Source organism: Thalia democratica, chromosome 5 (assembly GCF_965202585.1).
Source record: "Thalia democratica chromosome 5, ktThaDemo2.hap1.1, whole genome shotgun sequence".
In the NCBI taxonomy this organism is placed as follows: Eukaryota; Metazoa; Chordata; class Thaliacea; order Salpida; family Salpidae; genus Thalia; species Thalia democratica.
In genome coordinates, this window is record NC_139169.1 from 58,842,728 (window position 1) to 58,910,118 (window position 67,391).

Below are 67,391 nucleotides of genomic sequence, written 5' to 3' on the forward strand. Positions count from 1 at the left end.
CTATGAAGAAGAAGATTTTGTAGAAGTATTCGGAATAGGAGAAAGAGCAAATCTCCAATGCGAGGAAGGATACAAACCGAGTTGGGCAACTACTACAACTTGCACTGAATACGGTTTTGATAATGAAGATAGCATGATTTGTGTTGAAGGTTAGTTATTGAAGATACCTTGTCAGCATTTAGATTATCTAAAAACTAGCATCCAGTTGTAAAAGTTCTGCTTTTAAATAAAAAAATTTTGTGGTCTTTTTGATTTTGTAAGTATTCTTTCTGTTAAGCTAGTGTGTTTAAACTTTTAATCATATTTTTTTGTAAATAAGTTTATAAAACATAAAACAATTTAGACTGCAAGGACAGACACAAGCAATGTAGTCGCTGGAAGAAGAGAGGCTACTGTGAATTGGGTTCGCGCAAACTTTTCATGGTGCATTTTTGTTCAAAAAGCTGCAAACTCTGCTAACAGTAAAATGTGTTTTACTGCATTTATTATTTTTTCTAAAGTATTAAGCTTCAAAAGCCTATTACGTAAATGAAAAATTTAAGAGCAACATCATGCTGTTTAGTTTTATTTATTCATAAAGTCTACAACGATTGGTAACTTAATTTTAGTAGATTTAAAATAACATATATTTAAAATTATTAAACTAGCTTTTAATAGGGCAATTTTGGTGACCTAGTTTTTAATTTTTCACAGGGTTCATCATACTTATTTATCATTAATTATCTCAATTATTTTAGATGATCACTCATTTCTAAAGTCATTTTGTTAGTATGTTGTTATACTTGAAAAGGTTGCAATTTTATTAAAAGTCATTTTGTAAAATAAAACACCAAGCTATTACTTTTTACAATTTGTTGTTACAATTATGAATTCAACTATAAACACGTAAAGTACTCAACTTGTTAGTTCAATTAAAGTTTAAAATTAGCAAGATCTGTGTTTCACTTTACCAAAATACTTTTTATTTTATTCATAAAAAACTTTAAATTAAACCGTTTTTTTTTAATAATCTTTTGTCTGATAGCTACATTACGACATAAAAATTTTAACCAAATTAAATCGGTACATATTATGCAATTTTTACTTTGATAGTCCTTTAAATTTAATCCATTTGTTTAAAAAAGTAAGTTTAAATGCGTAAACACCTCAAGAATTAAATTAAATAAATAAATTATGTATAGATCTTACTTTTAAGATTAAGATGGTAAAAAAAACGTTAACGACACAGAATATTTCACCATTACCAAATCTAGCCATATGTTAGTAGGTTTTGAAAATTATTTTAGCTGTATCTAAAATATAAATTTAGTATAAAAAAATGTTTATATAGTCTAGTTTTATGATTCAAGAAAAAAAGCGAGATGATAACTCAGAATAATTATAACATCGATTTTCGGAATTTATATTTCGTGCACCCAATCTACTTATACAACTCGTAGACTATTTTACGTAAATTTTATTAATAGACACAAATAAAAAAAAATATGATAGTTGTGAAAATTTATTTGTGATTGAAAAAAGTGATAGGATGTAGATAAAATTTAAAAACTTCAGTGCAGTCTTCTGAATCTTTAAATGTTCTTCTTCAAACGACATTATCTAAAGAAACTTAGTAAATTATTTTATTATTAGGTTTTTACTTTCATATACTGTTAATTAGTTTACTTCTAAACAAGCATCCCCACATGCCTGAAGACAAGACTTGTTATATTTTTTAAATAAAGTTATGTTATTTACCACAGCTTTTCTTTTTAATCTACCAGTAAATGAACAAGATAAAACTGTAATTTTCTGTATACTATATGAAATATTTTTCTTAATAGTTTATTGAAAAAAAAAATCTTTAGCTAAGCATTCAACCACAGATTAATATACAGCGCAGATAGAATAACACAACACAAAAAAAAAACAAAACCTAGTGTTATATGAAAAGGATAAACTTTCAAAACAATGGCTTTTCTTCATACAATAACACAGGGATAAATAAATAGTATTAGCTTTTAGCTTACTGAAAATCATAAAACGACGATCGTAATTGAGCTAACGTCTAAAGAACCGACCTAAATAAATAATTCTTAACATCATTATTAAGTCAACTTAATTATTTTAGCTAAAGCAGGTACAACTTTTTTTTTGATAAATACAGTAAAACATTTCACATGCATGTTTAAAAATTTGTAGTTACTTTAGTGACGATATGTATAGGTTTTAAAAAAGTTATAGTTATACGGAGTTAGAGAAAAAATTAAAGATATTTAAGAGTCAGTGTCTGTTTATACATTATTTTATTAACTTATTGATTTGTTTACGCTGGCGTTCAATTTATAAATCAGTATTATTTAAATAACATTTTTAAACATTTTAAATGTTTTTAAAGAAATGTGTCTTTAAAACATGAATTTTTTTTTTAATTTTCTGTAGATTATATAAAAGCAAACTATCAAATACTATAAAACAAGACTCACTAAAGCAGCTTTTGGTTGTTTTCTTGCGTTCCTATAATTATAATATTTAAAAGTTATATTAATTACAAATAAAATATTAACAGTTAATTAAGTAATAACAAACAATCGTTTGATGAAGAGATTCATTTTTGTCCAAAATGATCTTTAAATCCTATTTAATTCTCCCAAAATAATTTCCAGTCTAACAAAATTATTTTTATTCACTTAATATCATTAAGTTACTTAACATTAATAATTCACATGTAAATAAAAAAGTATCTGAAAAAAGTCTTAAATAAGCGTTTTGACTACGTACAAAATTATTTCAGATAAACATGCAGTCAATAGTATGATGTATGTTTTAAAAATTGTTATACTTTTTTTATATAAAATAAGCTATATGCGTAATAAAAAAATTGGCTAACTAGTTTTTTTTTTTCTTTTATTAGAACGTAAATCGTTTCATTGTTTTCTGTAGTTAGTTTGCTCAAACCATTTTTTTTTCTTTTATGTTGAGTGTTCTCGACTAAAAAATATTAAAGTTAAACAACTGAGCATATAAAAATAAAATAAATAAAAACATCCCTTATTACCCTAGTTGTTTTTTTTTTAGTTTTACTATACTTTAATATTCGCAGAGTTTTAAAATTTTTCTTATATGTAAGCAATTATTTACAATTTTTAACAAGTTAATTTCAATTTTTACAAGGTATGAGTAGTATATAGATAAACACTTTTGTATAAGTTTTAACTAACTATCTATACGCTACATAAACAAATCACATTAAAAACTTGTTAAGTTTATATCAAGTTCCCTTAAACTTGACTTAAAAACAACAAAAACACCTTATGTATTTTTTGCTACACTCTCAAACTGGTTTATCAACAATATATTAAAAAAGTTAGATTTCTAAAATACTTACTATAAAAACCTACAAATTTGTTATTAACAAGCTTAATGTTTAATGAAATGTTTCCTACCTTTTGCACAAACTCAGAGTTCTTGTTGAGTAAATTTCAAAATAATAATTGACAATAAAAAAGTAAAACAGATTAAAATGCAAGTTTTATGATTTATATTTTTGTAAATAAATCTTCTTTGTAACATAATTTTAGTACCTAATCAAAGCAATTTCACTTTCCAGCTTTTCATTCGCTTTGAACAATATTGAGAGTTCTTTTTCTTTGTTTGTGATAGTTTGAATAATATTTTTTCAGATTCCTCCATTATAATAATCTTATTAGAAAGCCTTTTTTGTATTTAATAATTAATACTAGTTTATAATTGGTACCATTAATTTGAAGGTAATTTAAAAAGAGTCACATATTTTTTGATTCAACAAAAACAATGGTGAGGTCTGCAGAGCAGAAGCCTAGACTTTCGTACGCCGTGAGAGACGGATCCGTTCTCTGTCTACCAAAGCTTGTGGTCTGATGATCAAACCTTTTGTTGAACTTGATATTTTTGGATTAACAAACATCTTTTTAATAACCCTAGCTTAGACAAAGCTGTTTAAAAAGTGGTTAAAAGTTGTATTAGTAAGTTAAAAAAAACCTTGTTATTTGATATATGTTGAATATTTATTGATATACTTGTAAATGTTGTAAAAAAAGTTCTTATTTCGAACTTAAACATTAGTAGTTATTATTGCACAATCAACGTAATACCTAAGCCACTTATAACTAATAAAAAAAACTAAAAGTATTTAATTACTGTTCATTTTGTGTTTGTTAATGAAATTTTATTTAATTCTATATAAGGTGATTCTGTACTTACATATTGATGCTGTTATCTTTAAGTTGAACAATAAGTTTTTTTTTTAATTTTCATAGCACTTCGAGCTTCAACTAATGCTTTTTGTTGTTCTCACTAAATTTCTATAACTTATGATTTCAAGCTTAATCTATAATGTGTTTATAAGTTTATTATGTATGTCATTAACTTTATCATAAATTATGTACGTTTAGGCATTATTTAAAGATATTTAAGTAGCACTTTACATCGGTAAACTAGTTTTACTCATCTTCAAGCTCTTAATTAAATATTAGTTTTTAATGCATATTATACATATACATAGATAGGTTTGCAAAATACTGAGTTTTGTGGTCTAACAAATAAAATTTGTCAAGCAAAGTCAACTACAGTAAACTCTCGGATATTTACGCACTCGTGACGTTACGCACTCTCGTTTAGTTACGCATTTCAGAATTAGATAAAACTCAAAAAATAAAAAAAAATATTTTTTTAATATTGCACAAATTAGGTTTAATGTATACTTTTAAATTAAAATATGTTTTTGAATGCTAACACACCTCTCTATATCTTTAAAATTTGTAAATTTATGTTCCTTGACTAATTGATAAACATTTAATTATACCTCAGTATATCAGACATTTTGTTAACAATAAGAGATTAAATCAAAATTCTGAAATAAATATGACTGTGTTTAATAATGAAAGAGTAATGAAATAATGAGAGTTTAAAACACAAAGAAATAATACAGCAGTCTTGCCCTATTTATTGATAAACACCATTTTATAATTCGAAAGAAATGCTTAATTATAAATTGAATTTGCCAAGTAGAATAGAATATAAATGTCACATAACAATAAAGATAAAGATAATTTCTACTTATTATTAAAATAGTAAAATTATTTCTAAACGTATTATTATTTTATAGAAACTCAAATCATTATTTTTAATATATGTCTAGTTTTATCTGTTGTTTTCACATTTAAAAAATAAAGTAAACAAATAGTTAAAAGTAGGAATGTGCCCAGTCTGCTTTTAACTAGAGGCAATATTAAAAAAACAGCCATTATAGTGAGCATATTTGGTACCTCTCGTTTCTTTACGATCTCTCATATCTTTACGCACCTTTTCTGTGGACACAATGTGCGTAAATAAGCGAGAGGTTACTGTACTTCGAAAACTCAAAGACCCTTATATAATTTGAGATTTTTTAAAAATAAATGGAAGTTAACAAGTTAGTTAAACTTGAAGTGTAAATTTTTAACCATATAGATTTAAATAAGTATACATCTTTGATATAGTATTTTTTGTTACCTCATTTTATAAATATTATTTTCCAGCATCTTTTTTTTTCTTTATTCCAACAAATTCGTTGGAGTTTTCTAGCTCCCCTACTTTGCGAGAAAGTCTATTAGGTTTTAAATTAAATTATAATGTTACAAAAAGTTATTAGAAGAATATTTAACAAATTTGTAGTTTGTTATTAAATAAATCAGTTTAAAAAATATTAAAAAAAGCTTATAAATGTAGTAAAATATATACTTTTTTTTAAATTAGTCTAAAATATAGTGTTTTATAAAAAAAAATTATTCTTCTAATGTTGCTGTACAAAAAGTTGTCTTTTTTTTTCTAAATTTTAACGTTTATCCTTATTACGAAAACAAGTACAAAATTTATCGATTGATGAATAACTAAAATAATACTAAAACACATAAATAAAATATTCAGTTTAACTTTTTTATCATTTAACTTTTTTCGAATTATTTATTAAAAGATAAACATGTAAAACTTTATTAATCACTTGCATCATAATTTCAGAACTTTTAGCTACTAACTGTTTTTTTATTTCTTGAATGATACAAATGAAATATTAACACAGCTCTTATTTTCTTCTTAGTAAAATTAATTTCTGTGCTGCAAACTCAATTTCAAAGTTCTTAAATTACTACGCTACTCAAAACTTTAGTGTGGTTTTCTCTAACTACAACTTAAAGAGTCATAATATAAACTACATTTTTTACAAAACAAACTTTTTATCTGCCAGCTCCATTTTGAGATGCTTATTTTTCAAAGCCAACTTATTTTCATCGAGAATTGTCGCCACATGGGCTTGTGTCAGCCCCTGCACCTTACCTTGGAAGGAATTTATTGTCAGCTAGTCTTGATCTTTTTAATCGAGCAGCTGCTTAATAAAACTACGAAGATATTCATTCTCAAGATAAGGTGCTGGTTTTGGCAGCCCATGTTTTGGAGCTGACCCATCATGTTTTGGTAATCAATCAATAAAAAAGATAACTTTTAATACTTTTAGTTCTTAACAAAGTATTAATAAAACCACAGTTTAATGATGTTAACAAACATTACACTTTAACTATCATAACGAAGAGAAAGTTTTAAAACTTAAGCAAAAACTGAAGTAAGCAACTGCTAATTTCGAATTCTTTGTTTCAACTAAAGCTGTCTATGAACAAAAATGTTTTAAAATCTAATTTAAAACAGTATCTAAATACAAACTTTCATGATTACAGAATTGTTTATTATACATCGATTCCATTGTATATAAGATACTTTGCGAATTGCAACTCCAAAAATTTTTAATAACTTGTAAATAGTTTAATGGAAAATTGTCAAACTTTTATTTTTTATGTTATTTATTCTATGAAGCATTTAATTTAAGTATTTTCTAAGCTTTTGTTTGCGATTATTATTAAAATTTTTGTGTATTATTTTTCAAGATACTTTTCTAGAACACAGCACACTTATTAACAATTCTACTCATAATTATCATTTTAACCTACTATTTGTATTTTAGGTAGAATATTAATGGTAAAATTGTTATGAGCATCAATTTAAAAAATAATTTAAAACATTAGATAGTATTTTTTTTACAAATGGTAAAAATATTTTTATTTACTTAAAATATCTGACAATATTGTATAAAATAAAAATTCCGGATATTTTACAGAATATTTAAAGATAAATAGTAACTTTGTTCATGTTTAATGCCTATATATTGAAAAACTGATGATTTTTATCTAACCTGTTCTTTTTTTTTAATTTATGAAAAGATTCAGTAACAAGTTAAAGTAGGGGTGGGCAACTTTTCTATTTGGCTGGATAGACTCAACACACAGAGTCTATTGCCAGCCGTCTAATAAAAAAAAAATAATTTGAAAGTTGTAAACTGTCTTAGAATTATAGATTGTAGATGTAAAGCACAACGGCGCAGTGAAAACTGCATTAAAAAAACATCATAAATTTTTAAAACTCAATTCTACTTGTTTTGCACAATTTTTTGTCAAGCTAAAAGTACCTCCTGTAACGATATTATCCGGCGAACCACACTTTGCTAATCTTCATACTAAGCTCTTAATTAATTTTTACTTGAATTAACTTTTACTTGCATATCTGATTGTAGGAAATACACAGTTGAGTATGAAATAGTAAACTATTTCAAATTATAAGAAGTAACATCTTTAAATTTTCAGATTTGTGACGTAAAGTAAAATAAGCTCTTTAAGTTGATACAATTGTAAACACTACTAGCTGTAGGATGATTGGTACGTAGGTAGTTTGCCTTTATAGGTTAGAATTGAAAAACTTTTGATAATTTAACAAATAAAAATTGGTCAAAAAACCATTGAATAAGCTGTCTCAATTCTTTCAACTAAAACAATTAAAAAAATAGAAAAGTTTATTTTATAAAACTTGCAAAAGTGAGACCAATTTTGAAATCAGGATTAAAATCATTACCAGGAAATTATAGACCCATTTCTATTCTATCTAATTTAAATAAAATAATTGAAAAAGTAATCTATATTCGCCTGTACAGTTTTTTTTCTAAAAATGAATTTCTAAATAATTCTCAGTTTGGCTTTCGACAGAATCATTCCACCACTTTAGTTTTGTCTGAATTTGTTGAAGGGGCTCTGTTCACTTTTGATAAAGGAAACGCAGTTTGTGCAGTCTTTTTTGAATTAAGTAAAGCATTTGATAGTGTAGATACAAAAAAAAAAAAACGATGGTTTAAAAATTTACAAGTTTATTGCATACTTTAGTTTAAATCGATTTCGGACAACAGTCCTTCTTCAGTGAACTTTAAACTAACAGAGCTAAAACACATTCATGCAACTAAGTAAAATAAATGAAAAAACTATATCATGACGTAGTAATAAAAAACTGTGTATAAAACCAAATTTTTAGAGCTAGAACATAGATATGTCTTAAATAGTGTAGATAGAAATAGTCTATAGAGAAATATCTTGCTAAGGAAATTAGAATGTTATGGTGTAAGAGGAAATATGCATCTACTAATCAGTTTATATCTAGATGGAAGGAAACAGTAGCTTTGGAGAATTTAAGTCAACCTGTGAAAAATGTGAAGTTGGGGTACTACAAGACTCAGTATTAGGACCGTTGTTATCCCTAATACATATAAATGACTTACAAAATAATATTAGTCTTAAAGTCCTTAACTTTGCAGATGATACAATGTTATACAAAACATTCACAAAAGACACACAGCTAAATGACAGTAAAATTTTTGACACAGAACTAAAAAACTATTAGATAGGCTTATGGGAAACAAACTTAAACTAAACCTTGATAAAACCAGAAGCATGAATCTACATCAGTTAAAAAATAGTTTTTGGAAAAATATAGAACTTAATGTTAAAATAGGTAAAACAGTTACAACAAACACAGATAGCTATAAATATTTGGGAATAATTTTAGACATAAACTTAAACAAATTGCAATGAATGAGTACAAAATGTTTAGTACTCACTAGATATAAAAACTAAAACGTTAAATACGTTTAAAAAAGTGAACTTCAGATTGTGCCTTTATATAAAAGATGATACAATAATATAATAAATATAAAAGAGCGTTTGTTAGTCAATTTGTTTGAGTTTCCATAACTACAAAACTAAAAGACCACTATTGATTTTACAAACAATTGGTCAACAAACCATTAAAAAAACTGTCGCAATTTTTTACAAAAAACCACTTAGCAAGAAATATTTAGTATAGTAAAAAAACTTCAATTCTGCTTATTCTAGAAGAATTCTACCTATCTAAACGTTTAAAGACAGACACCTAAAATATTTACATGGAAGTTTTTTACGAACCTCTCAGAGACACTACGCAGCTAAAGAAATTGTAGGTAATTGGGACATTTGGAAAAAGCTAAAAACTATTGCGGTAGTTGAACTTTTTGTAAAAACTTTTGATAATAATTATTTATAAACTTTTAATTAAAATGCATCGAAGTGAAGCTCAAAGAAGTTATAACTACCGTGGATATCTTTCGGAATAGCTAAGCAAAATTTTACTTTAAAAAAGTGTTTTAAAAATGTTGCTTTTTTTGAGTAAAGTTACTGTTATACACATAATTGATAAATAAGCATTAAGTGAACATAAATTATGGAAACCTTTATTAAAAATAAATTGCGATGCCTATTTTATTTTTATTGTATTGCGTTTTCCTCTTAATGTTGTATTTTTTATTTTAAATGCAAAATTTTTAAAGTAATGTGTTTTTCAAAAAAGTTTTTATTTTCAATTAAGTCTGTAAAGAAGTTTATTCTGTAATTCTAGCCCGTTCCTCATAAAAGGCTGCTGATCCATGTCTTGGAAGAAAAACATTAGAAAAGCTGTTATTTAGTGAATGCTGAATGTCTCTTTCAACTACCTTTAAATCGAAAATTGTAGTCTACTCTTCAATTTGGTTTACAAGATGCTATTTCGTCAAGTGACTGTAAGAGTGAAAAGTATTAAACTTAATGACTATGGTCAGGTCAAGAGGCCTTGTTAAGAAATAAATTTTTGTAATCAATTTTTTTTTGTAATCATTGTTAAATAAATGGTTATAAACATTCAGACTGTACAAGAGTTTTGCATGGTATTTAAATTTTGATATTAATTTTTATTTTCAATTAAAAAAACTTATGTGGTTTGTTCTACATAGTGAATTTTAAACTTTTACAATTAAAACTATGATTTAAACTTAAAACTAAAATAAAACTTAAACTTAAAGCCTTAGTTGAAGTATGGTATGCTAAAAAGTTTCCTGCATCAATTTACTAATTTGCAAATCAATGTTATCACATATATTTACCATACTAGTTTTAAAAAATAATGAATTAGTTTGATTCAGAGCAGGCACATGTTTTTTATTGCATAAGTCAAGAAGTTAAAAAAATCAATTAGACATAAAACTATAACATGTTGCATTTTTGTAAAACTTATTTAACACTTTTAGCTTTTTGACTTTTCTTAGTTAAGCCCTTTTAAATGTTTGATTTAAAATATGATTATTGATTAAAGTCAGTTGTAAAAATTTAAGGGCATAGGGGGGGGGGGGATTCTGACATTTTTTTTAACTAAAAATAACATTGGATTCTATATTAAAGCTTGAAAAACAAACTACAAGCCAATTTTTATAAAATTAAAAAATCTTATTTAACTTTTGAGATATTGTAATTTTTATAAAAAAATTTTGTGGTCAATTTTCTTCGAAATTTAAAAAATCACTAAAAACCTATCTTCTCCTTTATTTTTTGAGCTAGAGACCTCAAACTTTCAGGAAACGTTCCTTTTATAGTTTTAAAGACTTTGAATGTTGGAATTTAAAAAAACAATTCTATAGTTGGCTCCATATTCAAAGGCTAAGATTCATATTCAACACTATTTGAAATATTTCTATTTTTACTGATAGTATCCTTTTAATATTTTGTACAGCTAATCTAATAAACCTTTTTTCTTTGGATTATAAGTTTCAAAAAATAAAAACAATTATTGATGTCAAAATTGGCTGTTTAAGACAAAAATGTTCTATAATCATTATTTATCGTACACTATTTGAAATATTTTTATTTTAACTGATAATATCCTTGTAATATTTCAACCAGCTAATAAACCTCTTTTCTTTGGATTATAAGTTTCAAAAAATGAAAACAATTGTTGATAATAAAAACGATAAATAATGGTTATACAACATTTTCATCTTAAACAGCCGATTATGACGTCAATAATTGTTTTTATTTTTTGAAACTTATAATCCAAAGAAAAAAGGTTAATTAGATTAGCTGTACGAAATATTACAAGGATATTATCAGTAAAAATAAAAATATTTCAAATAGAGTACGATAAATAATGGTTATACAACATTTTCATCTTAAACAGCCGATTATGACGTCAATAATTGTTTTTATTTTTTGAAACTTATAATCCAAAGAAAAAAGGTTTATTAGATTAGCTGTACGAAATATTACAAGGATATTATCAGTAAAAATAAAAATATTTCAAATAGAGTACAATAAATAATGGTTATACAACATTTTCATCTTAAACAGCCAATTATAACGTCAATAATTGTTTTTATTTTTTGAAACTTATAATCCAAAGAAAAAAGGTTTATTAGATTAGCTGTACGAAATATTAAAAGGATACTATCAGTAAAAATAGAAATATTTCAAATAGTGATGAATATGAATCTTAGCCTTCGAATATGGAGCCAACTATAGAATCGTTTTGAAAAATATTAAAATATAAAAATTTTAGATAAAAAACAGTAAAGTAGATGGTTTTTTTAGTAAAAATTTTATTTTTCCAAATAAAAAAAATCCTGCATTCAATCTCTTTAAAATTTAATAAAACACTTTCTGTGAAAATTTGAAAAAGATTGCTCAAAAAATAAAGGAGGAGATAAAGTTTTAGAAAATAATCTTTTTTTGCGTTTTTAGTTTGTGCCTTCCATTATGAACCTATTGAGGTTACTGACTTTAAGTCCTCATATCTCAAAAAATACTTTGAATTTTTTCAAGCGGCCTAAAATGTCTGATACCTCAGATAAAACTATATAAAATAAGATCAACTTGTAAAAATCAAGATGGACCCCTCCTTTGCCCTTAAAATTTTAATTGATTGTGACATAGTTATATAAGGTTATAAACAAGCTTATCAAACAAATAATAACAAATAAACAGATCATTAGTTTTCTTAAACTTGTGTTTAAAAATATATACCCAAGGTCTTTTCAGCCTTAAAAATCCATCCTCAAATATGCAAATTTTTGCAACTTTTTGAACGAGGGTTACTTTGGCTCGAATAGCTTTTTTTGCAATTTTTAAAAAGTGTCCAAACTTAAGATCCAATCATTTCCTTATCTTTAAAGCTAACTTTGTTTTCTGTTTTATTCTAGAGAATGCTCCTTTGCCTTAAATTAAAAAATCCATTGGGTTGGGGTTTGAATTTAGTAGTGGGGCCCCTTTAAAAATTTGATGTTTTTTAATTTTTTTTTACTTATTTTAGCTTTTTCTCCAAAAATAAAATAAGATTTTTTTTCTTTAACTTACTTATTAAACTAAGTTTTTTATGATGGAATTTTTTTTCCTTTAGTTTTTTTAAAGATATTGCTAAATATTTCCAGATAAAATATTCCAAAATATTCAAATTTATCATGGCTTTACTGCAAAAGTATAATTAATACTTTTCAAATAATTTTTATTATCAATCTAACTAAGTTTTAGGTTAAGAAAATATTAATTTTGCAAGTTTTACATAAATTTATAGCACTTGAGCCAGAAATCCCTCGATTTATGTAAATTTATATCCATGATAATTTTGAGTATTTTGGAAAATTTTATTTGGGGATATTTGGGGACATCTTAAAAACATAATTAAAAAAAAAAAATTCCCATCATAGAAAACTTAGTTTAATAAGTAAGTTGAAAAAAAGTCATATTTTATTTTTGGAGAAAAGCTAATTTAAATAAAAAAATTAAAAAAAGCTTTAAGTTTTTAAAGGGGCACCACTACTAAATTAAAACCCCTATCCAATGGATTTTTTATGTTAAAGGCAAAAGAGAGTTATCTAGAACTAAAAATTCTAAGTTAGCTTTAAAGATGAGGAAAATAATTGAATCTAAAGTTACTGTTGTCTTTTTTGAGTGATTTTAAACAATGACAACCTTTAAAGTTCATTATTTACAAATAAATGAAATTTATTTATTATAGCAGAAAGCATACAACTAAACAAGAATAGATCGTCTTTAACAAAGTAACAAATAAGTAAATGAAAAAAAAAAGTTACGGACTGAGGGTAAGGGTTAGGGGTAACTGTGATAGTAAAAGTAAAAGATGGAAAATAACAAATAGAAAATAAAAATTATTAATACAAAAAGATACTGACTGAGAGTAAGGGTTAGGAGTAACAGTGATGTATAAAAAAATTAATATAAAAAAAGTTGAACAATTATTATTTTTTTTTAATTGAAAATTGTAAGCATAAAAGATTTTTGATAAGAGGCTCAATTAAAGAAGTTTATCAAAAAAAAAATCTAATTTTTAAGTTAAAAAATATACTTTTCCTAACTTTTTAATTTAAAATAAAGTTTTTATTCATAATCTACAAAACAATCAAAATCGTTTAACATGTTTTTTGATTAAAAACATTGACTATTGTATGTGTAAAAGAATTTTGAAAAGAGGCTTATGCTCAATAGAAGAAATTTATCAAAAAAAGTCTAGCTTTTAAGTTAAAATAATACTTTTCCCAATTTTTTTATTTGAAATAAACTTTCTATTCATAATCTACAAAGTAATCAAAACCATTTAACATGTTTTTTGATTAAAAACATTGACTATTGTAAGTGTAAAAGATTTTTGAAAACAAACATTTTTAAGATAGTTTTTCCATTTTTAAAGGATGTATTTTTGAGACTGAAAAGACAGACCACAGTAAAAATAAAAGCACTGATTATTCCCTCCAAATAAGTTTTTCATCCACAATTTGAATTAGAAATAACAAAAATTTCTCCAAAAGACAAGAAAAATAAAAGATCAAAGGTAAAGTTAAACAGAAGTTAACCCACATTCCAGGAATAATTTTTTTTTCTCAAAGCTAAATTCTTAAAATTCAAATTACTAGGAAATTGTTTACCATTTGAACTATAAAAACAAACACCAACAACTTAAATACATTTAAGGGGTCAAAGTATTTTATTTGCACAAAATTAACAGACTTATATATAAAATTATCACTTGTCACTTTTAAGGCAGTGGGAAGGTAATTTATTTTTTGAATTTAAGGGCATAGGGGGGATAAAGACTTTTTTTTTGAAATTTGATCTTATTTTACATAGTTTTTACTAAGCTAGAAGATTCTTTTTATAGATTTAAAAAAATCAAAATAATTTTTGAGATATAGCCGGTCAAAGTCGGTGGCAGCAATAGGTTCCTTATGGGAGGAGCAAACTAAAACGACAAAAATAGACTACTTCACTAAAAATCTATCTTCTCCTACATTTTTTGAGATAACTACCTCAAACTTTCAGGAAATGTTCCTTGATATATTTAGAAAATTGTGTCGGAAAGAATTTAAAAAAAATTAAAAAATAAAAGTTTTATATAAAATATAAACAAAAAAAAAAAAGTTTTTTGTTTATTGTTTCTATAAGATTTTTTATTTTTAAATTTAAAAAAGTTCTTTTCTGACAGAATTTTCTAAATATTGCAAGGAACATTTCCTAAAAATTTGAGGTAGTTTTTTTAAAAACGTAAGAGGAGATATTTTTAGGGATTTCTAGTAATTTGCCGTTTTAGTTTGCTCCTCCATAAGGATCCTACTGTTGCCTCCAACTTTGACCTGCTATATCTCAAAAACTATTTTGAGTTTAAAAAATTTTAATAAGCATCTTGTAGCTTAGTAAAAACTACATAAAATAAAACTTTTAAAAAAGCTGTTTACCAAGGACCTGATGCACAAAAAAACCTTTCGGTTATCAAGTCATACACCAAAACAGTTTAACGTCATGTCCAGGACTAGTATAAGGCTTTATCAAATAAACAATTAAAAACTCAAAAGATAAAACTCAGATCTCACCTTAGTCTTTATTATCTTTTTTATAAATTATGTTTTATAAGTCTATAAGTTATTATTTTGATGCATTTAGGTATTTGAGCTTGATTTAAGAAACAAATTTATCTTACTTTAGCTTACAACATTTTTAAAACTTTTTTATGTTTTGTAACTTTATTATTACTGTTTTTCTAACATTCACATGGTAGTATTAAAAATCCACAAATAAGAAAATTCTAACTATTATAGTTTGTACAAATCATTAAAATGTATGTTAATTACTAGTTTATTCTTAGATGTATAATGATGATGATACACTTTATGATTATGCTTTGACCAATGATGAACTTTTGTATGAAGATGATTATGAATTTTTGAATAACTTACCTCCTGAGGTAATTGCTCAAGCAAGAGTGGATACTTTTGATGTTTATCAAGAAGTTAATTCAATTTACAGCAATTGCCTTAAATCTGTTTTAGTGCAAGGGTTTTCTCAAAACTATGTGTTGATTTTGTCATGTGTACTGTATCAAATATTTGTTAAAGTATTGAAAAGCTTTTATTTTAATCATTTATATCATGTAATTATTTTGAGTTTATTTTCAGTTTTATTAAGTACACTAGCTTTAAGTAGTTTTTTTAATGACATTTTGTACATATCTGTTTTTATTCTACTTATTTTAGTTTTCCTAAACTACATTTTTGTAAATCTTTTATTGTACTATAAAGTTTTAGATTTAGGTAAATATGTTTCTTTGTTTACTATTGTTTTGATTTTAACTGTAGAAGTGCATTTTAGCAACATTTTCTTCTGGAGTAGGTTAAGAGGAATAGTTTTATTGCTTTCAATGAAGTTGATATCATACTCATTTGATTTAGAAAACAATAATAATTTAAATCATTCCATTTTTCTTTTAATATCTTACACGTTTCACCCTGGCTCATTAGTTTTTGGTCCTTGGTTTAGTATAGCTGATTTTATTGAAAGTGTGAACAATTCATTTTTAATCAGTAGTAACTGGGTTAAAAGTATACTTAAAAATGCATTTTATGCTCTTTTGTGCCTTTGTGTATCTACTTGTGTTGCATCGCACCTGTTTATTGACATTTCCCAACCTTATTCACCATCTCTGTTTCCAGTAGTGTCTGGCAAATGGATGCAAGCATATACAACTGCAATTTCGTTTCATTTTAGCCACTACTACGTTTGCTACTTATCAGTTTTGACACTGCAGGTATCAGGTTCTGGCTATGAAAAATCTTTAGAACCAAAATCAAATGCAACTGAACAAACAAGTAATAAAAATAAGTTAGATTGGCTCAAATATAACATTGTGCATCCAGTTTCTGTTGAAGTGCCATTGTCTATGTCTCAAGTTGTTGTTCACTGGAACACCAAATCTAGTTGGTGGCTAAAAAACTATGTTTTTAAGAGGTTCAGGTACTTGGGTGTTTTTCCTGCTCTGCTTTGTGTTTATGTTGCCAGTTCCATGCTCCATGGCCTCAGTGTTCATCTGAGTGTTACTTTAGTTTCTTTTGCTGTTTATGCTTACGTGGAAGAAACATTGAGACTTAAACTAAGCAAAAAGTTTAACTGTATTTTTATAACTTCTAGAGATGCGTCTAAAAACAAGTGGAAAAACACACCAGTTTTAGCAAACTTATTTAATTTGTTTTGGATATTTGTAAATATTTTTCATTTAGCTTATCTTGGATCTCTTTTTGATAGTGAACTGAATCAAAATGAGCATCATTCTTTTTACTACACGTATAATAAGCTATCAAATTTAAGCTTTGCAAGTCATATATTTGTTTGTTGTTGTTTTTTAGTAAGTATTTTTATTTGAAAAAGCAAAATTTAATCATGGTTTAGTTTCTTATCAAATACTTTTATTAAGTTGTTACTTAGTTTTTAATGATATTACAGATGTTTTGCACTAATATAAATTTATAAGCTGTTTTAAAAAATCATATTTTTTGTACAGTTTTTCAAATACTTGTCTTTTAGATGTAATAACTTCTTTTTAATTAATTAGAAAAAATTAAAATACTATTAAATTAAAATAATTGTTGTATTTTATTACAAGTTTGAAAATTGTTTTCAAATGAAAGCTAATAAAGTTTGATTAATTTAACTATTTCTAGAATGCAGTTTTTACAAAATGTGTAACTGTGCACGTACACTAGTATGATTAAAAGTTATTTTATTTGAAACAATAGCTCGTTTTGTAATAACTTTTATTTTGTAACATAATCCTTTTATACTGTCAGATATTTCATATTAAACTTTTGCATATTGTTTACTGTTATAGAAATATCCTTTTTATAACAGCAGTTTTTGTTTAGATAAATATTTGTTTAGTAATCTTGTGCACAAAAGTTTTGAAAAGTTCGTATACATCTGCTAAATAATAATATGTTTTATATATTGTTAACTTTACTAGATGAACTAATTACTTTAACACATTTAGAACATACAAACTAATTAAAATGTCAGCAGCAACAGACAACAAGCAAAAGGGAGACGCGCAGGGCGTGAACCTGCTGACCCTGCCGGTAGAGCAGCTGAAACTCCTCCACAACCAACTCGATCAGGAGCTCAACGTATTGACAAGGTCCATGCAGACTCTGAAGAAGGCCCAGGAGCGTTACAGGGAGTCCAAGAACAGCTTAGCGGAACTGAAACCTGAAAACAAGGGTAAGGACCTGCTGGTCCCGCTGAACTCGTCCGTATACGTTGAAGGACAGCTGGACGACGTCTCCACGGTGGTGGTTGACATCGGCGCTGGGTATTTTGCCGAGAAGAGCAAGAAGGAGGCGGAGGAATACTTCAACAGGAAGATGGACTACCTGAAGAACCAGATGGAGAAGCTGCAGCCGGTGATGCAGAACAAGTTCCAGACGAAGCAGATTGTCGTGCAGATCCTGCAAAGCAAAGTGATGGAGCAGCACAAGGCTGCCCAGGCTGCTCAAAAATAACACTATGAACTTGTTTGCTATGCTTTATTAAAGTAAAAGAACTTTTTTCTTTGAGATTAGTAGATGCAAGAATTACTCTTCATTATATACCAAAAAAGTTAAACTACTTTAAAGTAAATTAAGTTCTTTTTTGTTTTGATGATTTCAGTTTTAACAAAAAACATTTTTTTTTAAAATTTATAAACCTGTGTTATTATATGTATTCTCTTAGCTTAATTTTAAAGAATGTATGCACAACTGAAATAGTTTTGTTTTTTATTTATTAATATTGTCGTAGTAAAAGTTTAATAAAATAATTGAAATGTTTAAAAACTTTAACATAAACCGAAAAAATGAAGAACTTCAGCAAACGATTGATAAACAGCAGGAACGAATTATAAAATACAAAAGTAGACTTGCAGGTTAACTTTTAATATAATTTAACTTAGACTGCTCAAAAAGTTGTATTGTAGAAATAATGATTTTATGGTGTCTAAAATTCTTAGTACTAAATTGGTTAGGTTTGATATAGATAATTTTTTTTTATTTTTTTGATAAGTTTATTTCAGAACAAGAAAAATATTTTGTTTTCTAAGTATTTGTTTGATTTTATTTTAATGCTATCTTACAATTATTTGGAATTAAGTTTGTTTTAGAATTAAATGATTATGTCAAATTAAAAAATTTTGCAACTGTAAATAAGCAGTAGTTTTAATTTTGAAAATAAAAGATAGATTTGGATGTTTGTTTGCTCAAATTAAGTTAAATATAAAACTAAAACCATACTATTTCAATTAAGTTAAGTCTGATTTCATTTAAAAATATCCGTTCAATTAGAAAGTTATACAACAGAAATGTTTGTACTGTTTTTCTTGTTCTTCAGTTAGTGGTATATATTATTGTTATAACTTTAGATCTGGTTCAAGCTTACAAAAGCTTACAAAACGAGAAGAACGCTCTGGAAAGCAGCATTAAAGTGCTGACATCTGAACCGTCCAAAGCTGAACCCAAAACTGAACCTGACAGTGACAATGTGCGTGATAAATATATTTTTTGATTATTTTTTTTCTAGTCAATAAACTCAGGTGTTAGAAGTAATATACTCAATTAATGAGATTAGATATAAATCAATTAAAAATTATTTATTACAGTTTTTTAATAATGTATCTTGAACAGAAAGAAGCAGACGTAAAAGAAGATTTAATAGATCTTAATGAAACGGAAGAATGCGCACCTTCATCATCTATAACAAAAGGTTTAAAAAAAACTTTATGCACTTGTATCAAATATTACTTTGTAATAAAAGTTTGAACGTTTTCCTATATTTTTCAATAAATTAAAAGAATAGTTTAAAGTAGTATAATTTTGTTTTATTTTCATGTTTTTATTAGAAAAACTTTGTTAAATTAAATTGTGCATACTTTTTTGAACATTTTAAATTTGAAAATTTTAAGTTCTACAGTACGGGAATGCGTCCTAGTTGTATTAGTATTATTTTTGTAAGATAACATTTTAAGAATGTCAAAACTTTAGAGGTAGGTAGAAAGTATGTTATTGGTTAAGTAGTCAAGGTAACTTTGCAATTGTGATACTTTGTGCAAAAGTTACAGTGTGTGCAAGTATCAATCAATCTTGCTAAAGAGTCATCATTGAGAAAATAATTACCTGTGCAAAATAAAACTACGTGCAAATCTGCAGACTTCAAGTTAAACCAAAAAAATTAAAAGTATTTTCGGATAGCAAAATTGCAAATTAGTCATTATAAATTTACATAACAGCTAAAGTCTTCACTTTAATGGTCTATTATTTCATAAATATTCTTATACTAGTAGTATTGCGTTACAGTCAATTGAAGCAATTTGAAAAATGTTTATGATATTTTAGTTTTTCATCCTTCTATTGTAATCAACTGTTCATTCTTTTCAAATACTTTTTTATCAATTTTAGAATTTTTTTTTGAATATTTTTGTTAAAACGGTTATTAAAATTTAGCTAATAGTTATAAAGAAAGTTTATAATACATAGTTATAAAAATGTCTTTTGCTGCAAGTTGCTAAAGGTTAAAAGTGCAAGTTTTCACTTAACAATTTTATGAAGGCGTATTGATATTTATTTTTTATTTTGAGTAAGTTTTTGAAAATTAGTAACGACTAAATCTTGATGATATAAAACCTGATATGGTTGTTGATTAATGAGAATTAAAATATTAACAAAAGTATAAAAAAATCGGTTTGCTTATATTTAAATAGAATGTTAAATTATTTAAACTTTAGCAGAAGATGAGACAGAAAATGAAGTAAAAAATAATTCGGAAGTGGAACATTTAAAATCACAAATTCTTACTCTTACAAAGTCTATGTCAACTTTTTCAGAAGAAAAAACTAAAATAGTAAACGCATATCAAAGTGAAAAACGAAATCTTAAGGTTAATTAAGAGAATTATTAGATCTCTAATTTTTAAATTACTTGCTAAACGCATTATTTTATTAGCAACGATATGAAGACCAAAGTCAAGTCTGGAAGAAAGAAAAACAAATTCTAAAGGAAAAACTTGAAAGTTCTGAAAAACAGTTAGAAATGGTTGGTCATTTGTTACTTATTAAAATATATATAACAGAAGAGTTGCTCACTTATTTTTAAAAACAATAAAAAAACTTCTTAAAAATTAATCTTAAATAGCCCCTCTTAAAAAGTATTTAATTAAAAATCTATCATTTTCTAGATCCAAAATAACTTATGTATGCCTAAATTTAAGGGCATAGGGGGGGGGGGGTCCGACATTTTTTTTTACTAAAAATAACATTGGATCTTATATGAAAGCATAAAGTACAAACTACAAGCCAGTCTCTATAGAAGAAAAAAATCTTATTTAACATTTAAGATATTGTAATTTTTATAAAAAGTTTCCAATACAAACGTATAGACCGTAAATTTTTTGGGGTAATTTTTCTCAAAAATTTAAAAAATTACTAAAAATCTATCTTCTCCTTCGTTTTTTGAGCTAGAGACCTCAAGCTTTAAGGAAACGTTCCTTTTATAGTTTATAAGACTTTGAATGTTAGAATTTTAAAAATATTTCAAAATAAAAATTTTAGATAAAAAAAAAACATAGGTGGTTTTTTTAGTAAAAATTCTATTTTTAAAAATTAAAAAAATCCTGCATTCAATCTTTTTTAAATTTAATAATACACTTGCTGTGAAAATTTGAAGAAGATTGCTTAAAAAATGAAGGAGTTGATAGATTTTTAGTGAAATGGTCTTTTTTAGCTTTTTTAAGTTTGCGCCTCCCATTAGGAACCTATTGAGGTCAACGACTTTGATCTCTCATATCTCAAAAAATACTTTGAATTTTTTTAAGTGGTTAAAAATTTCTGATAGCTCAGATAAAAATCTATAAAATAAGATCAACTTTTGAAATCAAGGTGGACCCTTTGTAAATATAAAAATGTTTTTACAAAATTTTAGTTTTACTATATTAATACATTTGTAAATTAATTAAGTTTGTATTCTTATGCTTGTTTACATTTAATTATTTTAAAGTTAGTGAACTTTAAAAACTATTTTAAGCATTTTTCTAAGGGTTTCTGTTGTGTAATTTAACTTAAAATATCTATAGAATTTTTGAGAAGTTTGTATAATTAATAAAATGTTAATACAATTTTTTATAGAGCATCTTAATTTTATTTAATTTTGGTGTAAAACTTTATTACTTTCCATTTTTTATTACTTCTTGTTAGCTTTTTCCGTTTACATATTTTCATAGTATTTTCAAAATTTTGGTAAGTTTACATATACTTTTTTACTTTTGTGGACTTCCAACTGATTTTTAAATTTTATGTTTTTTCTTTAACAAATTTGTTGAAGTTACCTTTTAAACACCTACACAAATTATATAAATTTTCTAATTTTCATACCTTAGCATATTGATATACTGACTCTATTGAAAAATATAACTTATTTCCTTAATATTATTAGTTTAGTTTGTATTTTATTAAAGTCGTGAAAAAAAAATACAACGTTTTATTTGTGAAAAGCTTCAACAAATTATAGTTTTTGTGACATATTTTGAAAAAATTAAATCAAGTTACTATAAATATGGTAAATAAAAAATTTCAAAAATGTGTCGGGTATTAAAGTTTTTTTTAAACATGCAGTTTAAAGAAGATGCAAGTGTGAAGCACAAGGAACTGGAAAACGAGCAGACCTCGCACTCGATAATGCTGAGAGAAATTCAGAAGATGTTGAATGATGAACGATCCAAAACTGTTTCTCTGCAATCTCAAGTTAGACTTGAGCGAAGTGTTTAATGTTTTATTATTATTTAACATCATCTAAATAAAAGTTCATAAATAAAAAGTTAAAGAAAAATTCTAACGTTACCTCACCTTTTGCATTTTTTTATCTATATGTTTTTGTTAAATTCTTTGTGCTTCAAATTTTTATCCAAATTTTATGTTTTTAGAAAGCTTTTTTTTAGTAGTATCTCAGAATAAGTGATACGAATAGAATCTGTATTAAAACCAAAAAAATGTTATGTAACATTCACAATATCACAATCCTTGATTTTCCTTTATGAAATTGATAAAGTCTTTAAAAGCACTCGATTTTTTCTCTTAAACCATAAGTTTAGCACTTTAAACATTTTTATCATGAACTGCTTTATGTATACACACAATACATTTAATCAAAAGAATTTTATACATCAAAACGGAAACCCTTTATACGGGTATAACTAATTAGAAATAGCCCATAAACCGTTTGCTTCTGTCTAATGAATCTAAAATTCACTTTTTTTCTCCGAAATAGTTTTTTATAACTTTATGAAATATAATAGAATGTAATCTATAACTTAATTCATTAATATCAATATAAATTATTTAATTTTTTAGTTGTAATAATCAAAACGTATAATTTTTAAAGAAGCAGAACAAGTTTGCTCAAACAAAAGTAAAGTTTTAATAGATTGAACATTTTCATAGTTTTGTGTATAAAACTTAACAACATTTTGAAGTTTGTTAATAAACATCTTTAACCACAAAAAAAATTCTAATTCTTTTCAGACAATTTATCACAGAATAAAAAAACTCAAGCTAAAACTATTTATTTAAGCTTTACCCAACTTGATTAAAGTCGTTAAGTTTTGTTTTGTTTTTTAATATTATATGAAACATTAAAAGTATTGTTTGGATTTTTAACCTATAGAGTTTAATGTTTATTAGTGAAGTTTTTGTTGAGTGCATAAGTTTTGTGCTTTACTAAAAAACTTAAATTGTTTTTTTTTTGAAAAAATACATAACTTAAAAGAAATTATTTTTGGTTTAAATCTTCAAAAGCTACTTAGTTTTTATAAATTGCTTTAAAATTATTTTAATTTAATTACAACAAACACTAAAAAAATATTAAGTTTATTCAAAAATCTTTACAGTTTATAAAGAAAAATTTTTGATTTTATATCTACTTTCATTTTTAGAAGCTTTAATAAAAACATTTTACAAAAATTTTATGACTGTACATAAAGTATATTTTTACAGTATTTTAAATAAAACTGTTAACATTTTTGTAAGTGTTATTATTGTTTATGCATATAAGGTCCGCCAAAGTGATATAAATTATTAGCTATAATGGTTTTTTTTAGATATTTACTTAATGAACATGGTATTTATCTCAATGTTTTTAAAGGTTAAAGAATTAAAGAAAACAAAAAAAAGTCAAGAACGTCAGTTAGCTTCCCATAGTGAAAATATCAAAGAAGTGGAAGGTTTGCAAATAAAAGTTTGTGAACTTCAAAGTATAATCGATTTGAAAGAAAGTGAAGCAAAAATTCCACCGCCTGAAATTGAAATTTTAAAGAAACAAGTACAAGACCTCGAAGTTAGTTAATTTACCAAAAATTAAGCTTGAAAAATTAAAATTTTTGTAATATACCTTTTTCATCATTTTACTGTAATTGCTTGCTTTAGTAAATAAATTATAGTTGCCAAATATAAATATAGCTTGAATTCTGTTTAAATAGCTTTTAAAGTCTTTGAAAAGAATTTAAACAATAATATTAACTGAATGACCTACTGTAAATTTTGTTATCTTTGTTTTACCCCTACATCACATAAAAATCTTAACTATTATTTAGTTTAATCAGTTTAAATAGTTTTACCGGTAAAGGAAACATTAATTTAAATTTAGCACATACTACCATTATATCGTAAATAAGGTTACGAGAGTATAAAATAATTTTGAAATACTATAATATTCTACTTAAACCTTAAATTGTGTCTAAAATTTTTTAATAATAAATTAAGCATTTGTGTGGTTCTTCGAGCTTAACGTATTTTTTAGTAAAAAATTATAGTTTTTGAATTGTAAAATGTATAAAAAATAAAAGTTTTGTGATAAATAAAGTAGTCTATAAACTTGATTTTAAATTGCTTTTTGGTAAAAGCACGGTTATTTTAAGTTCAAAAACTCTTAACTTTAGTTAGTTTCTTAAGTTTATGATAAGCTTCTTCTCAGTCGTTTTCAGTAATGGTTATTTACCTTACCCACAAATTAGCAACCGTCCAAAATATACGTTGGAATCCGTTTTTGTGTAAAAGCCACTACTTTATTGGTTTTTAGTTGTATGATCTGCAAAAACTAGTGACCCACCGGATTTATTTTTCAAATAAAGATCTTGCTAGACGTGGTAGATCACAATTTTTCCAGTCGAAATACTTAATACTTCTGTGTCCCATATAAGTACTTTTTTTTTATTTTTATGTAATGATACAATATAACGTGATGATTACAAAACACGTTTTCAGCTGAGCAAGCAGTTTGAAGTGGAGCAAGCGCGCCAACATGCGGATAAAACGAGCAAGACGAGCGTGGAGCGAAACAGAAACGATCAGGCGCGAATAAGCGACTTGGAGAGCCGACTGCTGCTGATCGGCGAGAAGTTGGGATACCAGGAACGTATGAGGGAACACAATTTACTGGAAATACAGTAAGTAATTTTTGTTGGATTAAATAACTTTCTTAAAATGTTTTATTTTGTTTATGAGGGTTTTCTTAACTATATTTTCTAGTTTACTTAAATAGTTATTCTATAAAAAAATTTAAGAATTAAAATATTGAAAAAAAAGCTTATATTTGTTAAAATTTATGATCGTACTTTTTTATAGTAGTTTCATAATTTTAATATTTGAAAGTGTCAAGTTAGACAAAGATGTAAAAGTTATGACACATGAATTTTTTTTATAAGTTTCAAAAAATCTTATCTACAGAAATCTCAAAGAAAAGTTGTTGGTTGCCGAGTGTAAAAACTCAAGTCTAAATCAACTTGAGGTAGAAAATAAAAGCAAACAAGTGAACTCAAACAATCAGTGTTAGTTTTTTTAAAGTATATTATTTTTTTACTTCCTTTGCAAAGTATGTTTCAGGTAAAACGTAAAATAAACATACAAATATTTTAAGTATAAGGTTTTACTGTAATCAGTTGTGGATTAAATTAAAATAATGGTTGTGATTTATTTCAGATTTTATCAAATTAATTTTGTGTTTATAATTCTCAATACTTTTTTAAATTAGTTTTCAAAATAAGTACTGTTGGATAGGATATTGCCAGTTATGATATACAATTGTTCTTTTTTTCTTTCTGTCAGAGTTATTATTCAAAATTTTTAGTTTAATATTTTTAACGTTTACAATAATAAAACTTTGGAAAAACTTTCTAAAATTTATTTATATACATTAATCAAAATATTTTTAATTTGTTTAGTTGAATGTATTACAAAACAATAATTTTAATAGTTCTTTTACTCTTATAACAATTTAACCATAAGTAATAAAAGTGTTAAGTTAATTTGAAAATTATTATGTGTAAACTTGCGATACAATATTCATCGTTCCTGTTAAATATTGATGCTTCTAATTAAATTTTAATAAAATTAAGGTTTAGTACTGAATTCTAAAGTTAACTTGAGGCTTTAACACAAGTAACTTGATATCTAAAAACAAATGGAATGAATTATATATTTCCTTGTTAACATGGTCAAAATTTTTTTTCAAAAAATGTTTGTTTTTTTTCAATTGAAGTTTTTGATTGGCTACCAATAACCAGTATTTGAAAAAGCTGATTATCAATAGTAGCTATAATATTACTATGAATTTATTCTTTCAAGACTTTATTTTACAAACTAAATTTCGGTCAAAGACCTCGTCAGTGCTTAAATAAAACTAAAAAGATATGTAACAGTCATGGAAAGTAGCATTTAAACAATTAAGGCCATAGGGGGGTAGGCCATGTTTTTTACAAGTTGATCTTATTTTATAGAGTTTTTACTAAGCTTCAAGTTGCTTTTTACCGTTTTTAAAAATTCGAATTAGTTTTTTGAGATATGACTGGCCAAAGTCGGGCCGCATAACAGGTTCCTTATGGTGAAGGAAAAACTAAAACGGCGAAAAAAGACTAATGCATTCAAAATCTATCTCCTCCTTCATTTTTTAAGCAATCTTCTTCAAACTTTCACAGTCTATTCTTTATACAATAACAAAAAAACTTTATTTGTGACTTAAAAAAAATTCAAGTAAAAATACCTTTTTTTTTGAAAAAAAAAAATTTTTTTTGATAAAAAATCACTTTTTTTTTTTAATTTTTGTCATAAAATTTTTATTTTTTTAAATTATTAAAATTCCCAAATATATCGTTTTTTTCTCATAATGTAAGGAACATTTCCTGAAAATTTGAAGAAGATTGCTTGAAAAATGAAGGAGAAGATAGATTTTAAAGCCCGTTTTTAAAAACTCGAGAAAAACGGCTTTAAAGTTACCCTTTATATACCCTTTATAAAGACAACCCTTTATATAACCGGTCATAAAAAAAAAGTTACTTAATATTTTTAAAATCTAAAAAAAGCATCTGAAAGATTATGAAATTTACTATAATATAAGTCTATTTGTTATTTTTGGTCAAAAAATGGCTTCTACCCCCCTATGGCCTTAAATAAAAACAAATTTTTACTCAAAATTTTTACTTAAAAACTAAACAAATTGAATTTTAATATTAAGGTTGAATTTATGGTGAAGTTTAAAGTTTAAGTAAGTTTCAAAATCAGTATAACAACAAGAATAATGATAGAAGCTTTCTTTTTTATTTTTGTTAATTTTCAAAGTAAAAATTGCTTAAGTAAAAATGTAGTTAATGGTACTAAGAGAGCTTTAAATTGAGATGCATTTTATGCATATATTATTGCTCTACAATCCTGAATTCAACAGCTTTTATTATTATTCTTGTTGTTATATTGATTTTGAAACTTAACAAAAATTTAAACTGTACTATAAATTCAATCTTAATTTTAAATTTTGTTTTGTTTTAATTAAACATTTTGAGTATAAGTTTGTTTTTATTTAATTGTTTAAATGTTACTTTCCATGACTGTTACATATCTTTTTAGATTTATTTAAGTACTGACGAGGTCTTTGACTGAAACTTATTTGTAAAATAAAGCCTTGAAAGAATAAATTCATTATTTCTCTTCTAGAAGTTGAGATCTCTTTATTTGTTTTCTAAAAATCAAAGCATATTACTATGTTAAATTATGTATTTATTTTTTGTTTTTTAATCACATTACTTTAAATTATTCATTAAAAAACAACAAATTTTATTCAGTGCTAGAAGACGATTATAAAGAAGCTTATCTGAGTCTCCAGCAGCAAGTTGTTGTTTTGAAAGAAGAAATAGAAAAACAAAAGGTTAATTTACGCACAATTGTTGTAGTTTGCATTAAATTTTGTATTGCTTTTGATGATTTAAAGTTTCTCTAAATATTTTACTCCCATATATTTAAAGTTGTTTTAACATAAACAGTTATATAAAATAGTTTTTCAAAGCTTCATAATGCTTTTGAGAAAATCAGTTAAATCAGGGTTGTCACCAATTAGACATGTCGCTGTTTAAATAAATTTATGTGTTTTTGAAGAAAACTTGTTAAATGTTTTACAAATGAAAGAATCGTCTAAAATTCTTAAGAACCAATTAGAAACACCTTATTGCTTGTACATCTAATTTAAAACATATTTTATTTTAAATATAATTTTTTAGGTAATATATTATTTTCGTTCAAACTCTTTTTTTGTTTTATACATAAAATTTATGTTCTTTCACTTATTTTATTTGCTTGCTGACGACGCATTTTAAAGTATTTCAAGCATAGCATTTGAGTATAAATAAAAGCCTTGTTGATTTTTTGAAGTTTTTAATTTTTTTTTAATTTATTGCAGACAAGCAGTTTGCTGAACAGCATCAAGACCGGTTACCACGACAACAGGCAGCTGGAACAGACGTCGGCGAAGTTGAACGAAGCGCAAGACGTCATCAGTAAGCTGCGCGAGAGGTGCTCTGAGCTGCAAGCAGCAATTGACAAATCGGTGAGAATGTTTAACATGTATAATTTTGTTAGAAATTACAACATTGTTTTTAATATCATCTAATCCAGGGGCCGCATACTGCGGCCCACGAGGTACTTAGCTCAAAAGTTTCTTTTGAAATACAAAAAAAAAAAGAGTAAAAATATTAAAATTAGGCTGAAATTTATTAATTTCTATTTACTCTTGATCTATTGTAAAAATTCGGTTTGAGAATATGTATTTATGTATATATAACCACAAATATTTTAAAATAACTACGGCCCGCATAAGACATTTTTTATACAGTGCAGCCCGCAAGCAACTTTGTTTAGGAAAGTTAGCCTGCGACTTGTAAAAGGCTGTCGACCCCTCTAATCAAATGCACAGAGCACTCAATAAAGGTCCGTACTAAATTCTATACTAATTAAATGTTATAAACCACTTACAAAGGTTGCAGAAAAAAAAACGAAACAATTTTATTATTCTATACCTATCAATTGTTTCTATAATTTTTTACCAGTCGGAACAGCAGAAACTGCAAATAGAGGAGTACGAGAGGATGAACGAGAGAAAAGTGCAGAAGTTAAAGGACGAGCTGAGCATGAGGATGAGCGAGATGGAGGGGGAAATCAAAAAACAGAGGGACAGAACGGTGGCCATCGTTTTGGACAAGGATAAGGAAATAAAAATACTGAAGGGAAGATTGGGAATATTTCCCACGAGGTGTTTTGTGTTGAGAATATCAATTTGTATTCTTTTGCGAAGTTATTTAACATATATGAGTGTATGAGTTTACTGATTGACAAGTTTCGCCATGTAAAGCAAAGTAGGCATTTTCCTTGAGATTAAAAAAGGAACAGTTCAAAAAAATGTAAATGTTAAGATTGAAGAAAGTTAGTATATCTACGAAAGTAAAAATTTTATTTTAGCACCTTCTTTAGTGTGTCACAGTGTTTAATTGTAAGTCGGTATTGCCTTCTGTATGTTTAATATGTATTTAGATTAAATATAGTTTATAAAAAAGTTTAAATGCCATCATTGTTGTAAAATTAAGTCGGCCGTTGAACTTGTAATCTTGAAAGAAGCTGAAAAATATTTTAAATTTATTTATTTTGAAAAACCTTAATTTTTTTTTTATTAAGAAAATCAATAACAAAAATGATGCAACAGTCTTGAATTAATTAATATTTTGTCTATGTCTAACATCAAAAAAAAGTCAAACTGTTTGTTATAATTGTGAACTATAAAATAGTATAGTAGTCAATGCAAGTTATGATAATCTTTAATAGTAGTACTACCTGAGAATGCTAAAGTTATTTGATCATATATTAATATACCTTTTTATGTTACAAAATACTAATTTTTTGCAATAAATAACTCTAATTATATAATATAGCATTATTACACATTTACAAATTTATTTAGCAACTTTTAGATAGTAATTAAAAAGAAATATTAATTCCCTATAAAAACAACTTGAAAACTCACAAAATAGTTGATTAAAACGAATGTAAATGACAGCAAAGAACACAATTATACAAATAATCGCAGAATTACTAATTAAAATAAAATGGATTTTTAATACATCTTTAGTTACTTTGTTGATGCTTTTTTTTTTGGACCTCAAATTTTTATATAAGTTATAAAAACTGTTTAAAACCTTTTTTGATTTGAAATATAACTTTCTACTAATAAAGGACCAGAAAAATTATCCTTTAGAAATTCTGAAATAAAATCAGAAAATCAAGAAGAAAATTCAAAAACCAGTGGCTACCCTAAAAATATGTATTAATTGTTTAAGATACTCTACATGTTTGTACATAATGTTTTATAATTTTACTTGTTTTAATTTTGAATATCCCTATAGTAAATCTTTTTAATAATTGATTTTTTTTTTATATTGCACAATAAACAATATAATAGTATAATATAATATGGACCAAAACGGTATAAAAAATGCAGAACAATAACCTATTTATATAAACTTTTGTAGCTTTTTTATAAACTTAATTTTAAATGAGTACCTTGAACACTCTATAAATTTAATTACTAAATGTTGTTTAACTAAACAAAAACTAACTGAATATAAAACAGTTTGTTTTTGATTCTAAAGAAAACAAAAACTGTTTCAGCCAAAAATAGGACTAATGATTTTATGACTTAATTACCATCAATCACTAAATTACAAAGTTACAAAAAATATAAATAATTTAAGTGTGATATAATCAGTTAACACAATGTATCCTGCCACTAGTACTGTAAGCCTTTTAATTATTTATGCATATTTTTCTTAGCATCTAAACAATTAAAAAAATGTTTTCTCTCTTAACCATTGCTGTTTTTTTTTAATAATTCTTTTATTTTAACAGTGACTCATTGTCAATAATAGATCAAGGAGAAACTTCTTCAACAGCGAGTTTCTCCAAACTGCGTTCAAGCGGATCTGTCGACATGCTGAACACCGAAGACAACCTCAGTTTCATGCTGCAAAAAGTTTATATTATGTTTTATTTGTGTTTTTTAATAAAAATATTGGTTTTTGTATGGTAAGAGTATAGATTATATTTTTGTTGAAATAGTTCTTTACTGAGAAATTAAAACTTGATACATACTTGAAATTTTAAACATTTCCTAAGATAACTTTATAAGGTTTTTAGTTTTTAATATGTATTAAAATATCAAAGTTACTACATGAAAATTTGGATAATTTCTCGTACTTGCATTTTAAGTCCTTAATTATATCATAATGTTTGAACTATTATGAAATTAGCAAATAACAGCTATAACATAGGAGCAAGCTTTATTTCTGACATAAATTAATATTAAATCAGAAGTGCGAAATTACAACAGGTAAACTCAATTTATTTCTCGCAATTGTATTTTAAATTATATCATGATGAATTGTTATAAATTCTGTTTCTCATACAAATGTTGCAACAGAAGGGCGAGGTGAAACTGCTGCACAACGCGGAACAACTGGCGAGAAAAGAACTGATCATCAACAGTTTGCGCAGAGACAAGAAAAATTTGGAGAATCAATTGAGAACTGCACAAGACAAACTCATGTTTAAGTTGGTTTTGTTTTATTTATTTCAAAAATTATAGAAATTTACAGCTGTATACGTACTTAAACTGTTGTTCTAATAGTACTCGAACAATATAACACAGAAAATTTTCTAAACTTTAATGGTGTTTAATTGATAACTATTAAGCGCAAAGTTAAAATTTTAGTACCAGAAGTATTTTAAATATTTTTTTATCTTATTGAAATCTCTTCAACTAGTTTTAACTAATTCTCATAATTTTTGCAGGACTGATTCTTATGAAAATAAAATGCAACAACTTCAGTTCAAAATTGACGATCAACAACGATTCAAGTAACTTTGTTTAATTTTTCAATGTCTTTAATAATTTGATAAATTCCTAGATTAGAAAAAAAATTTCATAAGTAAGCTTGAAAAAATAAAAGTCTTGCAAAACTTTTTCTATATTCTGTTTAATAAATTTACATTCAGGTCACGGGAGGGAGCCAACGTTGAGTATTTGAAAAACGTCGTTTACCAGTACCTGGTCAGCAGGGAACAAACTGCTAAGAAGAGGATGGCCGTCGCCATAGCAACCATACTGCAGTTCAGCCCCGACGAAAAAAAGAATATTGGAGTTTAAAACTTTTATTTTGTCTGTCAGCTCCAGTAGTACTTCTAAATTTTTATTGGGTAAAGTTAGGTTTATGTTTTTTTTAGTTTAATTAAACTTCAAGTTGTTGTTTAATTATTATATCGTGGCGGATAGTTTAAATTGGGTTTATACGAAAAAAAAAAGTTTAGAGACAGGGGTTTAAATGTTGTTACCGTACTGCTGTAGCCTAACTGTTTTTTATATGCGTAGACAAAATGATAATAATAAGTAAAAATTCCAAAAAAGTACTACCGCAGATGGACCATTTTGTTTTAAAAATCGAATAGATTTAAATCACTGCTAGTTTAAATTTTGGTCGAGCCAAGTTGTGCAAAATAAAGTGCAATTATTATTTTTACTTTCCTCTCAAGCTTCTTCAGCATGTATTTTTAAAAAGACTTTTTTATATTATTCTTTAATTAGTTTAGCACTGTTTTCTATGTGAATTTTAACAGCACAAAAATTCTATTTTTTGTGAAAACTAAGTAGATGATGATAATTATAATCCAGGTGTATTAGATACTCAAATTAACCAATACACTTATTTTTTTTTTTCATGTAAAATTACGAATAATGTGTTATTTAAATTGATAAAACTTTTTCATAAAGTGTTAAGATATTGCATTATTATCATTTGAAATTTCAAAAACATTTTTATCGTAAAATAAAGTTTTTAATATTTTTTGCATTTATAAATAGATAACTGGAAGCTTTGTTTCTTCCAAGTATTTGTTATAAAGTTTAAAAAAAGCATTAGTTTTACAGTAAGCACATAACTACACATAAAAAAATAAGTTAAACATTTAATTCTTAAAATATTTTCAAATAACATAAGTACTAAGTTATGTTTTAATGTTTAACTTCAAAAAATTTTGCAATAGAAATTTAAAAAGCAAGTTTCTAAAAATAGTTTTTGTTCTAATTTCATAATATGTATAAGTTTATCTTAAACATTAGTTAGCTGTTTTTTATGTTAAATATATGAATAATAGATAGTCACAATGATATGTAAATTGTGGTGCTGTTTTTAATTTTTTGGACAAAGATATACACTGTATGTAAAATCTGACGATGATAGAATTCTTTATTTTTAAGTTGTTTTGATAAGTACATACTTTTATATTTTTATGTAGGTTTATTTCAAACTAATTTTTCAATGTTGCGTTGTTATCTATTTTTACTCAACTTTCTTGAACTTTTTATTTTGAAAATTTTTGTTGTTATTATACTTAAAAACATGTAATAAACTTTGATCATTTTAAATGTTGTTATAAACCAATGTAGAAATATTTGAAATTATTTTTGCTGAAACGTAATACTACGAGCTACAAACATTCGAAATCAGTTACAAGCTACGAATTAAACTTTTTAAGCTTAAGTATCGAATAGAACAAAATTAGACTAATTTTTGTTTATTTACGTTTTCTACAAAACTCTTAATATAAAGTTATATGTTATTTTTTATGAATGTTACAATGCGAACTTATTTGTTTTACTGGACACTTTTTATTTAAACAGTATTATTTCTGGTATAATATAATAAAACAAACTTTATCTACCCAACACAAATATATTTCAAAAATTTATATTAGCATGTACTACAAATGTAATAATAAATAATTTTTAAATTATATAGTATTTTATACAATCAAGGACATAAATAAGTTTAATCAAACGTAAAAAAATAATTAACGTAAATATTTTTAAAACAAAATGACTCAACTAAATAAGGAAACCGATTAGTCGAATTCTTTTTGTTTGCATAAAGTTGGAAGCTAATATGTACATTGTATAACTTTAATTTTAGCCAGATCAAAACCATAGAAAGTTTTCTGAAATTTGTAAAACTGTAACTCTTTGTACAATCTGGATTCTTAATCAAGTGCGCTGCTATTCATTGTATTGTAAGCTGTAATACCAATGGACTTGGTCGGTTATTAAAATGGTTTAAAACAGATTTCTGAAAATGTTCTCTTTACTAAATTTATGGAGGTTTAACTATTTGAGCTTTTAAAGTTTAAAATTGTTAACAACAAAACTACTATAATCGTGAGTTTATTATCTTTACCTGATTGGACTATGTACTGAGTTAGAAGTGAAAATCAGTCCAGTTTTGGCTGCATATTAAACTTTCTCTGTTATTTTCTTAATACATATACAAATTGAATTGACTTTGCACCTATATAAGGCAAAATCAGTGTAACCATAGACATTTTTGGCTTATAAACATCTATGTGGTTTACTTCATTAGTTCCAGCTTTTAAAACTCTTCCAAACAAAAAACTTATATATCCATTCTTAAATTTTTTTTTGTTACAACTTTTATAGATAGTCAAAAAGAAAAGGCTTGTAGAAGAATTTTTAACTTGCAGTTTCATTACAGATAGCTTTCAATCAGTTTTGTTTAAATATTTTCACTAATTATCAAAACATTTTTTAAAAAAATTAGCATAAGAACAGTTGAATATGACCCACCCTATCCAAGACAATATGTAACATGCGGATATTTAGGAAGAATTTTCTGATTCATTTATTTTAAAAAATAGCCGACTAAAATTAATTCACATAATGTTTATTTTGTTAAAGGCGTGGTTTTCACGTTTCCAGAGAAAGTTTTCGGCAATGGGTATAAGTTTAGAAAGTATATCAAAAATGTTGTAAACTATAGAACTTTAATTATTTATAACTTTCTAAAAAATTCTTTTAGAACTGTTTTTGAACAAAATGTGTTGTTTTTAATCTCTTTTTTACATTTTAAACTTTATGAACAAAATGTTTTTATAAAACTTAAAAAACAAAACAGAAATTTTAAATTGTAAAATCTTTTTAAAATTTCGTAGTTTAAAAATAAAAATGCCTTGAATAAAAAAAAAGGTTAAATTTATGTTCTCCTTTGAGAAGTTTGACTGCAAAAATGTAACATTTGTACTACTTTTCTACAACTCTTGGTTGAAATATGCCTTTAATATATATTAAAAAGCTTATTTTTAAACTGTTTTAAAAAATCTAAAAATATTAATATTACTAAGTTGAGGTTTAGTTTAATAAAACATTTAAATTGTGACTTAGTTATAAAATTTGTTCGAAATTATAAACTGTCAATTGTTGTTTAATTTTTTTTAAAGATATGTAGATAGTGGGTGTCTTAGCTGCTTTTGAATTTATATCAACTTTAAACTATTTTATCTTAACTTTTAAATTAAGACTGAATTTTTGTGTATGTTTGAAATAATTTTTCGTTTATTAGTATTTAACTTAGTAAAAAAGCCAAAAACAAAAGTTTAAGTGCGTGTATTAAACTAATTTGTTTTTTAGGTAAACCAATATTTTTGAAAGAAAATAGCTATACTTACAATATTTACGTATTAGTTTGCTTTTTATAAGTGTGTAGTCTAATAGTAACAAACAGCGAGATTTTAATTTACCCAGAATCCGTTAAAATGTTCTAAATGAGCTTGTTAAAAAAAATAAATACAAATAAAAGGCTTGAATTACAGTTTTCTGTCTTTGTAGTTCAAATGTAAAATATTCTTAAACTATAATTATTATTAATCACTTGTAAATATCACAAAACAGAAAGAATCTGCTTCTTTTTTTATTATTCAATAGATTATTATTACAAAATGTAGTGTGAAATTTTTGGTGTCTAGGAACTAAAAAAGAAAAAAAATGTAGGTATATGTGATTCGTAAAATTGAGACTCTATATACAAAGGCATTTACATCAGAACTCATTATTTACCAATTTTTGTTTTCTGAGCCGATATAATAAAAGTTATAAATATCTTTGATCAATTTAATTATTTAAACATTTACATAGAGTACATCTATTGGTAACAATGTTTTATAAGTATTAAACCTTAAAACAGCACATAACTGTATAATTTTCCTATTTTTTTTCGGAACACTAAAAGCTGTATACATCATTTTTATTTATTTTTTAACTTGTAATAACTAGTTTTAGCTCATTGAATTAAAAAACTTGAGATGTTTTAATTATAATTTAGCAAAAAAATAATCTATTATATATCATCATCTTAAAAACGGTTTTTCTTTTAAAATGTCTACATTGTTATAGTGGCTTTTTTTTTTGCAAAAATATAACTCTTGATATTACTCAATATTCAAAAATATATAAATACTTATAAAATTTACTTGATATACATCAAAAGATATAAACGTAATTAAAAGTATAGTCTTAAACTTTTGTCAGACTGAAACAAACATAAGATCTTGTTGTTAAAAACAGTTTCAATAGTTTTGATTGAAAACAAAATTGTATTATTTAGTTTTAAAGCTTGTTTAAATTACTGAAATTTTTTATTAGTTTGTCAAAACTACTAAAATATTACTACTGATTTTGCTTTTAGTAGAACAGTATAGTATTTCATACTAACTAAATAAAATAACCTGCTTTAATTTAAGGTGAAAATTAAAGTTTAACCGAATCTTATTATAAATTACAGTTAGTATAGTTTCAAGCTTAAAACTTTACAATTAATTTGCTGAAACTTAAATAATAAGTTACTGCATATAAATAAGCATTGTAACTTTCGTATGGAAAAACTTTCTTCCTTAAAGCAGTATTTTTTTAAACTTTTAGAGCAACTAACTACGTTTAAATAAGTTTGATATTTGCAGATAAAACAATAAATCACATTGAAATATTAGTTTTTTAATAAAAAAATTTAGGTCTGTTTTTCCAATATGCTAAAGATTAAATAATTCAACCAAATATGTTTGTTGAAGTTGTATATTTTGCTATTTCTTTATTTTACCGCATCAAGCTACTTACACCTTTAGTAAAACTAGTTAAACACGTATTTTGTTGCTATGATGACATAATACATAAATATGTTTTATAATGCTTTGTAAAATATTGATTCTTTTATTAATCTAGAAAATTAAAACAGTGATCTAAGATTACTGTATTATATTAAGTTTTATAAGTTTAGCTATAAATTTTAGTCTAAATATACAAAAAATTAACTCTTTTTATTTTTTAATTTTAATTGTTCTGGTTTATTTATTTACTATATTTTTATTTATTTTTCAAGTTATTGATTTTTACTTATTAAAATCAACTTTCTCTGTATTTAAAAATTTAAAAATTTTATGTCTTTTTAGTACTTACTTTTCGTCCTACATCCGTTTAAGCGGCTCAGGTTTTGATGCCTAAGTCCAACGTTGCAGAACAAACAACAATAATAACAAATTAGAACTGAAATAAAGTTTTAAAGTGTGTTCATAGTTTAAAAAGAGTTTTTAAAAAGTTGGTAGCATATATTTTTTGTATTAAATCTTATCTTTAAACACCATAATTATGCCAAAAATTTTAATTAAAAAACTAATAAGATAAAATATCTAAGTTTTTTACAAATACTATAAATAGATTAGCTAAATATTAGTTTAATAATTTATATTTTCAAATATCCATTTAACCTAGCTAAAACTAGTATTTGTCCCATGTACAAACTCAAGCATAAAAGTAAACTAAAACAATTTTCAAAAAAACTGTACACAAGGTTCTTTATATTAAAGTATTTAACAAAAATGGTAAATACTTTTACCAATTATTGCTGCTTTAGTATATTGAGAAGTATAATTAAGTACTTTGCATGAAAAATATTCATAAATATTAATCCTATTGTAGATTACTAACTTTTATTAATTAAAATCTGTCAAAGGAAACTTTTTGAAAATTTAGCTCAAGCATTTCAGATTTATTCTTTAACAAGCATTTAATAAAAGTTTAATAGTATAAACGCAAAAGTCTACAAAGTTTTGACTGTTTTTGTAAAAAACCTCATCTAATGTCTTAAAATAATTGTTTGATTTCCAAAAATTGACGCGTTTAAAAAAAAGTTGTAATAATATTTTTTTGAAGGCAGACAACTAAACAGTTCTGAAACTATTTTTATTTGCGTATGCTTACTATTACAAATTAAAGAATGCAATAGTAGGTTTTTTCTTTACAAAATAAGTTAAATATTTTATTACGATCGTTTAATTTTGTACTGATTTTAATTGTTATACTCTTAAGTAAAACACTGATTTTAACATTATATAAGTATCTTAAGTATTTTAAAGCAATTACTTTACTAACAAGTTTAAGTTATAAAGTTTTATTTTTCAATTTAACAAAACTATAAAAAGTAATGTTTCAAAAAAATGTTTACTTAACTTTTTACTTACTTTGGGACTACTTTTTTGCAACAACTATTAAATTGAAATACTGTTAAAAAAAAGGTAGTTTTCTTAGTAAAGATATTTTAGCGGTTGTTTTAAACATTTGAAAACCAAAAAATATCATCTTACTTTTGGCTCAAACGTATAATTTTTTAAAATTCGAAATTTAATACAGAAATGAACCTTCGTTAATACACAAAAGTTTGCATTTACTTATTAGTGTATTACTCTTGTTCAATGTACATTTATTTAGAGTTCGATATTTACAACAGTTTCAAGTAAAACAAAAATCTTAAATCAGTTAAAAACGTTTATATGTTTACTAGATTCATAATAAAATGTAGTTTTTTTAAATCACGGTCTTAACAACTAAAAAGCAACAGATAACAAAAAGGCAAAAAAAATCTTCAAAAATGAAATATAAAAATTACAGTTTATATAATTTTAAAAAATTCTTAATTTATATGTTTTAAGTTTTGTACAATAACTTAATTAGCCGTCATATAGTATAGAAAATTTTATAGCATGTTTTTATAAAATTTAAATAATTTCTTACTAACTCTTAACCCCTTTTTGCATACTTTGTTATTTAAATAATTTTCTATTGCAGAATCGCACTTTGATAATCCCTTCAGCGGTGAAAACGAGTAACTTTTTAATAAACATTTTTTCAAAAACTATTTTCTACAAAAAAAAAAACAGCGTCTTTTTGCTGATCGCTTGGCTCATTGCAATTACCTGACAAAGATGCGATGGTCAATGGCCACTTGGCACTTGAGCGCAGTGTGTATGTGTACGGCAAGCACTACAAGCCATCAACCAGCCTGATTGAAAAGAATGCGGTAGCTGACGCCTACCCACGAGTAGGCAACTTCCATTGTGTTGAGTGGTCTCCATGCGCATAGGTATTCTGATATATAACGCCGAAATCTCCCTATGCTCTCTCAAGTTTAACGAGCGTAATTTGAAGCTTAAGTTGCCTAGGTAGCTTATTGTAAAAAAAAATCAAAAATAGTTTAGCATTTTTTATTGGAAGATTGTTTTTTTTCGCTTTGTTTTAATTACATATGCAGCTGTCAAATATCCACGTGAAAACAAACAACACCGCTTCATTGTGGCCACTTCAACATCACTCGACTGGTTCTACCTGAAGCTGCTTGGACAAAACAGCTGTTTTGTTGTTTTGTTGTTTTAGTTAATATACACTTTACTGAAATTAGTATTAAACTTGAACGCATGTCACTGCGAGAAAAATGTAATATGTTGAGAGATAATGCTTTTTTTAACAGTTTCGTAGGTGTGTTTTAATGATAAAAGTTTACAAGTTATTATCGTAAAATGTGTTTACAAACATAAGAAAAAGTTATAAGGTACTGTTTAATGAGAAGTACTAGCTTTGTAATGCAAAAATAAAGTAAAAATTTTAAAGTCACTGAAAAAGTAAGATTTAATCAAAAGTGTACAGTTTTTTAGTTTCTGCTGTGGCTATTAATATTTAAACGAAAAAAGTAATAATTTTAGCAAATCGCAACATTCAAATCCAATTTTGTGTTTAAAAAACAAAAAATTTTCAATAACGTTTAGTTTTTAAATTTTTAATAAACTATTGACAAAAATATTGTCGATAAAAAGTGTAGTGATTCGTCTTGTATATAGTTTTAGTTATAACTTTTATTCAAATACGATATAGATAACTTTTGTTACCTGTAAAAAAAAAATTTTGATTAGTTTTTAGATTTTGATATATTAAAGTTATATGATAGCATATATTTGCTTACAATAAACAAACTTGATATCACCTTCTTATAAAATTTCTATGAACTAGTTAGTTTTATCAAGCTTAAACATAATATTAAAACTGAAACCATCAAAAGTTGTAAAAAAAGATGTTTTTTCAATAACTAAAAATTTGCTGCAAGTGAGTTTTATTAATAGTACTAAAATGTTATCAAAGCCTTCCACCTTAACTCGATACAACACACACACATTATCTGTGCAAATAAAAGGTGATTGTTGCCAGACCTGGCATATTGATAAACTACCTACAAGTCACTACTAAGTAGCTTCTGTCTTCAATCAAGCTAGAGTGGCGTTCTAGCGAAGCTTTTTACAAGTGTTTCTTGTCTGGGGTGGTATTTAGTGTTATTTTTCTAGAAACAGTTCAAACAACAAGTAGTTAAAATAGAAAGGGTTTGTTAGCTTTTTTTATTACTGCTAGTAAAAATTTTTCAACTTTTATATTAAATAACTATTAAAATACGTTTAGATATTTGTGTTAGGTACATCAAAAGATAGTTACCTATTTAGATTTCTACTTGTGGTGTACTTTAAAGAAGGTTTTGTAAATAAGATAGTAGAATTTATGTCTGAATTAGTCTTATTAATTCAAAAGCATAAAAAAATGTTTTACAAAGAGCTCTTAAGTATTATTTGAAAAAAAAAGGCAAAGCTATTTTTACTGAAGTTTTATTTTATACGACGTTTTACTTATTCTTTTTTATTTATTGTAATTTACTAAGTTTTAAAAACGATTGAAAAAAAGTTAAAAGTATATAACTAGTACAAAATTCTTATTTTAAACTATTTTTTTAATTAAACTGATTATAAACTAAATTAAATTTTTGATGTGTTTTCTAAAATATATTTTATTTAAATAAGAATTTATATATTAATTATAAAGATTTTAATTCATATTTTAAGTATTATATAAGTTTAAGTTATTGTTTTATTATATTAGTTACTAGGTCAATAGCTTTAAATTTGTTTTAAATAGACTAAATTATAAATTTCAAAACAACTAAAATAATCAACAATTTTTAAAATTAAATCAAAATATTTATCATCACATTTAAAACTGATTTCAGAAAAGACTTAAAATTAATATTTGTAGTCAAACAAAACTGTTTGGTAACTTTTTCAAAAATCTATTTTTGTATTTAGCCAAATTTTAAATTTACACTCTAAGAAACATTTAAGGTAGTAATACTAATTAAAACCTTCAAACACCTTTTTTTTCAATTCAGATAAACCAACTTCAACTTGAACCTACTAAAAAGTTTGTTTTTAATCAATTATGTTTTCTTCGTAAAGATACTTCTTTGATAGAGCAGTTTAAGTTGAGAGAAATTTATTAAAAGCTACTTCATAACATACACAAAACAGATTCCAGGTGGTTTAACTACTTAATTTATTTTGTTTTAATGAGTTTATTCAAACTTTATCAACCAATTTGTTCAGTTGTTTTCAATTTTTATGCCGATGCGTCACACCATATCAAGAAAGTTAAAAAACTAGACGCAGTTGTCATCAATAAGGTGAAAATTGCCCGCCTAACCAAAATAAAATCCCAGCGGGAAGCAAGAAAAATTTACGGCTGTTTTAGGCAGAGAGCTTCACCTTTTTATCGTGTGGATATCTGCTGAGTAATTCGCATGCTGAGTGTTGACGGCACCGTTGGGAGCAGTGTTATCGTGTAATTGCTCTTTTGATAGGTAGATTTCATCGCCTGCTTTAGAAGAAAAAAAAAGTGATTCTGCGAGACTCTATGTGATTTGGATCTGCTGAGCGGTTGTTGTAAGAATGAGCTGGTTTTAAAAAATGAAACTTGTTTTTTGTTAAAACTTTGATATGACTTTTATAAGGTGATTTATTTGTTAGAACTTTTCTGTTTCTAAGAATACGAGAATAGTTAAATTAGATACAAAAATTAAAACAAAATTTCTATGATATAACAAATGTACACGACATTTATTATTCAGTTCAAATTTATGCATTGCAAAATTGGTTGAGAAAAATTAAGACAGTGTAAGCTTTTAAAAAAGCTTATACTATTTTTTTTGCGTTGTGAAAAAAATATTGTGGTACTTAAACTTATCTATTAAAGTAAAAACTTATGTGTGTTAAGACATAAAAATTTTCTTAAGATGTAAGTCGAGTTTAGTCGAGATATATTTGTTATCAATTTAATATTTTTGCACAAGTTTGTTTGTATTAGTTTAATGACTGATTGTTTTAGAATCATTTCATAAATATATTATTAAAATAAGTATTATTCGTATCTTCGAAGCTGTCGGTTTTGAGTGATAGTGCGTTAAACTGAACAAAATTGACAAAGAAAAAAATGAACTTGCTGTTAACAAACGAAGTGCAACATAAAATAAAAGAATGCCACACAGAAGAATTTAAAATAAATACGAAAGGTATTTAACAATTAATGTTAACACGATATATATTTTTTTGCGTCGATAGTTTAATTTTTTATGTTTGTTGTAAAAGTTAAACTTTATTCAAGTTGTTACATAGTTTAAGAATGTTGGTAGTATTTTGAACTGAATTTTTTTTTTTTTTTTTTTTCAAAACTAAATAATGAAAAAGTTTTATTTTGCTTAAAAAAGTTTTTGAGTTCTAAAATACTAGAATTGTAAAAAAAAATAACTGTAATACTTAAACAAAAACAATCGTTTTCTTTATATTTTTTAAAATGTTAGATTTAAGAAATATTTTATAAATAATAGTTTTTATAGTAATTTGAACAATTCTAATTATTTCTGCATTAATAGGATGCACTGATAAACCACCAATACCTCTGGGAGGCTTTTATGAAAATAAACTTCAAGCAGGTAATAAACTACGACAAATTATAATATTTTTCTAAAAATAAATATTTAATCTTTTATTTCAAAAAACTGCAATATTTTTTTTGCTACTAACTAATCACAATGTGTTACAAGTACTTTTAAAGTGCAATAAAAAAGAAACTGTTTATAATTAGTTTGATAAAAAAAAAATAAAACTTGTATTCAAAACAATCATTCTTTCAGAGACATACTCTCTAAACTTGTGTAAAATTTGTGGAAGAGGATACAAAAAAATTTCTTCCTTGATTGAACATCAGTTAAAAAGGTGAGCTAACATTTTTAAAATTATAACATTAAAAGTTACTCAAATTTCAGTTTTACTATGAACGTTTTAAAATTTAGCAGAAATATACTACATTTAAAAACATTTCAATGAACTATTATGTTATGTGCAGCAATAACATATTACTAACTTTTAAAGGCATGGAATATGTGGTAATCATTATAAATGCAAGCACTGTAGTAAAAGTTTTGCTGTTAAACGCCAGTTAGAAAATCACATGAAATTAGAACACAATGTAAGCATTAATTTAGTAAGTTTTGATATTAGTTTTACTAGTAAGTTTTTTACATAACTGATTTTATTGAATCTCGAATAAAATTTATTTAGAATTAAAAGCTTAAGCTTTTACATTAAAAAATTAGAATAAATATTGCAAATGAAAAACCTTAAAAAGTTTGTAAACAATCCTATGTTTTACTTTGATATTTGATAAGTTAAACTTTTTTGTATTAGTTTTCAATACTTCGAACAGTGTTTAACTTTAAAATAAAATAGTCGCAGAAATTTATTTTTTTTACGAAAATTTTTCCTAGTATATCTAAAAGCTAAACTAAGGTTTAAATTCAATTCATGAAATAACTCTACAAATTAAACTTAAACTTTGACTCTCAAGTACCAATTAAGTGAGATAAAGTAGTGATATTTTAAACAACTAAACCAAAAAAACATAAGTCAGTCATGTTCTGAACTTTCTCTATTCATTTTTTGTTTATACTGATTAAGTTTTGAAGAATTGTTATTTTGATTTTGCTTTTTTTTACGGGTGACTGAGCTTTAATTAATTTTTCGAGTATGTTTCAAGTTTTATACTTTTAATTTTCAAGTTGTGTATGACATGAAAATAAAAGTTGTAAACATTTGAAATCTGTTAACAATTTTTAGAATTAAACTACATTGTTTAGTTTAACTTAAATTAATTGAAAAATAAATTTAAAAGACTAATAAAAAACTTTTGCTTTAAATTACTTATAAATAAAGTATTAGAAAATACTTTGTTCGAAGTATTTAAAAAGTTTTGTATAATTTTTAGGATATTATATGTTAATATACTATTAGTATACGTTAGTCATCTCTTCCAGCCGGTAAGTTTTAGTTTAAAAAAAAAAGCAATTAAATCTTTTATAAATCATTAAGAAAAAACTTAATAAAAAGAACCTTTATCAAAGCAAAACATGCTTATGAAGCTTTTTCCCCAGCATAAGTTAACATATTAATACAGTTCTATTATTTTATCAAAAAATATACTTTTTTTTAAACATAATGAACTTTACTTAAATTTAATTGCAATTCGTAAAATTTTAGTTCCGCAAGATATTGCTGATGAAACGATTTTCGTCAAACTTTAGCAAATGAAAACTTACTAAACATTTAACTAGTAATTCGATAAAACATTATAAACTTTTACACAACCTATATTCTTACCTAATTAAAGACTTTAAACATTTGTTAATTATTATTTAGTTAAACGTTTATTTATATATCTAATTTTTATTTATAAAAGTATTTTAGTAAAAAATGACAAGTTACAATTGTCTTATGTATACCCTGTCTGTTTTACAATTTTTCAAAGATATCGTTTTGTTTCTTTACAATTTAATTCATAAAACTTTGTGAAAAGTTAGTTTAATTTTGCACCCTGTTTGTTTTCAACTTAAAAAAATGTTCTAAAAGAGTGAAATGTACATTGTGCATTTAATTGGTTGTGCATTTAAGGTTGTGCATTTAATTGAAATGTAAAAACACAGTGTTTAATCGTTATATAAGTTTTATATTTTGTTGTAATATTTTACAAAGAAATTTAAAAAAAGCAAATAGACTACTTTGAAACAATTTCAATAAGCGTCACGAAATATAAGCATAAAACTTAGAAGTTAAAGGAAGAACCTTAATTTTTAATTTTAACTCTACTATCTTCAAGTAGTGTTTAAGGAGAGAGTTTAACAAACTTGACCGATTAATTTTTATATCGGTTATAGCTGTAAATACCCCAAATATACTGAAGAGTTCGACTTTTTTTCTAGAAATGTAATCATTGCAACAAGACATTCACAATTAAAATTCGCCTTGAAAAACACAAGCACTTTGTTCATAGTTGCAGTAACGGTGAGTTTTTAAAACTTTTTTTTTAAGTTGCACATCTAACAGTATTTTTTTAAAATAAGTTTACCTTAAATGTTAAACTTAATCAGGAAATTTTTAAAAAGAGAAAAACTTTTAATTTCAAATAATGTTTAAAATATTTATAAAAGGTAAGAAAACATAACTTTGCTTCTTTTACTTAAAAGTAATACCATAAAATTTTGTTATTGATTTAAAATATTTGAGTAATTTTTAACTTGTGCAAGTTTTTGACTAAGCAGTATCTAAATATTGCTATTACTTGAAAATTTATAGTATTTAAACTTTCACAAGTTTCTATGCATCAAAAGTAAACAAAAATAAACTAAATAATGTATTTAGAAGTTTAATTAGATTAGTGTTCTGGACAAGACGTTAAAAGGTATCCGTGGTGTGCGACTTGATAACCGAAAGGTTCTTTGTGCACCACGTCCTAGGACCAAATATTTTAAGCGTAGTTTTTTGTCGTTCAATAAAGTATATTTTTTGTTCTATAAAGTTAAGTTTTATTTAAGATTCAAATAGTTAGAGCAGCTATTATTGCGTTCTAAACTATTTTAAGTTATCGAATTTGTAATTAAAAACAAATGGATTAAACACAAATAAGTTCCTGTAAAAAAACTCAGCGAAACACACGTTAATATTTTTAAATATACAAAAAACTTACCAAAAGTGTATCAGAAAAAAATTACCCTTAGAGTTTTTCTTATAAACTATAAACATTTTTTAAAATTTTGATGGTTATTTGTGCTTTTAAGCTATAATATATTTAACTTAAAGTTATAAGCATGCAAGTTTTCCAATCCTGTTTAAACATTTTTATAAAATGGTGAAATGTTATTTTAATTTACGCTTTTACAAAAACTATTAAGTAATAAATTTATTTTTGCTACTGCGGACTAATTTCAAGTATATTTTTTCATTTTTTGTTAGACTATTAATGCTTAAAAATAAAAATATGAAGGAAAACTTAACTAACATAACTTCTAAAACTAAACAAATTGAACCTTGAAAGTTAAACCAAAAACTTTTTATTTATATAATTTATGATTCTTTTTTTGATTAATAAATTGATTTTTCTAACAAGCTTGACAAAATGATAAGTAATTTTTCAGATAGTATTAACGATTTGCCTGTATAACTGCAAAAGTTAAGCTTTTATGCGATAGTATTGAATATAGTAAAGAACTGAGATTTTAAAAGATAGTCATGATGTCTGGTTATATAAACTTAAAGTTGTCAAAGTAGAATATAAATTACAATAATTGAAAACAAAAACTTAAACGGAATTTCTAAGAAACGTGTATGTTTTTGAAACTTGTAAAAGGATCATTTTGATTTTATACGCCCAAGTGCAGACCTATCATTTTTTGTTTCTACATTTGTTTTAATAGAATATATCAAATTTTTTCTTATTTTAGTAAAAAAACAATTTCAAAATAAAACAAAAATTAATGAGAAACATAACATACAATTTAAAAACTGTGTTGGACACGTTCAGTTTATATTTTTATTAGTGATAAAATAAATTTGAAATTAGTATAAATTAAACATTTTTGAACGGCTGTTGCGTTTTTATTCCTCAAAATGTTACTCAATGTAACCCTATGAAATTCCTTGCATACACAGTTATAAAATATATTTGACAAACTACAAAAAAGCTCTTTTAATTTTTTTTCTAAACAAACAACTATTATGCTTGTTTTTATTCAAAATGTTTTTATTTTTATCATAACTTAATTTAACAAAGGTTTTTTTTTTTTTTTTTTTTGAAAAACATTAAGTTTCGAAATCATTGAATATTCAAAAGACTAATGTAAACAAAATAACAAAAATAATTTAAACTTGTTTTTAAACTTTAAGCAGATGAAAGGAAGTTCAAGTGTGAGTTCTGTCCGAAATCGTTCAAACTAAAACACCATTTAAAAGAGCACATGAACACTCATACTGGACTCAAGCCGTACAAATGTCATGTTTGTCACAAATCATTCACACATTCTGGATCTTTAAGGTTTGATCTACAAAATATAATTAATAACTTAAACAGTTTTTTTTAAGTTTTAAATTTAGTACTATATAAATGAACAAACATATTTAGCAAAAAATTAATAGAATTAACCGGAATAATAAAGTATTATAGTTTTTTGTATAAAAACCTTTGTAAAAAATTTATCTACTTATTGTTTTAGCAAAAAATTTTAATAAACTTTTATTAAGTAATTGTTTTTCTAAAGAATATTTTTTAAATTACTAAGAAACACCGAATTAATAAAAAAAAGTTAACATATACAATTTTTACGTTAGGTTATATTTAAACTCAAGCATAGTACTCTAAGCTTCAATTTGATATATAGTCATAACTTTTAAATTTAACTACTCGAAACCACTAAACTTTATTAAGTTCTTAAAGATATTTTCACAGTATACAAGTTTCAATTATTTATTGACATATTTGAAAAATTAGCCACTAATAACAAAAAAAAATTATACTGCTTACAAGTATTTCGGATAAAAAACTGACGCGAAATATAATTTTATTGTATGTAATTGTTATTATCAAGTTTATCAAAAGTAAATTCTCACGTAAACTCGTATAAGCTTATTAAAGTGATTTCTCTTGCGACTAAAACTATTCAAATTGAAAAATATTTCTCTAATTTAAATATCTATAAATAGTTTTTCTTATAATAATTTAATTTTTAAAACAAACTATCGTTCAACCGCTTTATACTAAACTCTTTTTTATTATTTACTGAATATCTAAAATAATTAATAAATTTCAGAATTTTAAGCATTTTTTGCAGCTCACACATTAGTAGCAGAAAGTGCCAGATTCAGCAGAACAAGATTTTGAACACAATTACAACTCAAAACAAACGCGAGGTTAAAACTAATTTATTTTATAAGTAGACATGTCAAACAAGAAAAATAGTTAGAACAGTTAATTAAAAATGTTTATTGAAAAAAAATACGAACGAGTAGAGGGTTTTTTAAGAACTAAGCAAAACTTAAAGCCGTAAAAAACTTAATATTTCTTAAAACTTATGGTAGCTAAATTGATGTTTATGTTCAGTTTAATTTCGAGAAGAAAACTAAAAACTAAAAAATATTAAGCATGTTTAAACTATTAAAATTATTTATACTTAGTACTTTGTATATCAAAAAATTTCTGTAAAAAAATAAATCAATTAAAATATTTTTTTGTAACGATTTGTAGAAAGAACAAACGATTGTCAAAGATACAAAGAAAACTAATGAAAATCCTATGCATAAGTAAGTTGAACTTTTTAATTAACTTTTTGTTATATTTACGCTTTTTAAATTTTAGTAGTTTCTAACTCTTCTTTGTTCACCTTAATTACTTTAATTTAATATCTTTACAAAAACTTATAGCTGTAGAGATTAAAATAAGCAAAGCATGCTTAAAAATATTTGTAAGTTTTTTGTTTTTAGTTAGTAAGACGAATTTCAGACTTAGACTAAAAAATTAATGGAAACACAGGTAATTAGACTTAGTAATGAGTTAAAGTTGGAGATTTACAATAATTTATGTTTTTTTCTAAAAAACTCTTTTCAATTTCATACTAAAAACATTTAAGACTTATAAAAACATTTCAGTACCTGCAATAGTTAGAATATGTGAAAGTCTTAGTTTAAGTAGACTAATTTACTAAAAAAAGCTAAGTCCAGTCACATCCACAAAAACAAGTGAACGAAATCGTTCCATTCAATTCATTAAAAAGAAAACTTAGACAAAAAAAAGTTAATTTTTCGAACGTGTGTGTTAAATTGAAAATAAATAGATTGGTGTTTTCCTTCTGGGCGTTGTGAGTGTGGGCTGTTAGCACGAGCCATTTTAATTGTTTTAATTTAAGTACCTGATGTAAAACAATATAGAAGTAAGCGCTCATTAGCGAACCGCCACACATCCATGTTGTTTAATTGATTGCTTTCCGATTTTTTCGAACTAGCAAAGTAAATTAAATAAGTTTTTTAATTATAACTTTTTTTATTAGTTAAAAGATAAAAACTTTATTCTGAAAAATAAAGTTGTGGGTTAATGCAAAATAATTTTTATTTTGTCAAATTTTAATTTTTTTTTTGATTTTTTAAGTTTTTATTGAGAAATTGAAATACTCTCGGGTTTATTTTTAGTATAGTGTTAAAATAATTTAAATAAAATATTTATTATCATAATAAAGCTCAAAACCTTTTTGTAGTTTTTTAATAAATATATTTTGGAGCTGTGTACATTTAATTAAATAAATACAACTAAAAAATAACTTTTAGTAAATACACTTAATAAGTTTTTGTTTTACTTTTAAAACAAACATTTAAAGTTTATAATTAAGTTTATTTTCTAAGAATAAATAAGTTTAACTTTGTACCACAGTTTTTTAGCTTCATTATTTTTAATTTATTTTACTTTTCTTCTTATTATTTTTCACTTTGAAATCTAACTTTTGGTTAGATTTTTTTTAAGCACAAACTTCTTTGTAAGATACTTGCGTCGAACATAGTAGAATAAAAACTTTTAAAAAACTATTTTTTTTCTGTTTGACACAAAACAACGAAAGAAACAGCTAATTAAAACGACCTTCTAATGGAAGAACAAAAACATCTTGTGCAAACGCATACAATTTACTTCGAGATCTAAAAACCTTTCGGACGGAAACAAAAAGTCTTGCTTTTTAAAATCCGTAGCAGTTTTTTGGCGCGGATTTGAATCAACGCTTACTTTATCTTCCGAATTTCGTCGTTCGAGCCCTGCTAGAACTGGCACACGCACAAAATGGATTTTGTCCAGATTTTGCACCGGCGCTGAATATTTGTTTTCGTTAATTATTCGAACAATTCGATTCGGTCTTGCTCCTAATTGTGAATTTATGTGTCTTTAATAAAAAGTCGGTGGATTTGTCTGTAATGCTCTTTTTGTTGACTTGTTATTTGAGAAATAATCATCAAACTTTGGAAAACAACTAATTCTGACAATGTAAAACCTTAAAAAGCTTTTGACTAAGAAAAAGGTTAATATAAATTTATATGTAAATTATAAGGGTTGGTTATTTTTTTAACTTGTATAAATTGTTATATAAATAAATAAAATATTTTTCATGTAAATATTTTTGTAGGTTGACTAAAACTGAGTATATGGTATAAGGTGTTAAATTTTAATTTCAATCTAAAAGTTGATGAAACAAGTAAGTGAGAAAAAGTAGAAATAGATTTTGTTGAAACATGTTGAATTTCAGTAATAGTTTATTTAGTTTTTCTGTTTTAAATAAATAAAGAAACCTAGAACTATTAAAAAAAACAAGCCTTAAGTTCTTCGCACAGTTCTAATACTAAACTTACCACTGGCGTTTTAAGACAAAAAAAATTGCGTTCAAAAAAATTACACATTTGTTTCAAGCTGAACAAGGTTCGTGACGACATTATTTCAGCCTTCCGGTCGGTGTCATATTTGATGGTGTGAAGTTATTGTTCTGACACTCACGTGTGCATGTAACATTTTACACACAGTCTTCAGTTGCACTGTTGCAAAGTTTATCGCAAAAATTTATTTAGTTAGTTTGATGATCAAGTAAAGGTATCAAGTATATAAGAAGTAAGAATTCAGCTATAGATTATTTTGAAACGGTTTTTGCTACAAACATTTTAACAATCATAAATTGTTAAAAACTAAAACCAATTAATACAGCTACAGTTAGCTTTTCAAAAAGTTTGTTTGAAATTGAGGTCTTTTTGATCAGGTAAAGAAGGTATGCTTTAAAAGGTTTGAAAGTAAGAACTCAGCTTGAACAATTTTATACTTTATAAACTTATTTTTCTTATAGTAATTTTCACACTGACAGACTATTTAAAAGTCTATGCCGGTGTGAAAGTTCACTTGTTTATCTGCCCCCCGTCGGGACAAAAATGCGAGGACGAACCTTCTCTCGTCGGCAGTTTTTTACCGAAGCTTTTTCTTATATACTGCCGACTCGATGTGTATTTGATTCTGTTTACAAATAAGTTGATGAGTGTTTGTGTTTCGATTTTTTAAAGATATAGTTGAGTTGTTGAAAAGCTTGTTTTACTTTAAAAAAGGATGAAATAGTTGCAGTTTAATTTTAATTAAGAATATTTACATTTAGTATTTCGTATACGTTCATAGATATTACTTACCAGCGTGGTAAAGCTGTGCGCAATAACAGTTTTAAAAATGTATGTAATTAGATGGTTTGTTAGTCACTAGTAAGTTGTTTTATTTTGTTTAAGTATTTTCAAGATCTTTACAGCAGTTTTTAAACATGTACTCAAAATAATATAAACTAGTTCAACACTATGTTACAATGCTAACACTGTTTAACCTAAACAAGGCTCATCAAAGCTTGTTAGTGACAATAAGCAAAATCACATGTATAGCAAAAGCAAAATAGTAATCAGGATAAGAATTAGAATTGATTAGAATTGAAGTTATAGAGACTAGTAATCAGCTTATTCGGTTCTATTCAGAACTTAAGTAGATATTTTGTACGTCAAGGTATGCAACAGCATTTTAAACTTCAACATGTAGTCATGTTTAAAAATATTTTAAGTATCTGTAAAGTTTAAATTTTAAGATAGTTAATTTTAAGTTAGCAATTTTTTTTTATTTTTTCAAACACAAAGTTAGACTTAACTCGAAAGTTCTTATTTACTTTTTAGTAGCAAAAAAACTACATTTCTACAAATTCTAGCTAAATTTTTGTATTTTTTTTTTACTTCTGCGAAAACAGTATGACAAAAAACAAACGAAAGTTGATTAATGTTCAACTGTAAGTGTCAGATTCGTAAAACTGTTCTAGACTGTTTAGATCGGGTTATTTGTATGCTCACGAATTAACCGCCGTCTAATTAACGTTTTACTAACAAATGAAATTAATCAAATTCTTTTGTTTGTATTTTCGCTTACATACTAATGTTTTCGTCGTACGCGAATAAAACATTACTTAATTTGAAAAACTCCGTGATTTTATTCATTTAACGATTTTAAATTATGTATATAACTAAATGATCGTTGAAAATAAAACGTTGTTACTTGCATATAGTTATTGGGAAATTTAATTTAGTTGATAAGTTTTAGTGTCTCATTAATAAGTTTTTGTCTGAAATAGAGGCATTTTTGTAAATTTATGAATATGTTTCGGTATTTTTTGATAATTTTCTAATTTTGTGTCTAAATTATATATAAGTATGTTTAATTAGACGTAAAATAAGTCTCTATCACTTTTTATAAATCGAACAAACACAAGCTCAATAATTTTACAAAAATATTCAGCGAGCGAAAATCACGTGAGAAAAGCTTCGCGTTCACAGAAAAAAAAAAACAATGAAAGCAAAATGCGATTAGACTCAGCGTGGCTTCACAAATTCCGTCGCACCTCTTAACAGTTGCACACATTTATGACGGGGCACAAAAGCACCCGAATGCCTTGGGGGGTTCTCGCCCGCATACGCCGTTGGGTCGCGGCCAGATCATCACCTAGCAACCGATGACACTGTTGGTGAGCATAAGTAAGCAAGGGGGTCGTTTGTCGCACGGAGAGAGCGTGGAAATATTAAAAGGGAGCTGCTGTTGCTACTGACTACTGGCCCTGTCACCTCTTCTCAGCGTCTGAGCTGCTAGCTAGTTGTGAGAAAAACTTGGTGCTATGTCGGCTCACCGGGCGCTTTTGCTTGTAACCTTTTGCGTCATCCGTCTGCTTGGGCAAGATGCTCGCCGCGACCTTTTCTTCCATCTCGTTTTGGGGGCGACACCTTGTTTTGTTTTCACTCGACGGGAAAATGATGTTTGATGAGCTTGGTTTTTCAAATTTTGATTTTTTTTAGCTTGTTAAAGACTAAACCTGTTGTTTTATTTGTTTTTATAACTTGAGCTGCTTTTACGTTTAGAGTAATTTGAAAGTTATGGCATGTATTGGTATATAAAGTAGTTGAAAGAGCAATTTTTTTTAAACTGAGCTGCTTTTACGTTTAAAGAATTTTGAAATCTAAAAACTTATTGCATACATTGGTATGTAAAATAGATGAAGGAGCAATCTAGCTTATAGAAAATATCGAAGTTAACTGATACAATTTTAATCTCAAATGTTATATAAAAACTTAAATTCGAATGTTCGAAGTTATATAATGTTAGAAATATATGTATAAACGAAGGTTAAATAGAACTTTTAGTTTTATCTTAAAAAGTATTTTCACTGGCCTTCAAAATTAGGCTTGATCTTTAGTCAGTTTGTTAATACAAGATTAAACATATATATAAAACATTACAAAATATAAATAATAAATTCTGTATAATAGTGTTTAATCTTTTTCTAGTTTAATTAGATGAGTTATAAAATTCAATCTATTCTAGTTTAAGAAAACTTTATCGATTTTTTTTTTGTATTATAGATATTAATATGTACATATTAATACTATTGCGAGTTGCTAGACCGACAGCAAACATTTTGAAATTCGAAATATGTGTGAAATATTAGCCATATACATTTCTTTGATTGATTTAAAACTGTTTGTTCATTATCCGTGTTTTGACAATGATAAAACAACGGCGGCGTTAATAATGTTGCAAACGACTCTCTAGATTGCCTATCGACCACGCAGTGTTGCATCGCGATTGCTTGGTTCGTTTTGATTGTAGGTGAGAGAACTTCGCAGAGAATTCAGCTGGGCAATTACCATTTAAAGTAGCTTTTTCAAGTTCTTCTATAAATAAAAAGGTTGTTGCATGAAACAATGCAACTCATCAGCGCTGTTTATAGCTTTTTTTAAGAACGCTTATTGATTTTTTGACAAAAAAGCCAGTGATGCTGATATTTTCAAACAGAAATAATAAACAGGAATGAGGCTAAGCTGAGCGTAAAAATGTGTCACCTGTTGTATTGTCTCCTGTTGTATTATACTTCGGTTCTTGTGGGAGCTAGCTCTGAATTAATTAACAATAATTTAAAAAGACACAAATTTTGACGATTTATGAACTTTTTTTTTGGCGAGTCGTTTTTTATTTACTGTAAAAAATATTTATTTAATTCAATTTTTCAGACAATTAAAACAGAGTTTATGGTTTTTTAAGCAAGAATGATATTTGAAAAACTGTTTGTATCATTAGAAACTGCAGTGGGTATGAACAGTTTTTGTTTTTTTTAGTATGTTAACATCTTAGTATCTTATACCTTTTAATTATTTTATTTTTTCAGCTATAAGAGTTGTTATTTTAAAACCAAACTACAAGCTACTGACGAAAGATTTTTCAATAAAAAATTATTGGCGAGTAATTTCAAGTCTGATATACTTCTGTCGAAAAACTGCAAGTCAAATAAAAACATTACAGGTAACTATTTAATTGCTTAATTTTTTTACTTTTTAAAGTTTGGTTCGTTAAAAAATCAAGTAAAACTTTGATAATAAATCGTCAATAGAATTTATACTATTAATTAATTTAAATTTTAAAGAAAGAAATAAATCATAATTTTAGTTTTTACAGGAGTTAGAACTCTGTTTAAACATATGTTTTATGTACGTTTTAAAAGGTTCTTTCGCAAAGATTTTTTTAAATTAATATAAGTTTATACTAAAAAATATATTTTCAAAACTATTTGAGGTTAGCAAAACTTTTAGATATTTACCTATAATTCTTTAATCTATGGCAAAGCCGTAGCGTAAGATCAAAAATATTTTACTAAAATCTTTAAAAAAGTCGAATTAAAACTCTTTAGTAAATTATTTTTGAAGTTTATATACGCCTAACGGAAGTTTAAGAAAGTAAAACGAAAGTCAGTATTTAAATCATACGTGTATAAAAATAAATACTCAAAATAGTTTTTTGTTAAGTTTACTAAATAAATTTATAAAAAACACAAGGTTTTAGAAAAAAATATTCGTATATGCCTTTTTAGTTAAATCAGCATTTTATGTTTTTTTATATCATTTACATTATAATCTAAATTAAATACATAAATACCAAGCAATTTTTCAATCTAATTTTAAAGCAGTTTGTTTTATTATGCAAATAAAAAAGTTCTAAACATCGATCGTAGCGCTACGAACAAGCGCAAACAAAAAGCAACCGGAAGATTTAAATGAATGCCTCGCGCTAAAAACTTCGCACTGCTTTGTAGGGCGCGGGTAATAGCTTTTCCCTATAAAACAAAGGTAAAGTAAAACATACTTCTGCGAACATATCTTGGGCCGTGCACTTTTTATGACTCTTTGCATCTACTGAAAAATTTATACGCGCGACCTTTCGATCATTTCAACAGATATTTTTGACGTGAAAAATGTACATGTTGAGTCAACAGTAGCACTTTGACGAGTTAAGATTTGTTTTACTGACATAAAAAAATATTTTGAAACGTATATACACGCATTAGTATGCTTACAAGTAAATAAATAAATAAATATAAATATAAGTGAAGGTCAAAAATACGGACTGAAATAATAGAGCAGTATCTTAAATAGTTTTAAAGTAGTTAGATATAAATTAAATATACTTTATATATATATTTCTTATTAAATAATAAATAAGAAAAAAGTTTATTAAACTTTTTAAAAATAGTTAATGAAATAAATATTAATAGTAAAAATATTATAATTTAGCTTATAGAGTAGTGCGACTGACATGATTATGATTTCAAGTTATATTAGCTTTTTATTTTCAACAATCGAACTTTGATTAGATTTTAATACAAACTATAGAGTACATTTGTTAAAAAAGTTTAAAAATGTAACGTAAAAGTTATATAAGATTAAAGTTTTCAACATTAAGACCCGTGTAAAAACATTTCTTGGCATTTTACCTAGAATAAGCTTGAAGTTCGTTTTCTTCTAAGTTTCTTTATGCAATTCTTGTTTGTTTTGACAGTTCTTTTCTATATTTCTACAGACAACTTGCTTCTAAAAAATTCCACAAACCTTAAAAGTTTTATAAATAACAACTTTTTTAATCCACCGAAAATGGATAAAAGTTTTTGGAACGATTACAAGATGAAGGTAGAACAACTTAGCAAGGAATTTAATGGAAGACACAATGTTAGTCGGACTTAAATATAGAATTAAAACATTTTATCTTTCTCTGATATAATTAGTTATTAACTAGTTTACTTATTAAAAAATATGAATAAAGTACAAAACTTAATTAATTAATTTTTTACAGTTACATACACACAATAAATGCGATAAAAGAATAAAATCGTTGAAAAGCCTTTTAAAGCAACATCATTTGTTGAACCAAAGTGAAAAAAATGATTTAAGTTTCAGCGACCAAGTATCTGAAATTCAAGCTCGATCGGTAATCAAAAACAACACTTCTCAAAACCACGAAGACTTATTAAACTGGAAAAATTCAAACAACAGCAACAACTCGACTTATTTTTGTCCGCCAGAAACCTCAAGCTTTGAAGAACTTTTGTTAAATTTTTACAAAAACAAGTCTAAGTTTGAGAACAGCCAAGCCACTTTCAATAATTTCGAGTTACTAAAAGGAGTATCATTGCAAAGCTCAGAAGATATAAACCAAAATACTTTGACAGATAAGGTAAAATTTTGAATATTTATTACAAACATTTAGTGATGCAAGCTTTCAAAAATGTTTTACTGTTAAAAATTTAGCAAAAGGTTTTATGCCAATTACCAAGAAAAGTGCTTTAGTTGTCTTTTGAAGTATTAAGGTAACTAACTAAACTTATAGAAAAAACCTTTGTTAAAGTGTTCAATGAAAATTTTAAACATTAAAAAAGTCATTTATAAATATGTATTTTTTAGTTAAGTTAAAGTAACTTAAAGATAGAAAAATATTTTTTTGATATTATACTTTTATAAATATTCTTAATGCTTTATAAAACAGTTTATTTTTTAAAGGTCCATGTATACAAACATTGTTATACTTTAATATATCATATGCATGTAATAACTAACATAAAACACATTAAGTTAGTATTCAAAAATCAAATGAAATCTTCTATATTAGTACAAAAATAACAAGTTTGTGCATATTGAACTGTAAAACTTAACAAGGTGGTATTTTTTAAGTAATCTACGTCTAATTTAGCAGTTAGAAAGCTTTTAAAAGTATCAGTGTATTCATTATGTAAACAATAAACCTTTAACAACATAAAAATTTGTAAGACAATGCATTAAGTCATAATCAAAATTTTTTATGTTTTGTTATGTGTGTACTTCTCCAATAAGGTTTTTAGCTAAATTAGGTAAAGATTTTCACCGATATTTATTTTAATTATAAAAACAAGAAAAGAAAACGTTTTAAACGAACATAAGTTTTTTTTTCTTTTACAGAAAGCTGCAACTAATAAAAGCTTACAATCAGAGCCTTTAAACTTGTCTACGAAATCTGCATCTAATAGTGACGAGGAAGACCTATCAACCTACAAACATTTTAGTAAGTTGATCAGATGCATTCTTATTTTAGATTTTATGGTTTTTCAATGTCAGATGAACTAAAATTTACTTTTCTTACTAGAGTTTTTATAGTCTATATGTCCAAAATTACTAACACATAAAATCTTACAATGTTTAACTGTGTAAAGTTAAAGTAGTTTTTAAGATCTTAATCAAACCAATTTTAAAATAGAAAACAACAATAACAAACCCGCTAGCGACATGTTTAAAACCAATGAGGAATTAAATAAACAAACATACAATAATACTCATTTACTTTCAATGAATACCGAGACAAATAACCAGCTTCAAAATGTAAGTTAAATTTTTGATAAAAATGTTCAATTGTAAAATTTAGTCACTAAACAAATAAATAGTATTTTCTATGTTTAATTATATATATACTTAAAAATTTATTGATTTATGAATTTATTTGTAAATTTTTTTTTCCTTCAATGAGTAATAAATATTAATGAGACTTTTAGCTTTTATCAGTACCTGTAAATTAAAATAATCATTTATGTAGACATTAAGGTTTAGATTAAGTTTTCAAACTATACTAATCAAATAACAAAAAGTTAATAAAATATGGTAAAAATAAGGATACTATGAATAAAAATTCTAAAGAAATTAAAAGTAAAACTAGTATAAATTTGTATAAACTTATACAATTTGTTAAACTATAGTTTAATTTGTTTTAAAGTATTTGTTTAAGTAAAACTTACTTGTTACTAATTTATTTTTTCTAAACTCGCTAAAATTTTTAGCTTTTATAAATATAATATTGAAAAAAGGTTCATGAAAATTTTTGATTTTTTTAAACTAATAAACTACACTTAAATATTTTTTAAGTTTTGTAATGTTAAACTTGACAAAAAATCTTTAGATACAATTTCCAATAAACCAAACTTGGATAAACTTTGCATCAATGTATCCGAATCCTTATCTAAATTCTTCAATACAAAACTCGTTAGTATAAACATAATTTGTTTTCAAAATTTAAACTTTGAGTGGAATCTAAATATGATCTAAGTTTAATACTAAAATTATAAGTAACAATACATTTTTTTAAATACTGTGTTTGTACTTGTTAAGTCTAGTTTTTTTTTTTGAAAATCATAAAAGTTTTATCAATACTAAAGTTAACAAAAAAACATTATTGGCTATTGTTTTAAAATAATCTTAGAAACTTCACAAACTTTCCTTATGGGCAGTTTCCATTCACGAGGCAACAAGATCTCTTTCCTTTTTGGTTACAAGTGAGTACAAAATTGTTTTATCTTTGATAATTTTTTAAAGTTTTTATTTGTTTCAAAGCTATTAACTGGTATGATAGATAACTAAAAATACGAAATAAATTCTTCATAACTCTTTATAAAATATTTTCATAAAGGCTTTAACTTTACAACTACATTGTAAAGTTTTAATTTTTTATGACTTTATTAAGTTTGTAGTATTAAAGCTTTATATACAACAGATGGTGAAAACGGCCCAACAAAATTTCAGCTGTTCCGCATTAAAAACACAAAACGTGAAAGCTCAAAACTCTTTGCAAGAAAACAGTTTTGACTGGAAGGCGCTTATTCCGCCCAAGTTCAAGTATGACAAAATAAACCCAAACAACTTTGTCGCCCCCAAAAATCCCTTTCCATCCCCACCTGTGATTAACAAGGAAGGTTTTAAGGGGCAGCCCGATTCCACTTTAGGTAGCTATTTTTTTTAATACATGTAATTTATTATAGCACTTGATTATTATTATTCAGCATACTACTTTTACTATTCTTTTAACAAGCTAAGTGTTTTTTTTTTGTTATACTTTTTATTTTGTTTTAGATGAGTTTTATCGAAAAAACAAGTCGTTCAAGTTTCCCACTTCACCTTACGACAACCAGCCGAAACTGAGTCCTGAAAACCATCTGAACGAAAACAAAAAGTTGGAAGCTGTTAAAAATGGACAGCTAGTCAAGTTACAACAAAACAAAGACTTCAAGCAGAAAACCGGAGCAAAGACAGCAAAGTTGACTCCGGCAAGTTTTGAAACTCTTTATAAATGTGACCAGTGCAGCAAGAGCTTCAAGAAAATGAGCTCCCTGAAGAGACACAAGTACGAACACATGGGTAAGTTTCATAAAAAACATTTATTTTTTCATCATTACAGAGATGGTAGTGTTAACTTTTAGCTTGGTATGCATTTTTTTATAAATTCCTTTTTTATAACTGAATTTTGTCACTTTCCTAAAAGTTACATTTTAAAAGTGTTTTGCATACTTTATGACATTTATAACTTGTATTTTTAAAAAGTAGTCGTTTAAAATAGCTTTACAAAAAATTTTTACGGCTTGTACTTTTAATAACCATTTTTTTTTCAAATCAAGGCTACCGCCCTCACAAATGCGAGACGTGTGGTAAGGCATTCAAGCATAAGCACCATTTAATAGAGCACAGAAGACTTCACACCAAAGAAAAGCCTTTTGAGTGCCCAAACTGCCATAAGAGATTTTCACACTCCGGTAAGTTCAATAAGTTTTTGTAAAAGTTGTGCACTTATTATATAACTAGTAAAAATTTCTAAAAACTTTAATAAAGTCTGTAACTTTTTATTTAATTTAGTTTCCTGTTTTCTCACATTTACTTAAAATTCTCTATAGTTGTTATGATAGATTAAAAGCCGCTAGAATGTTAATACACTTAAGCCAAAGAAAGTTTTATTCAAGCTTGTTAAGCATAACTAAAAATAATAAAAATATTAAACAATAGTAAATAGCTCAATCTTTTGTTATTGCAGGGTCTTTTTCTCAACATAAGAACCACAGATATCCAAATTGTAAGCCAGAAGACAATATGAAGCAAACAAGAGGGGGAACAAAACGAAAAAGTTGGTTTATTATTAATTTACTTCAACTAAAATGGTTTTACATTTTAAAATATATTTACTATTTCTTTACAGAAAATATACTAAAAAATATATTGCTATAAGAAGGTTGTGGTAAAACTACTTTCTCGAAAAAAATATACATATTAGAAAAAAAAAACTTTTAGAAAACAAAGGTTTGTCTCTACAAAACGAACAAAATAACAACTTTATCTAACATTTAAGCTTATACATAAAATAATTTCAGTTTAGTAAATTTCTCTAAGTTACGGTTTGAAAAAAATTAATGAATGTCTAACTTGAACTTCATTTTATTGGTTGATTTGAAAAGCTGCATTTCTTTCCTTTTAAACAAATGTTAATGATATCTTTAAGAACTATCAAATGTATTTTAGTCTGTTTTTTAACAGAAAATCATCTCTTTTTAATCAATCAATTCTTAAGTTCTGTATAACAAAGTTTTAAAAATAAAACGAAAGAAAGTTCGTATTGTTAATTAGATCTTATATGTATTAACAATTAAGTAACAAAAACTTTAATATTTAGAAAAACGAATAGTTAATTTAAAATTTAATTTTAAAAAATTTTCAATCTACATTGTCAATGAAACTAGTGTAGTTTTGAAAAGCTTTGTGTAATAAAATATAAAATAAAATAAGTAACCTGTTTATAATAAGCTGCAAATGGTGTATAAATACGTTTAAAAACCTTCCTATAATAGTAAACTAAGCTTAATTTAGCATTTTTAATATTTAATTTTTAAAAAATTAAAGTACATAAACGAATACCTTTAGTTAGATTTTAAAGCATAAGTTTCAAAACTGCTTTTAAATTGTTTTAAGAACTTGATTGAAATTTTGACAGTTGTTCTAACTTTAAACAATCAAGATTAAACTTAACCCAAATACACTTTTATACTTAATACCTTTGTTTGGAATGTTAAATAAAACGTTTATGTAAAAACAGGTCAACAAACAAAGGCAGGAACTCTTTTCATGGATAACACAATGAGCGCTAAAAGAAGCTTCAAACAATCATCACCAAATAATAAGGCGGTAGAAGTTGACAGCTTAAAGTACAACAGCCTTGAAACAAGTTCAAGTAACAACATGCACAGTCTTTTCAACTTCTCCACGGCTTTCACCAACTCGAAGCCCTTCATGCAGCCAGCAGGTTTGAATTTTCCCAACCGAGAAGCCAATTGGCTAGGAGACATAAACAAGCAGTCCGGTACGAACTGCACCGACGAAATGAAGGCAAACGAAAGGGTTTCTTCCTGGCTCAGTGCTGTGAGCTCCACGATTTCCAACATCGCTGCTGCACCAAAGGACAATGATATGCAGGATAAAACGAGTAGAGTTCAGGGTGAAGCCTTAAGGATTAAAGTCGAAGAAAACTGAGCTTGATTTTTTCAGTATTTATAATTTTTTGATGTTTTGTTTTTTTATTTCTATCACAAGCAAGCATGACTAATTTATCTTAAACATATTTACTTTGTCACTTTTATTATAAATAAACTTAATAAAAAAAAAGCTTAAAATGTATTTTGTACTAGCTATAACTAGAAAAAAAAAAATAATAATGAATGTATTAAAAAGTCAACATTAAAATCTTTTGGAGCATTAAAGATATTTAATTTTCATTTTTGCTTATTATTTAATCTAATAGCTTTTTTTACACTATATTTAACAAATATCTGACTAAGTTATTAAATTTTTTTTATTTTGTAGATTTTTCAACTTTACTTAAAAAAAAAATTTAGAATGGAAATTTATATAATATTTTTGAAACATTATTAACAAACATAGATTATAATTAGACATAGTATGTACTTCAACTTACTTAGATTTAAGAATAAGCAATATTTTTCAAAAAAAAAGACAACCACTAAAATAAATTCAGTACATTAATCTTTTGTTACTATTTAAAATATTTCTTTGAACTTAAAAATATTATCTAAACATTAATCTTGTAAATTAATTTTCTGGACAATGTTTTTTTAATGTATATAAAATTTTCCGGTTTAATAAAACTGTTTTTTTTTCTTTGTAGAAGAAAACAAAACACTCACATATTTGGTAATTACATTAATAATGAATTTCTTCTTTATTAATTTATTCTAAATTGAATAATTTATTTCTTTTTTTATTTGACTTTTAGTTTTTATTATCTTGAGTTTTCTTCAAACAAATAGTTAAAACAACTATTTTTTAATATTTAAAACTTAGCATAGACGATTTCAACAATTATCAGTTGTTTTCAACTTTATCTAGATGTTTAATCAACCAATACTAAATAAAATTACAAGCCTTTCAAAAACGCAGAAGAAATTGAGATAAAAAATCAAAAACAAAAAACAAAAATGTTTTTAAAGATGTACAACTATTGATTGTTTTTTTTAATTTGATCTGACTTAGATTACTTGACAATGCAATGAAAAAAAACAATATTTAATTATTGCATTACTTTTTTTAAATAAAACGGTTTGATGGTTTGAAAAGCTTAAAATATTAAAATGCAGCAAAATTGCTGGAATTTTTTTTTAATACCACTCGGTTAACTAAAAATATTCTTAAACTTTAGTTTATTAATATTAATAATTACAGTTAAATAGCCTATATTTTTAAATAATCAGTAAGTGCATAGTAATTATAAACTGCTGTAGTTGAATGAAATGCTCCCTGTAAATACTTTAAATAAATAATTTTTGTTATAGTTGTGCTTACAACAAAGTAAGCTAGCAGGCTGTTTTAAAAATTAATTAATTTACTGATAGTTTTTATTTTTTAAATATTTCAAGCCAAACCGTTTATCTAAAAACAAATTTCATAGCTAAAGTAAGAACAAGGGAATATACTTTTATATTAACATTAAAAAAGGTTTATTATGTTTCAGAAATTGTTGTTTATTGAACAAAAAAAAAACGCTCAAAAAGTTTGGTACATGGACCTGGTGCACGAAAAAACCTTTCGGTTATCGAGTCATACACCATATAATGACTTAACTTTAAATGAAATAAATTATAAATGTTTGACGAAAAAGACTAAATTTTTTTTTTTTTAGTTTAGTAAAAATATAATTAAGAAATCCAAAGTACACAAAAACAAACGGCTCTCATTTAGATTAAACTTCAAACAAAGATGTGTTTTAATTTATTGTCTGTGTTTTGATGTTTGTTTTATTTTATAATCTACTTTTAATTTTAAAACATCTTTAATTATGAACAACAGATAAAACATATATCATGCCTAATTAAAAGTAAGTTGTGTTCAAACAAATCTAATCTTACTATCACTGTAAGTATAATGTCAGAAAATTGAAAGGAAATCTTTCGTAAATACCAAAATCGAGCTTACGAAAAATAAAACATTTTCTTTTTGTATTAAAAGGGCTTAATAACGTCTGGTTTAAAAAAAAGTTATTCTATTTGAAATTACTAAACTCTGTTATATACTTTTTCATTCAATAAAGCAATTGTTTCATTTAAGCAATATTTTTTTTTGTTCATGATATTTTTTTATTCATAGTAACTTTTAAATTCAAATCTAAAATCAAAAAACAATCTTAAGAATAATAAAAACTAACAACTAAAAAATTAAGACAGCTGTAGTAATTAAAAGTAAGTATAGACTTAGTTTTAATAAAATCTTAGCAACAAAAAACTAGTTAAAAAAACACGTAAAAATTTTAGAATATAAATCTTATGGCATTGGTTTTGTCAATTAAAAGGAACAACTTGTTTAACACTTTTATAGTTTACATTAAATAAAAAAATATGTTAATGATATGAAAATATATATTTTTTCTATAAAACAAAACTATATTTTTCTTATTTTACCAAAGTACCACTTTCATCATTAGTATTCTGAAAACTATTCGAGTCATACTTTAGAATAAGTAGATTAGCGAAACCAAAAACATGTTTTACTAAGGTTTTCAATGGTACGATTATTTTAAAATAACCGAGAAAGCGAGAAAAATATTTTTGTATAAATTCTACATTTAAATTACTAGTACTTTGTAAAAAAAAAATAAAACGCTTAAACTTTCAAATTAAACTGTAACTCTACAATTCTACATTTTGTTATAAACTCTGTTAGGTATTTCAAATACGAGCTTGAGGTCATGTTACAATAAAATAACAAAATTAACACTTTTCTGGTTAGTTAAGTAAATTTTTATATATTAGGTTTTTGATGTGTATTGGCAGCTTTACTAAAAAACACTCGTATGCATGGTGACTTTTTTTGACTGCATCAAGACATAAATTGGAAAACTTGTTTTTAATAAGGTTAAAAGTTCATAAGTTATTTGAAGTTTACCTTTAACTACTACTGTTAAAAATTAAGCAGAGTTCATTAAAATACTAACTAAAACTTGATAGTTTTGCATCTTAGAACCGGGGATTTTTTTTTTTGGGAAACAAAATACTAACTAAAACATTTCTTATACAACTTAAGTCAAAGCTACTACTTTTAAACTTTTCGAATTAAAAATTAAATTAGTGTTAGAACAAAATACAGATTAAGTTAAGTTATAAAAGACTTAAACAAAAACTTATATATTTTCCCATAGTTCATAAGTTTTACAATGAACATTTTCTACAAACTATAGCTGAACGATAATTTTTTTTCTTTTGTCCTTTGTAAGATTTCTAAATTTTCCTCATAAAATATATCAAATAAAAAACAACAATATAAAAAAACTTTATCGTTAAAAAGTTTAAAGTAACACCCTACTGGTCCATTTATTATAATTGACCAACTAAAGTCATTCAAAATGGGAAGATATCGTCAACTTTTGTAAATCCTTATTTGTAAAGATAAGAATGAAAGTATTTTAATAACAGAATTTGCAAAATAAACAGTAATAGAAAAACTTACGTTTATATTTACTTTTTTACAAATGAATTAGCATTTACTTTAGAAGATTCAGATTTTAACGCTAAACTGTTTTTCAAACTAAAAGGCTATAATAAAACAAACACATTACAAAAAAAAATTTATGTAACAAAATACAAAAACGTATTCCTAATAACAATCATAACGCCATAAAAGAAGTAAAGACACAATTAATGAAGGAATGATCATAACTGTTGCGTTCAGCAGTAAAACCGATAAATACTTAAGTAAACAATTAATCGTTTGTAATAATCTTCAACTGAATTGATCTTCGGCTCAACTTAGTTTGGCAAAAAAAAATTCTATTCTTATAAGATATATCAATCGAAAAAATAATTTAGTATTTGATATTCAAAGTTTATATTTTTTTTAAAGTCAAGCTTGTTTTTGAATAAAAAGTACAACTTAAAGCATGTTTATGTATAGGAAGATTAATCAAACATAATAGGTCACTCCTCCTCTCCAAGTTTTACCTTAAAAATAACTGAAAATCTTAGTTGTAAGTGAATAGTTTATTATAAGGTATTTGGTTCATAGAAATGTTTATAATAAAAACATTAAAAAAGGTTTAAGTTAGATTTAAATCTAAAAAATGCTTTTCTAAGAACTTTTAAGAAAGTTATACTGGCGACAAATAAACATCAAACTTCATAAGAAGCATCGAGACATCTAAACATAAAGAGCAGTATTTTTAGATAGCTATGTTATTAAAGTGTAGTATTCTAGTTTAATTCTTGGTACTATTATAAGATTTATGTAGTTAACTTGTATCCTTAAATGGTTATAACTCAATACTTAAGACACAAAACTGCTTGATAGACGCACACATATACTTGATGAAATAATTTGACGATCAAATTTGACGCAATCATCTGATTTCTTCACACAGCGCTCTAATGGTTTGTTTTTATTTAGTCTCATTTAAAACGAAAAAAAATTTGAATAGTATTAGAAAAAGTAATTAATAACTTTTTCTTTAGCTTTTTTTTTGTCTATTTAGCCTTTCTTATGTGTTATTTTTAATTTTATTTGGATTTTTTTTCATTTCACTAACAACTAACTAATTACTAAAGAGGTTTTGATTTTATTTATGAGTTCGTAAACAAAAAAGTTTTATTATAGCTTATAGCTGCAACAAAACTATATGATTTTAGATCATTATATTTTTATGTTGGCATAAGTATCACCATACCTTATTCAAAAAATTTTTTTTTGGAAAATATATTGTAAAAACTAAGAGTTGCTAATCTTTTTTATTGTTTATAGTATAGATAAACTCTAAATCCTACTGAAAACACCAATTAATGTATTTGAAATATATCTTTATGCTATTGTATTTATAAAATATATGTCAAGTGATCACTACATTTAAATATACAACTAAAATTAACTTAATCATAACCAAAAAAAAAGAAATACAAACTACAACTATGAAAATTATAGTGTAATGGATAAAGTTTCTTACGACAATAATTGTAAAAGTAATAATGATAATTTTATGCAATCACTTATGTTTATTGCTAGTTAACTGTTTATGGGAGGGGTCGGTAGTAACATAGTAGTTGCAAGCCAAATTTCCTTAAAAAAATCTTTGCAAGCCGCAGTTTGAGTAGAAACTATATTTTAAGGTACAACACGGTTTTTATGTGAATTAACATTGTGAGTTATATATATATATATATATCAAAACCTTTATCTAGTATACTTTTTTTCAGAGAATCTAATAATAACATTAACTCTTTAGTAAAACTTTTGTTGAAAACATGGTTAAGATTTAAAAATACTTACAAACCACTTTTATATTGTAATTTTTTTTAATCATCCTCGATTCATAACTTTTTGTAGAAACTCAAAGACTTAAAAACAAATCCTGCATACTATATTATTTTTAAACTAGTTCA

At 25.3% G+C, this 67,391-nt stretch overlaps 3 protein-coding genes and 1 pseudogene across 7 annotated transcripts; all 4 read left to right on the forward strand.

Moving 5' to 3' along the window:
* The first annotated feature begins 15,774 nt into the window (after positions 1–15,774).
* LOC145835568 (protein-serine O-palmitoleoyltransferase porcupine-like) lies at positions 15,775–17,373 on the forward strand. The gene has a single exon (XM_082943224.1). The coding sequence runs from the start codon at positions 15,907–15,909 to the stop codon at positions 16,903–16,905; it is 999 nt and encodes a 332-aa protein (XP_082799350.1). The 5' UTR covers positions 15,775–15,906; the 3' UTR covers positions 16,906–17,373.
* A 160-nt stretch (positions 17,374–17,533) lies between these two features.
* LOC145835452 (prefoldin subunit 5 pseudogene) lies at positions 17,534–18,313 on the forward strand (annotated as a pseudogene).
* A 6-nt stretch (positions 18,314–18,319) lies between these two features.
* On the forward strand, positions 18,320–32,840 carry LOC145835451 (GRIP and coiled-coil domain-containing protein 1-like). 2 transcript variants are annotated; one of them, XM_082943045.1, is made up of 16 exons: positions 18,320–18,438; positions 18,931–19,049; positions 19,193–19,271; positions 20,290–20,441; positions 20,507–20,596; positions 22,171–22,299; positions 23,696–23,887; positions 24,814–24,995; positions 25,276–25,376; positions 27,660–27,742; positions 28,271–28,417; positions 28,917–29,119; positions 30,766–30,889; positions 31,337–31,467; positions 31,708–31,773; positions 31,912–32,840. In XM_082943045.1, the coding sequence occupies exons 1-16, from the start codon at positions 18,339–18,341 to the stop codon at positions 32,060–32,062; spliced, it is 2,049 nt and encodes a 682-aa protein (XP_082799171.1). In that variant the 5' UTR covers positions 18,320–18,338; the 3' UTR covers positions 32,063–32,840. The 2 variants fall into 2 exon arrangements, with proteins under 2 accessions (XP_082799171.1, XP_082799173.1); XM_082943047.1 differs by having other exon boundaries at positions 20,293–20,441.
* Positions 32,841–42,282: 9,442 nt separating this feature from the next.
* Positions 42,283–62,111, forward strand: LOC145835664 (uncharacterized). Of its 4 annotated transcripts, none has more exons than XM_082943351.1 (20): positions 42,283–42,461; positions 42,822–42,881; positions 43,083–43,164; positions 43,321–43,432; positions 45,204–45,285; positions 47,164–47,311; positions 48,105–48,183; positions 48,518–48,573; positions 54,522–54,655; positions 56,207–56,352; positions 56,477–56,857; positions 57,616–57,718; positions 57,911–58,032; positions 58,604–58,686; positions 58,904–58,976; positions 59,195–59,423; positions 59,551–59,835; positions 60,093–60,227; positions 60,503–60,592; positions 61,556–62,111. In XM_082943351.1, exons 1-20 carry the CDS (start codon positions 42,383–42,385, stop codon positions 61,987–61,989), a joined length of 2,913 nt encoding a protein of 970 aa, XP_082799477.1. In that variant the 5' UTR covers positions 42,283–42,382; the 3' UTR covers positions 61,990–62,111. The 4 variants fall into 4 exon arrangements, with proteins under 4 accessions (XP_082799477.1, XP_082799478.1, XP_082799479.1 ...); XM_082943352.1 differs by having other exon boundaries at positions 47,167–47,311; XM_082943353.1 differs by having other exon boundaries at positions 43,321–43,417.
* Positions 62,112–67,391: the final 5,280 nt, after the last annotated feature.

Excerpts from the sequence above, each read along its gene's own strand:
- LOC145835568 (XM_082943224.1), top strand. The coding sequence starts at position 15,907 with ATGAAGTTGATATCATACTCATTTGATTTAGAAAACAATAATAATTTA.
- LOC145835451 (XM_082943045.1), top strand. The coding sequence starts at position 18,339 with ATGTTTAAAAACTTTAACATAAACCGAAAAAATGAAGAACTTCAGCAA. Across the intron at positions 24,996-25,275 it reads CACAATTTACTGGAAATACA|AAATCTCAAAGAAAAGTTGT; the intron begins GTAAGTAATTTT and ends TCTTATCTACAG. Across the intron at positions 29,120-30,765 it reads TTGGGAATATTTCCCACGAG|TGACTCATTGTCAATAATAG; the intron begins GTGTTTTGTGTT and ends TTATTTTAACAG.
- LOC145835664 (XM_082943351.1), top strand. The coding sequence starts at position 42,383 with ATGAACTTGCTGTTAACAAACGAAGTGCAACATAAAATAAAAGAATGC. Across the intron at positions 48,574-54,521 it reads AATGAAAATCCTATGCATAA|CTATAAGAGTTGTTATTTTA; the intron begins GTAAGTTGAACT and ends TTATTTTTTCAG. Across the intron at positions 59,836-60,092 it reads ACACAAGTACGAACACATGG|GCTACCGCCCTCACAAATGC; the intron begins GTAAGTTTCATA and ends TTTCAAATCAAG.